Source organism: Camellia sinensis, chromosome 8, assembly GCF_055761805.1.
Source record: "Camellia sinensis isolate YWXY chromosome 8, ASM5576180v1, whole genome shotgun sequence".
In the NCBI taxonomy this organism is placed as follows: Eukaryota; Viridiplantae; Streptophyta; class Magnoliopsida; order Ericales; family Theaceae; genus Camellia; species Camellia sinensis.
The window spans coordinates 188,250,600-188,322,688 of record NC_138968.1 but is presented as its reverse complement, the minus strand read 5'-3'; the positions used below and the strand labels follow the sequence as shown (position 1 = coordinate 188,322,688).

Here is a 72,089-nt window from a genome sequence, read left to right as displayed (position 1 = left end):
TTTTTCCTTGATGAGTTTGAGGTTATTTTGTGTTCTCCCCACACATGTTCCTTTAACAGTCTAACTGGACCTTTTTCGTTGATTGCAAGCATTTGAATGCCTCATTTTTGATAAATGACTATTGTCATATTGGAGAATTTGCTAACGTCATTACTATTAGATGGTTCTGCTTTCATTTCGTAACAAATTCACTGTTTTTATTTTGAGTTAACATGGCACCTCTACTCATGATTTCTGGGTCCACCACTGGTTATAGCACTCTTTGCAATTTTCATCTTCACAAGTGATCCTGAATTAGGCATTTATGAAGCCTTTATTAGGATTAAATCCATTAGCTTCCTTTTCTGCTTAGAATGCTTGAGAAGACTGCCAAGATAGAGATGGCAGTGATACTACGACAATAAGTGGGGTTCATTATTGTGCTGCCTTTGTATGACATTTGTATCCTTTATTTTACTCTTCTTTATAAGATGGAAATTTCAATGTTTAGCTCATGTATTTCACTGCCAATGCCATTTTCTGTTTGGATCCATATGTTTGTTGTTTCTCCTTTTCTGTTGGGAGGAGGGATACACACATCTTGTTTAATTCATTATAAGTCTAATCATAGCTTAAGCAATAGATAGATGACAACTAATGAAAATTACTAATGAAAAGTAGGCCTATTAATTCATATTTCTGCATCAACTTGTTGTCTCCTATTCACTTTTACATGCTTCAAGTTAACCAATCAAATGGGTTGTCATTTTGAGTGTTGCCTAGTCTATGAACTTTTTGAAGTATCATTTCAATTCTGGAACATTATTAACAAGTGGATGTGATTTTTTATATTAAAAAATTGTAGATACATGATCAAGAGGAGTGGGAAAAGTATAGAAAGTGGGCAGCCACTTGTGTAGCTATGTATGCTTCATATGCTGTCAGCCTTGTCTCAATTCTTCATTGTCGTGATCATATAAGGAAGTCAATTTCAGAACAAGGAGATTATGAAAGATATGCCCTAATTAAATGGCTAACGACTTTGGAAGATGCAGATTGTCGTAGCCAGTTACGCATGAGCAAAGATGTGTTTGCCACACTAATTAGCATGCTTAAAAGAACTCAGTTTCTTAGAGACAATCCTCAAAGTAAAGTAGAAGAACAAGTTGCAAAATTCCTTCATATAATTGGCCATAATTTGAGGAACTGTACGATCAAGTTCTTTTACAGACGATCAGGTGAGACTGTTAGTCGACATTTTCAAGCCATTATATCATTGGAAGATATCTTTTTAAAGCAACCCGATGGATTCAACTGCCCTCCAGAGATTAGAAACAATCCCAAGTATTGGCCTTATTTTAAGGTAGTTACATGAATGCAATTAGGGTATATAATATTATATGTTTGGATACAAATAATGAATTTTTACAGGATTGTGTTGGTGCGATTGATGGTACACATTTTCGTGTAAGAGTGCCAAACAAGGATGCACAAAGATACCGAGGATGAAAATGCTATCCCACTCAAAATGCTTTGGCTGCATGTTCTTTTGATTTAAAGTTTACATATATCCTTCCGGGATGGGAAGGATCTGCTTCAGACTCGAGAATATTAGATAATGCATTAACAAGAGAAATGGATAAATTGATCGTTCCTCAAGGTGATCACTGAATGTGTATATATGCTGATGAATATAAATCTATTTTTGTTATCTTTCAAACTAACATCATTTAGTTACTTGTTGGTCCTAGGGAAATATTACTTAGTAGATGCAGGATTTCAACTAAAAACTGGGTTCCTTGCTCCATATAGAAGTACTCGTTACCATTTGAAGGAGTATAGTGTTCATCTATATATCAGTATACTATTGTAGTTTTACTTGTGTTTGGGCTGGTTTGCTACTTACAACAATTACTTCGAAGTGGATTCGAGAATGTAGTAACCTTTGTGAAATATGTCAAAAGTTGGTGTTTGTTGGTTCAGAATTCCACATCAATGCTGTTTTATTTACACACCAATGATGCTGGTTTGTGTTTGTCTGAAAGTAGCATAGCATTTCTTCATGGTTGCAACCAACAATATAATAATATCATATATAAATATATGTAAATCCCCTCTCTGTGGAATTATTCTTTGCATGAGCATAATTTTTCTCTCTATCGCATATGCTTTTGTTTGCTGGAAAATTCAACAATATATGCATCTTCAGTGTTCTCAAAAAAAGAAAAAGAAAAAAAAGATGAGCTATGTAATTTTAGTGTTTGACTATATGTTTTCCCTTGTTCTGTGCTCTAGTGATTGATGTTGTTGTTATGTTATCGTACATTTTTGGTTGGATTAGAAAAATTAGAAGAAAATAATATATATATATATATATATATATATATTTGTCGAGAAAATATAATAAAGTTTTGTTTAGTTATGATTTTTTATTTTTGTCAAATTAATTTTTTATTTTTTTATTTTTTATTTTGATTGATTAATTTTTTATCAAATTAATATATATATATATATATATATTTTTATTTTTTATTTTTATCAAAATATAATAAATTAATTTTTTATTTTGATTGATTTTTTATTTTTTAAAAAAAATTTAATTAATTTTTTGTTTTTTTTTTTCTAAAAAACAAATAGCACTTTGATCATGTGCAACCTTATTTTTTGTTATTGCAATTCATGACTACAATTCTGTGTGTGATGAAGGACAATGAGAGAGTTCATGAGAAATGATTTCTTTTCCTCCTTGGATTCCAACACAACCAAACATAGTTGGGATTTGGAATTCTATTAATTCTCTCTCATTTTCCTTTCATTTCCATTTCTCTTTCCATTTTTCTTCCCAAATCCCCCAATCAAACACAGCGTAAAGAAAAACAACTTGAGCAAGTTGGAAAAAAACTGATAATCTAAAAACTGAGTGATTGCTTATCACTTCAATGTGATTATCAACTTTCAACTTAAGAAAAATTATACCATCAGGTATACTATTGTTACAAAAATTCTCTTTGTCCTTGTGATCTTTCAGGCATACTACCACATGCCAAGACCCAAGCTTCTAAAATTTGTTTATTGGCACTATTGCCATTGAAACTGTAATAATACCATTACAAATTTGTAGTACTAGTTCTGACTAGTCCTGAAGATTAAACAGTGAAATAGTAGTGTTGCCGACTACAAAATGCCCAAAAACAGCAAACCAACCATACCAAATTGCTGCTAGCAGCAAAAGAGTTACCATTATCCAAAACATAACCACAGGAACATAACTCATGTCATTGTAGAACACAGATTTCATCCTACAATGATATGAACCACTAGCATGCTAGCTAATCAAAGATATATATATATATATATATATATATATGTAACCAGAATATTAATGCATGAATAACGTGGAAGTAAATTTATTTTTATTTATTTTTATTTATTTTTAATATGAGAAAGATAGTATCAATCATTACACTTTTTAGCCCCTACATATTTCAAGGTCCCCACATGATCAATATTTCCTTTTTACCAGATTTGCTAATAACGGTGTGGATGTTGCTCCAATTATTCAACAATCAAGCATATTATAGAAAATTAAAACATAAAGTGCTTACGAAAATATGTTTAAGAAAAATTATTTCATTTGCATCTGCCCCCTGTTTTTTAGTTGAAAGCAAGCAATAATAATTTTAATTATGAAATTTCTTCTATAGGATTTTAAATGGAACAAAAAAATGATTCAGTACATTAGAAATCAGATGGTCTCTTCAATCAAATAAACTGAGTGCAAGTTACTGTCACAAATGGCCTGATAACAATTGGAAATACAAGATAGGATTAATATTTTATAGCTATTTTTGTAATTATCTTCAAATGGCCTGATAACAATTGGAAATACAAGATAGGATTAATATTTTATAGCTATTTTTGTAATTATCTTCAAAAGGTTGGACAAAATAGGTCATGTAAGATAGCTACATCCTGCAAAAATACCACCGACAATAATTTTTTACTTTGTGTATGAATAAGTAAGCACCACCATGGAATTACAAAAAATACAAAGTAGCATACAAACAATGGGTACAAAGCAATCATAGTTGGTAGTTGTCATATGGTTACCATATGAACTGGGGTCCAATTTGTGCAAGAGCATTTTGCCATCCAACTGCCCACATCTATGGTCCCTCGACAGCAATTGCAAATGGCGTGAGAATCAACAGAGACAACAAATTCATTCCACCAACTGACTTCCCCTTCATACCCTTCTTTGAAAATATGTTGCGAAATACAAATGCCAAGTTTGATATCATGGCCACCATAAATCTTGAAATTGACAGACAACAACCAAAGTAAAGGCATGAAGCAACAAAACCCTAATGCAACTAGTATCTCTGAGTAGGTCATAAAGAATATCACCATATTCACCGAACTCAGCCTCGAATCCAAAGTCTAGATCTGCCTCCACCAAGGCATTCAAGTAATCTATCATAAAACCATTCATTGGCCCAAAATACTTGAAGAACAACAAGCTTGGAGTCTCAATGCTGATCCCATTTTCAAGACTCCAGCACTTGTCAATCACCAAAGTCCTCAGCCTTGCCGCAGAAATATTAAGGTTTTCCAGATTCCAACACTTCTTCAAACTCAAACTCTCTTGTAATCAACAGTTCGATAACAATGCGTTAAAAGAAGTCGTTGGCAGTTGAATCCACACTAGAGAAAGACTCGTCAGAGCACTGAAGTTGATGAACTGGAAAACCCTAAATTTGCATGCAAACAACTTCAAAGATTTGAATGGCTCTTTGTGTTCATAAACACACGGAGGCAATTCAAACAAATCAGCATGGTTATTATCAAGATCAAGATCAAAATCTTGTTGATCCCACGTTGGTTTTGAGAAGTCATGTTCAAGAACTTTTGCATTATGACCAATGGCGAATTGAACAAAATTTTGCATGGCCTCAACATAGTTCTCAGGATGTGAAAATGAGGGGCAAAACTTATCCACACTCACTGGGCGAAAACCTTGAATGAACTGCATTGAGAAATCGATGAAAACCCTTCTCTGATTCCCTATAATTTCTTCGTTGGATTGATGATTTTGTGGTTTTACAAAGAGGGTTTCGTCGAGTTCTATTTTCTTGGTCTCGTGCTAGAGAAATTGCCATCGCTTGGACAAGGTTGATGTTCTTGCCGCGTCTTTGAAGGGCAAAAAGGAGATGATTATGAGAATGAGTGAGTCTGTCAAGTATGAGAACATGTCTTGATCGTTGTTTTTGTTGGCCATGGTGGAATGTGTGTATGTGTGGGGGAGTCTGTGTGTTGTTGCAAGAAGGTTGATGAGAGAGTGCGTGTATATATAATGAGTGAATCGTTGCAAAACAAAGACCAAGAGTTGCTTGTATATATATATATGTTTGGTTTGGAGGGAAGCATGGTTCGGTTATTATAGTTGGGGTTTGAATTTGAATCTTTAGTGGACGGTTTTTAAAGAGGGAATTTCAGTTAATCGCATGTTTTGAAAAATTAATATAAATAAATGGAAATTTTATAAATATTTATTATTTATATTAATAATTATAATTATATATATTTTTTTCATGAATTTGTAATAAGTTTTTAAAATTATCACTGTAATTTTCCCACTTTTAAACCAATTATAATTAATAATTGGGAAATTGTTTCCATCATTGTATGTTAATGTAGAAATTATATTTTTGAGGTCTTAAAATTTAACAGTCACTCGAATTTTGTATTTATTTAACTGTATGGTTAAAAATCTGAATTATTATACGGATACTAAAATTTGCTTACAAATTTTTCAGAATAGTGAATTGTGGAGAGATTTAATTTGGGATTAACTTCTCTCCGGTTTGAAATCGGACCGGAGAGGTATTGTCCAGTTCATTAGATTTATTTGTAGATAACGACAATCACGTATTCGGATCAGTACTGTCCGGTTCGAGTCGTTCGTATTGTAAAATTCATTGTGTATATCATTCCTGCAAAAATTTAAGTCGGTTAGATAACGACAATTACGTATTCGGATCAGTTTTGTATGAATAAAATAGACGATGAGAAAATTAACAGTTTATACAAAATTGATTTATACACGTAGTTTACGTTATCCGATCAACTTGATTTTTTGCATGGGTAATGTACTCAACGAATTTTAAAACGTAAACGGCTTGAATTATTAAAACATGATCCAAAAATTAGAGGTGCTCGTGATTCGGTTTTGAATGATTTGCGGATTGGTTTGGATCTGCCCGCATATATGCGGTTTGGGAAAAATTCAACCTGCAACTACCCGTAGTGCGGGTTGCGGTTTGTGCGGATAGGGTTCGCGTTGTAAATATTTATTTTGAGCCATTTTCCCCCCATTTTCTAAAATACTCCAACATTAATAATTAATGAATTAAAACTTATAAAATTAAAAACACAACAAAATCAATTCCTAACACAAATAAATCATTCAAAATCCTAAACTTTTAAATTAAATCATAAACTAACACAAGCACATCTTTCAAAATCCTAAACTAGATCATCAATCTCATTCATTATCTACTACCCAACAATTCAATTAAAGTACAACCATTCAAAATTCTAAATTTACCTAAAAGTAATTCTTCATTAACTTTTGTATTTATCCAAAATGCAATAATAAAATAACAACGGTCCACGTTTTTTTTATAAAAAAAAAAAGTCTAAGTGCGGCCGGGTTCTTACGGATGCAGGTTAAACCCACAATCTGCTCGCAATCAACAATCATACCATATTTCAGTTTAGATTAGGCGAGTTGAGCTGTTCGAATAACTCTAGGGCTAACTCTACCAAAAATGAACCCAACTGACTGAATTGGAGTGTCTAGTTTGATTTCGTGCTAAGATAATCCAAATCTATTTAATTATTATATTGTGGATCCATAACTTAGATGAATCTCAACTAGGGGTGGGCGTGGGTTGGTTGCGGCCACGGAACCTTCAATCCGCCATCCGTCCGCCAGATTGACGGATTAGAGAAAATCAATCCGCATCCGTCCACCAATCTGGCGGATGTGATGTGGATTGAGCGGATTGGCGATATGACGGATGGATACGAATCAGTTTGGCGGTTTAAGATTTTATAAATTTTCAACACAATTCAACTTGTGCACTTTCTCAAAAAAAAAAAAAAAGTATTTCAGTCAATGACTTAAAAAAATATTACAATCACTGCATGCCTCATCCAAAGTAAGAAAGTTTGAAATTTTAGAATATCACAATCACAGCATGCCTCATCCACATAAAGTATTACAATCTGTGGTTCTTAAAATATAAAAATAATTCAAACCACCAAAATCATAAACAGAGCAGTAGTAGAGATTGTATGTCTCTATATTGTTACATCTATATCTGTTTTTGAAAATAAAAACCAACAAGCATATATCATATTTTCTATTTATTATTTTTATAGATAGATTTAAAAACCAAAAAATATAGATAAATAATACGTTTATTTTTTTCAATTCAAAAGAGATATTCAAGTTGAAAACTTTTTTTCAACAGAATATTTAAACTTTTTTTAATTGAAAACACAAATAGAATATTTAAACAAACTAAAAACACAAAGTCTTATAAATTACTAAAGTGCTCGCGGTTTGGCGGTTCGGCGGTTCGGTTGCGGCCAAAGGAATCACAAATCCGCCATCCGTTCGGCAAATTGGCGGATTGGAGAAAATCAATCCGCAACCGTCCGCTCGTCATCACGCATCGTCCAAAATGCGGCGGATTGGTTCGGTTCGATCGGTTTTGGCGGATAGGTATATCCGTTGCTCATCCCTAATCTCAACCACATACAATTATATTTTTGAATAAATTTCTAAATGCGTAGGATTTATGAGAGACACTTGTTAGGAGTCTCAATAATCAGAACCGTCAATATGTAGAACTTGTCGAGTAATATATGCTTGTAAAAATCACGTTAATCGGATATCGATAGCTATTTGATCGGATTAGTTTTTTTGTCAACCGTTAACTATAATATCATCATTTTTTATATAAAACTAATTTGATCATGTAGTTAATGATATTCGATTAATGTGATTTTTTACAAGCATATAGTACTCGACGATTTCTACATATTAAACGATTCAAATTATCAAAACGGGACCCGTGATTGGCTCAACGACCGAACAACACCATCCTTAAGCTTGCCTCCGCCTGTGTAATTTGTTCTCACCAAAGTCAGGTAAAGGCAACTCACGTCAGAGTGAGTTGTACCTTTTTTGTGTAAAAATAATTTTTTTTATAATTTTTTTTGGTGAATAGTGATAACTTTTTAACTTTTTTAATAATTTTTTGACTTTTTGTCTTTTTTTTTAAGATGCCAAACCAAGCCTAATTATTTTTAAATGTGCACGATACAATTATTTTTTAAAAAATATAATAATTGTACTAAAAAAAATTAGATTTTTCAAAAGGGACTAATCCCTCCGTTCCAAAATATTAATCACTTATTCCATTTTTTATTGTTCTAAAATATTAGCCCCTTTTCAAAAATCAATGACTAAAATAATATTAATTTCCTATTTTTTCTTTTCTTTTAAATTCACTAATAATACAAAAAGTATAATTATGGCAATTGATTTTCTCCAAAAAAATGTACTATTAAAGGATAATTTTAAAAAATTACTCACTCTATTCCAAAATAATAGTTACTTTTAGGGAATCTAACTTTATTTGGTAGTAAAATTATGGATTAATTACCTAAAAGTCCTATCTACATATTTAGTAGTAGCTTAGGTCCTGTCTAAAAGTTTTTGAACCAATAAGTCTTATTTATAGATAAGAAGACATTTTTGCCTTTCAATCCAAACAGTTATATATCTATATAATAAAGCAGGACGGTTTTTGAAAATATGTCAAAATGTATTAGAGATACATTTAGTTTGAATGGTTGAGATGATTCCTAATCAATATCTAACGGTTGAGATCAATTTTTTTCTCGCCTAAACACTTTATGTTTTCTCTCCCACCTACGCACGTCTCCTCCTTATTCTTTCTTTATCTCTCTCTCCCTTTCTGTTCTCACGTCTCCCCATTCCCTTTTTATCTTTCTCTCCCTTTCGAAATTGAACCCTTGGCTGAAGAATATTTCATCTATGGTATGCGAAACAGCAAGCACAACAATCCACCGATTGGCGTAAACCTCCGAACTGTGAATCGCAATGCCGTTGACAGTTTCGACGCCGTTCGCCGATCGAATAATCACCGTCTTGTGAGGAGATAGTGTTTCCAATTGTCCCGGCACAACGTGGCGAAGGAAATCAAACCGGAATCCATTAGATTCGGAGAAGAAACTTGAATTTGATGGAGTGAATACGGTTTGGCGTCCAGATTGATCAGGTCGGAGCGTTTCACAACCGTTACGGTCGCGACCATACTGAATCCTCTCTTTCTCAAAGTCTTAACCCCATAATCAAAAGGCGATTGAGATTGAGATAAAGATGGATCGACTCCTCCAGATTTGATCAGAAGCGTTTGATTAGGAAACATGCACTTGGACATAGAGTTAGGGTCCTGTATGCTGTCGACGCCGTGGATAGTGAGACGATCATTCACGTAGAGATCGCCTGGCGAATTTGAACGACGGAGATTATTTTCTTGGATCCGGAGATGGCGAGATTGCTATTGAAACCCTTGGAGATGAAGAGGCAGCGATTGGTTTTCCAAGTACGATTTCATGGGTTTTGTCTATTATCATTAATTGTTTTGTTTTTGGTTCTTTTGTTGATGAATTTTCAGTGTGTGTTGTAATTTTAGGCAAAAATAGAAGAATTGAAGCTGAAATTTTTGAAGACCTAATTCAATTCAATTAATTTATCTTTCTTTCTACAATCTCTGTTGGAGCTAAGTACGAGAAGATTTGGCAATATCAGGTATTTATCAGGTTACGGCTTCATGAGTTTTGTCTATTATCATTAATTGTTTTGTTTTTGGTTCTTTTGTTGATGAATTTTCAGTGTGTGTTGAAATTTTAGGCAAAAATATAAGAATTAAAGCAGAAATTTTAGAAGACCCAAATTTGAGGAAAAGTAACTGAAATGATGGATGATTTTCATTTTTGTAATCTTTGATCCTTTGCCATACATAAAATGAAAATCTTTCTTCAATAAAGCTCAAGTTTTTAGTTATTTTTTTCTTTATTTGATTTCAGATCAGATGATAAAATTAAAAAAATAAATAAAGCATTTTCAACTTTAATAACCTTTTTGTTTTGTTTTTGCTTTATGTACTTGGAATTAAGTTGTTATTTTTGGTGTTCTATTAGAATTGATTTGAGTAGTGATGTTGTAGGTGGGATAGGGAGAAGCGAGTATGATTCATGTCTTCTTCTCTCTCTCTGTTGTATTTTTTTTCCGAAATACATCTTCAATTTGACTCTATTGTTCATCGTTGTTGTCTTTGTTGAAGTCGATTCACCGCTGCTCATCATCACCACTCGCAAGGTTCCCTCTCTTCCACCCTTGGTTGTTCCCTTTGCAAGGTAATTTCAGTCCTCCTCCCTCTCTCTGTTGTATTTCATATTTTGAGGAAATAGGTTATGTTTTCGCCGCTGCTCATCATTACACAATCGCAAGGTTCGATTTTTGCCTCAATGTGTTCGACATATTTTTTGTGTTTCCAGTCTTCGACATTTTTTTTTTCAACAAGAAATTTCCATATTGTCAAGAAAGGATCATTGTATCAACAAAGTTTCAGTTCGGTTCTTATCCGCGAGACAATGAGTCCTCGCTCTCAGTTTTTGGATTTGTGGTTTTGCTTTTTGCCCTAATTTCTATTTCCTTTCTCTTTTGAATGAATGTAGCTTTGGATCAAATTCTGAGACATTTTTTCTTTTTCAACAGGAAATTTTGACATTGTTAAAAAAGCATCATTGTATCAGTGAAGTTTCGGTTCGGATCTTATCTACGAGACAGTGAGTATTTGCTCTCAATTTTTGTTTTTGGATTTGAGGTTTTGATTTTTTCCCTAATTTCTATTTCCTTTCTCTTTCGAATAAATGTACCTTCGGATCAAATTCTCAAACAGAAGATCGGAGGCTGGTAATCCCGTCAAAGAGTTTCAACCATATACATTCTTTTCGTTTAGATTAATGTTCTAAGTAAAATTGATTTTGTGTGCATGTTTTTGTTTTTAATGATTGTTTTAATGAGCAAACACTTTGGGTGTTTTTCAAGTTTTGTTTATGTTTTAATTTTTAAGTTGTTTTAAACTCTTAATTCATCTGTTTTTTAGTTCTTTTTTTCTTTCATCTGTTCATCTGTTTTTTTGGGGTTCTAATTTTTAAGTTGTTATTGTTTACAACTTTGCCTTTTTGTTATTGTTTTATTGGGTGTTTTTAGATTTTTCATTGTGTTCTCTCCTTGCAATATCTGTTCCAGAAATGAAAAATCTGTGTTTGGTAATAGTACTTTTATTTTTTGAAACAATTAATTACTCAAACCGAATATGTCTTTCCAGTGTGGCAGTGATTCAGGTAGTCTGTAGTTTATTTAGAATTCTTGGGGTTTGTTTAGAATTTCATGGGGCATTCTTCAAAAAAATTTCTGGAAAGTTGTATTTGTTGAATCGAATTGAAGCAGGATTGTATAATTTTCAGGATTGTATTTGTGAATGTGGGATTTCTGGGTTTCTGACTGTTTATTCAATGCTTTGAGAGATGTGAGGTTTGTGAAATTTTGTTGGTTTATTATTGAGTCGGGAAACCTTTGAAAATGTTGATCTTTAATGTTTTGATTGTAGTGCACGTTAGGGATAAATAAACATTTTCGTTCTTGGGTTTGAATCACACTTTTTAAGTGGTTCTGTCTTAAATGTTATGATGTTGAAAATTATGTTTTTGTCTTAACTGTTATGATGTTGAAAATTATCTCTGATGGTAGTGCCGTTTTCTTTAATCTCGATATTTAATGATGCTGAAAATGCTATTTGGTGCAAGTATGTCATTTTCTACCATTGATTAAACTCTAAGCTATTATTAGTTCACAATTGGTGGCTTGCTGCAACTGAAAATGCTATTTGGTGCAAGTATGTCATATTCTGCCATTGATTAAACTCTCATTGATTAAACTTTGAGAACTCTTTGAGCTACATTATTATTAAAGTATTAGGAAATTGATGAGTATCCTATTATATGCTATCAATATGTTTTAACGAATCAAGACTATTGAAATGCATATCAACCCCACGTACTGTAGCAAATAACTTACAAAAACATACACTGCTTAAGGAGATTGGAAGGTACAATGAAATCATTTCCAACATTGTATATTTTTTTCCATCCTGTTACTTTTTCTTTCTTGATCTGTTAATATATTGAAGCAGTTGATGACAAACTATAGGGTCCTCAAGGATAAAGGAGTTTATATTCTGGTAATCATACGTTACTTTTTTTTATTCCAGATCAGAAAAATTAACCATCATTTACATTTATCATTTTCTCTAAAATTATTATTTATTGCAGCTTTGTAGATTTATGTTTTCAGCATGAAAGTAAAAAAATTTCATTTCTAAATTTTTAAAACTCACAAGGGCGTCGTTGCTGGAGATAGCTAGATCGACGACGATTTTAGTCTTGATTTCGATCACAGAGAGAGACACAAAGAGAGAGAGGTCCAATCCAACGAAGCAAGGCTATAGAGAGAGAGAAGAAACAATGGTACTGGAAATAGCCAAGTTGAGTTCTATCTTTTGCTTCTTTAGTATTGTTTTGGGCTTTCGAAATTCTGAGTGTGTTGGGCTTCTTCTGGTCCAAACACATGATGGGAGTTTTCATGACTAGGCACATCTATCTATCTAGTTATATATTACATAAGCAAAAGCAAATTTTCGTGAGGAGTTTTGTGAGAATTTCCAAATTTTATAATAAATTTAAATAGTGTTAGGATTACAATTATATTATAATGTTAACATTATTTACGCCGTGCCTTCAGGCATGGGCATACACTAGTATATATATATATAACAACATTGACATTATTTGCTAAAAACAAAATCCAATCAATTATGGGAAGTGGATGAAGATACAATTTTGAAGGATCTCGAAAGATTTCTCGGTTTGATTCGCTATTATACATACATTGATTTCGGCGTTTGATAGATTTGTGTTTGAGGCTTTTTGAGTTGAAATCTGTTTCAAGGTTCAGAACAGAGCATATTAAATCGACTAAAGAGATTGGCCTATAGATTTGGTTTGTAGGTAAGAATTGAGACATTCTTAATTCCAAAACTGAGAATGCTCTCAATTTAAAATTAAGAATGATTTCTATTTGCAAAAATATCTAGTCAAATTGAGAAATTTTTCAATTTTTTTCAGTGTTAAAACTGAGAATATTATCATTGTTTTCAATTTTAAACTGATAATATTCTTAATTTTAATATTATAAAAAATTGAGGAATTTCTCAATTTTGCATAACCAAACGATGAGAATGAATTACTCATTTCAGGGAAGAAGTAGTCAGCGACGTCGGCAGAGAAAGCGTTGCCAGCGTTGGTGACAGTTATACCACAACGGCTGCAGGCGGCGAGATCAATGTGGTCGAGACTAGTGTCGAAGCCAACGACGCATTGGACGAAGGGGAAACGATTGAGAGTGTCAGAGGTGAGAGGGGAGGGACCGAGGCAGAGGAGGAGCCGTACAAATGAAAGTAGATACTGGGTCTATAGGGAGGAGAATGAGGGGTAATACGACGTCGATCATCGTAATCGCTGCTCTGATTATGTAGCGAAAAAGGCTCGGTGGTTCAACCTCTATCACCCTCTTGAACTGAAAAGACATACCCAATCACAAACATGTATGTAATTTAACCCTAGACTCCCTCCATTGATCAAACAAGATCTACATCCAAAGTCAAAGAGAGAGAGAGAGAGACTTATAAGCATCATTGGTGTTATAACAAGAAAAAGAGATGATGAAATTCCAGTGTTAGTGTGGCTTGTTGTTGGGGAGTGGGTGTAAAAGTAAGAATGAGAAAATGAAGACAGCAATGGATGTTTGGTAAGGATAGAGGAGGTCTTTGAAGGGTAAATTGGTCTATTAAAAATTAATAAGACTTGAAGGGACAAATAATTTTATCTAGAACTTAATGGATTATAAGTTTACAAAATAGGACTTGTATGTAAATGCCCCTACAATTATTACACTTTAAAAATATTAATTTTTCAAAATTATCCTTTGATAGTACATTTTTTTTGGAAATATCAACTGTCATAATTGTATTTTTTGTGTTGTTAATGAATTTAAAAAAAATGCAAAATAGGAAATTCATATTATTTTAGTCCTTAATTTTTGAAAATAGACTAATATTTTGGGACAATAAAAAGTAGAATAAGGGACTAATATTTTTGGACTGAGAGTAATTTTTTTAAAGTGCAATAATTATACTATTAAAAAAATTAAATTCTCCAAAAAAAAGATTATTATTTTGAGATAGAAAGGGAATATTTTTTTTTTTTAAACTTATAGTATTGATATTTTTTTTCAAGATGGGATTTAGGGTGTGTTTGATTGGGGGAATTAGAGGGGGACTATTCACTATTCGGATTGCTTATTTGAAGGAGTGAGTAGTCCATCGTTTGTTTTTTTTTTTAGTCCGCCAAACATGAAGTCCGACCGGACTCCTTATCCCGCATATGGGGGATTATACTATCCCGGTGGGGGGGTGGGTGTGGGACAGTTTTGGGAGGATAATTTATTGTTGGAATTAGGTGGTAAAATGTCCATTTTGACCATCTATTATTTAATTATGTATTATATTTAGTAAAATTCAATAAAATTAAAATGTCTCAATTTAAAAATAAAATTATTTTATTTAACTTTTTATTGATGTTTTATTTATTTAATTTTTTATAGATATTTTATTGATATTTTATTTTAAAATTTTGTTTATATTTTATTTAATTTTATTATTTAAATTTTAATAGATGTTTTATTTAATTTCATTATTTAATTATTATATTTTTAAAAATAAATTTATTTAAAATTTTAATTAAAAAAATAACATATATTTTTATTGATATTTTATTTATTTAATTTAAAAAAAATAAATTTATTTAATTGTGTAAAAAATAAAATAAAATAAATTTTTATTTAATCTAGCTAAAAATAATTAAAATATTAAAGATATGTTTAATATTGCTATTACTTAGTAAATAATTGAAAAATGGTAAAATAGTCTTTTGTTCATTTATCCTATCCAGTCCGTCTAATCAAACGTTGGATTCACTAAAAATAGTCATTTCCAGACATCTAATTCCATGAAAAAACAAACACATGATACATATCCAATCCAACCAAATAGTCTGAGGGATTCACAGTCCCAAGACTCAAGTCCGATGGATTCTAATCCTCCCTTATCCAGTCCGTCCAATCAAACACACCCTTATAGTATTGATTCCCTCCCCCCAGAAAGTATTAGTATGTTAGTATAGTTAGATTATAATTGAAGGACTGCCGTTGTTTCATCAACTTGAACCCTTAACCTCCCATTCATTACATCCTTAGACCACACCCAACGCCTATTTATAGTATTGATTGATGGTGACTAAATTCGTTTGTCACATACAATAATGAAAGATTATTGATTGATTCAGGAATTTCGCGTGGTCATACTTTTTACTAATTACAATTTATAATCGTTGGGGCTATATATATATATATATATATATATATATATATCAATTAGTGTATTAATTAGTGTGCCAATATATGTATGACATTATTATTAATTTCACTCATAACACAAATTACAAATACTCAAAATCTCTAAAATTATACTACATCATTGGTTAGTACACTAATTAATATACTAATTGATGCATATAATATTATTCACTTACTATGTGGGTGTTTGGGAAGTGGATTTTTATGTAGGTTTTTTTAGTTGTAGGATATTATTGATAAAAAAATTTTAGTATTTGGTAAGATAGTTGAGTTTTTTTGTGGTTGGATGTGATGTTTGTGAGAGAAAATGTGAAATGATTATGAAATTAGATGTGATATTTTGTTTGGATTTGTTTTTTTTTAGTTTTGCAAAAACTTTGTCTTTTAGTGAAAAAAAAAAAAAAAAAAAAAACCAAAACCAAATCATGCCAAACACCACCATACCACCTTATATTTTCTTACATGTACTAATTAATGTACAACTAATGTATCAACTAGTGTTATGTCATTATTATTGAACTCATCTATTATATAAATTAAAAATATCTAATACTTTTAAAATTATATTATATCATCTATTAATATATTAATTAATACATATAAAATTGTTCTACATTTTTTAATTATCCAACACAAATTTATAAACCCCAATCTCTTCCCTAATCACAACACAATTAAGAGACCGTGTGCAACACCAACCAATAACTTCTCCACAATAATCCATGAACATAGTGGATCCGACCAGATATTTTATAGTCGTGTTATTTATTAGGATTATTTATTTCTTTTTTTAATAATAATTTTTTTTTTCCAGTTTTAATTTTTTTTTTTTGCCGTTTAACAAATAAAAATAAAAATAAAAATTTGTAGCCTCCGACAACAACACCACTGATTGATAGCCAGGTAAGCCAGGTAAGACAGCAGAGAATCCGTATATCTCCTCCCCCAATCGCCACCATCCGCCGCCCGCCATACCCCCAGAAATCAAAACCCATCTCTCTCTCTCTCTCTTATGGCCACCGTCTCATCTCCAAACCCTAGTTGCAGAACAACCCACATTTCTACCTCTCTTCCCAAACCCTACCCTTCCTTCTTCAATCCCTTCATCCTCCCCAAATTCTCTGTCTCCCCTAGGTCTTCTTCCATCTCCTGTACTTTCACCCGAGACTCTCCGACTCGCCCAATGGAGCTCCAAGACCAGAGTTTGGTTCGCCCCCGACTCGGGGTTCTCCAGAGACCTGACTCGTTCGGCCGATTCGGCAAGTTTGGTGGGAAGTATGTACCTGAAACCCTCATGTACGCTCTCACCGAGCTCGAATCTGCGTTCAATGCTCTCGCCGGAGACCAAGACTTCCAGGTTTCTTTTGATTAAACTCTTTCAATGAATTGAAATTTGTGTCATCGATTTGTTTAACATTTTTTGATTTTTTTTTCCCCGGTAATTTAAAGGACTGATTCACTATTTCATAGCAGTTGTTTAGCATTTATTAAATTTTAGGGTTTTTGTTTTGGTTGCTGATAAAATTTAGGGTTAATAGACCAAAACTGTCCAATTGTTTTGTTCAAATAGTTGTGCTAGACTAATTCAAAAGATAGTTGTAGAAAAGGAGGGTATGAAATATTGATTGATTGGAATGGATTTTACCATCGGGGTTTTTCATGTGATTGTGTAGGGGGCGTTACTTGAACACTCAATAAGCTCTCCTCTCAGAACCACTGGCAATTGATAAATTGTTGTGTGGTGCAGTGGAAACACAATGAATTTTGAGTTTTCTACAAGAATTTCATGAATATTGTTGAATGGGATGATAAAGAATGTTCTATTTGGGATTTATATGGTACTAGCATTTTGGTTCTTCTCAATTGAGGTCGCTTTTGCGATGTTATTAATTTATTCTTTAACAAATTTTCATTTCAGAAAGAGCTGGATGTGATACTGAAAGATTATGTTGGTAGAGAGAGCCCTCTGTATTTTGCAGAACGGCTTACTGAGCACTATAAACGTCCCAATGGCGAAGGGCCACACATTTACCTCAAGAGGGAAGATCTTAATCATACTGGTGCCCACAAAATCAACAATGCTGTGGCTCAAGCTTTGCTAGCCAAGCGCCTGGGGAAGAAACGCATTATTGCTGAAACTGGGGCTGGTCAGCATGGAGTTGCCACTGCTACTGTATGTGCTCAGTTTGGCTTAGAGTGTGTTATTTATATGGGTGCTCAAGATATGGAAAGGCAAGCTTTAAATGTGTTTAGAATGCAGCTTCTTGGTGCTGAGGTATGTTTGTCATACTTATATCTTTTAGTTGCTTTGAATGATTTTAAGTTATTTAACCATTGTTTATTTTCATTAGATTGATGCATAATTGTCTACACAACATACACTCAACAGTCATTTTGTGTCCATAAATAAAGTTACGGGTAACAAAGATGAAGACAGAAATGGCTTTCATTGAACTTTTTATTTATTTTCTATTTCTATTGCTATTGTGTAATGGTGGTCTTCATTGCAAAATTGTCTCCATCTTCAATTACAATGTTGAAGGCCATGTAGCATTTCTGTCCCTATGATATTTTATTTCACATTTTTAATTTGCTTTTCCTTTGCACTTTTTTTTTTTTTTTTTCTTTTGGTTTAAACATTTTGCTTTTATCATTGTGATAGTCATGTTATTGTTAACTATAGCATTAAGTATGACCTGAATTTTGTTGAATTTTCCTTCCCTTATTTACTGTTGTGCGAGATTTCTTATTTTCATTTGCTAAATTACCTTTGTTTTATTTAAATGTCATTGTTAATTCTGCCAAACTAGTCACCCATTGTCAAGTACACACTCTATCCGGTCAATTATTTTTTTGAATCAGTTTCCTTGTGTGATCCATATTACAGTTGCTTTTATGCCTATTTATTACATCTTTTGAATACATTCCATTTTATTGTTATAGGTTATACCAGTTCATTCCGGGACGGCCACACTGAAGGATGCTACATCAGAAGCTATACGGGATTGGGTGACTAATGTGGAATCAACCCATTACATATTGGGATCTGTTGCTGGGCCACATCCATACCCCATGATGGTTCGAGAGTTTCATGCAGTGATTGGTAAAGAGACAAGGAAACAGGCATTGGAAAAATGGGGTGGGAAACCAGACGTTCTTGTTGCATGTGTTGGTGGAGGTTCAAATGCCATGGGACTCTTCCATGAATTTGTTAATGATGAAGAAGTTAGGCTGATTGGTGTGGAAGCTGCAGGTTTTGGATTGGATAGTGGTAAGCATGCCGCTACCTTGACAAAAGGAGAGGTTGGCGTGCTGCATGGAGCTATGAGCTATTTATTGCAGGATGAAGATGGGCAAATAGTCGAGCCCCATTCCATTAGTGCAGGGTAAAGATATCTTATTGATCTCTTATCATTTGACTAGCGATGGTGTTTTTTGCTGTATTTTGCTAACAAAAATAGTTTTCATCATTTTATGTCAAATAGACTAGATTACCCTGGTGTTGGACCAGAACACAGCTTTCTGAAAGATTTAGGACGTGCTGAATACTATAGCATCACGGATGATGAGGCATTGGAAGGTATGGAAATTGCATTTACATTTACATTAGCTTTTTCTAGTTCTATATAATTACTTACCTCTGTTTGACTGTGATTAGTGTTCATGTGTGTATGAGTATTGTTGATTTTATTCTCACAGTGAAGCCTTACATCCTTTTTTACTATCTCTATCTAGCCATTCTGGTTTTTTTCCCTTTCCCTTTTTAGTGTGTGTGTGTGTGTGTGTGTGTGTGAGAGAGAGAGAGAGAGAGAGAGAGAGAGAGTCTTGCCCCCATTCAATTTCTAAGAATAGAATCCAATATCTCTCCATCTCTCCTTAGGAGAGACTTGGTGGCCAAAATGTTAGCCACTTTTCTACAACCCCTTGGTTCAGTAGCTTTTTACTTTTAGAAAATTTTGATCTCAGTAGTTTCATGTTGATGTTGAAATGATGAGTCTCTATTGCTTGTCATGTTTAATTTTCTATGTAATAATGAGATGTATAAATATCCTTCAAATTTTGTGTTGCTATAACATCTCTTAGGGTTGTCTTCTATGGTGATTTTTCATTTTTGATTCATAAATTTATGGGAATCTGAAGAAATAGTTCGACAATTTGATGTCTCCCAGACTTTGTAAATTCTTATTAATTGATCAGTAAGTTTGGCATGTGGCTAAAAAGCTAAAAAGCTAAAAAGTTACTCAAAAAATTAAAAAGTTATCACTATTCACCAAAAATCAAAAATTACGGCGACACAACTCCCCATCTTAATTTTCCCTTACACACTAATTTATACAATTTTTTAATACACATTTTTCCATAAAAAGTCAAAAAGTTAACTCAAGCAACTATATTTTTTTCCTTAACTTTTTAGTTTAAAAAGTTAAAAAGTGCACTTATTTAGGACATCCCTAACAACCCCTTGAGATCTGCAAATTCCAGCTCAATCTTGTAGCTTGCTCCCCATTTATTTACTTCCCGAAATGCCCAGAATGTTTGCCCACTATACCATTCCATGAACTCGTGTCTGCCTCATTTAGACTTATTTGAACCTTTTGGGAAGGTGCAGTAATTCCTAGCTAAAATTGAATTAACTTGGGGATATGCTAAGCCAGCTGCTGATATTTCTGTTATTCTTCTGCCATTAGAATTTACGGAATCTGCTCCGTGATAAAAGAAATGTGACTCTTCTACCTGTTTTCAACTGATTCCACAACTACTTTGTTAAGATAATTTGGCAATATTTTTTTTTCTGCATCATCATTTTCAGTTATTTGTGATTTCTCTGTTCAACCCTTGTTTCCATAAGTGTTATTTATTTACTTATTTGTTTGTGTTTTTTTGCATGTAGGGTTTAAGAGATTATCTAGACTAGAGGGCATAATTCCAGCTCTGGAGACATCTCATGCAATTGCGTATCTGGAGAAGCTGTGTCCCACCCTCCCAAATGGAACTAAGGTTGTGCTTAACTGCAGTGGCAGAGGAGATAAGGATGTTCAGACTGCCATTAAATATTTGCAGATTTAATATTAATAATAATAATAATAAGAAGAAGAAGAAGAAGAAGAATGGTGCTTGTATGATAATGTCATAGGACCCAGAAGGGTTTAATCCTCAAGAAATATCCTTTTTCGAGTTTTTTTCTCTTTTTCCAAAGGGTCTGTTTTTTGTATGAAGGAAAAGAAATTTTGTTCCGTTGAATTTGAATTTGACAACTTTCAATTTTAGTCAAAAAATTATTGTAACTTATCTCATCATTCTCGTTATTCTTTTACATGCTTTTTTGTAAAGTAGAAAAGTTATTAAAAATTTCGTAAGGGCGTAGGTACAAGATTATTCTTGAGGCTGAATAATCTTGAACATGTGTCCAGTTTTACAAGGAAGAACTCAGTACAACTGGCTTCTTTTCAGAGGGTTTTTTTTTTTATTTTTTATGGATAAATCACATTAAGAGTTAAATGTTTATTAGAATTACTCTAACACTTATGATGCATATATTGCAACAAAAATCTTTACAATATACTTTTTTAAATTCCTTGTTTTAAAATTAAAACTTTCACAATTATGTTTCAAAATTTGCATATCATACAGACAGATTTGGAAACATTGATGGCCCAGCGTGCCAAACAACTCCATGCATTTCATCACGTACAAAACAATTGAATTTCATGTAATACATTCCATTGTAATTGCTTTGCCTAAAACACCTACAAATTGTTCCTGATTATTTTGAGAATTCTCTTCACTTTTCAAGGAGAAAGACTGGTGGAAGGAAAACAAAACAAAAAAATGAAAGGAAAACCCTAATCACCTGTATAATATTAAAGTTCTCTCCAGCTCATTATTATTGTATCTACAAAAAGAAAAGCTCCTGATCCACAGTAGTGATGGATCACAAAAAAACGCACAACAGATCTTGGCAACATTATTTCTCTAATCATTTATATAAAATACAAGACATTCGTAGTAAAGTCCCCGTCCCAGCTCTCTTACTGCTTTGCCTGTAAAAAAAAATAAATAACATGGTACAAAAATAAGTTAAATTTTGAGCATATTTGCAGTAAGGTTCACAACATATTTTGGGTGGCAGGCAAGGGGAACAACAAAAAATTGAATCCTATTCAGAAAATTACGAAAGCTATCTAGTCCATGAATGTTACAATAGTGTGTGCACCTCTAGGGATTAGTCGGACTTTGATCCGGATACCCCAGTGCCAATCAAAAAAAAAAAAAAAAAAAAATTATCAGACAAAATAGTGGGATCTGCCCCATATGGATGTGGAAGGGTCCAAATTCTATTGGCGGACAAAGACAACTTCAATGAGTGGTCCCCCATCCTTGTGATATTTTCTAAATTACAACCACATGCCCAAGAAGCCCACAAAAATCTGGTAATTGGCACAACTGTGATGAATGCCATAGTTTGGTCTAATAATACTCTACATAAAGTACACATACGAAACTGTTTGGAGCTGCTTATAGCTTTTTTCATTTTGGGAGTCTATGTTTGGTGTAGTTTTCTGCTTGTAGCTTATAAAGAAGAAACAACTTAAGCAAGCTGCAAAAAAACTGATAATCTAAAAACTGAGTGATTGCTTTTCACTCTATCTAATTATCAACTTTCAACTTAAGAAAAACTATACCAATCAGGCATGCTATTGTTACAAAAATTCTCTTTGTCCTCGTGATCTTTCAGGCATACTACCACGTGCCAAGACCCAAGCTTCTAAAATCTGGTAATTGACACTATTGCCATTGAAACTCTAATAATACTATTACAAATTTGGTGTAGTACTAGTTCTGAAGATTAAGCAGTGAAATAGTAGTGTTTGCCGACTACAAAATGCCTTTAGCACAAACAGCAAACCAACCATACCAAATTGCTGCCAGCAGCAAAAGAGTTGGGTGGAAAATTTGTTGTTTCGGATAGTGTTGTTTAGTAGTAGTCTAGGAGCCCTAAAATAAATTAATGGATAAAGATACATTAAGGCCCGGTTTGGTTGATGTTATTTCCCTCCTTACTGTGAGGAGGAAGATGGCTCCGTGTAGTTTAATTTTTGAAAAAAATTTTGAATAGTATTTTGAAAATTGAAAATTGAAAATTTGTTTAGTTATGAGTTTTGAAAAAAAATTTAGGATGATAAGTATTTTTTTTTTTTTTGGAATCAAATATATGGGTGTGAGAAAATTTAATTGATTGATGTGTAGAATGAGAGAAAAAATGATTGATTGATTTATTAATAAATAAATAGAAAAAGAGAAGGAGAGATGAGAGATGAGAGATGAGCGAGAAAAAAAAAATTGAAAAGAATTTTGCAAATTTGTTAACCAAACATGTTTTTTGATTTTTTTGATCGAAATGTTAATTTAAAAACTAAACTAAACTAAACACTACCTCAATCTTTCTATTTATTCATTAACATACAAACAAGTGACAAGATCTTTAAAACAATTTTGTCCATACATCTATCTTGTTAGCTACTCAAACAAAGATAGTCTTAACGGGATAATTTCATTTTCACTTAATTTTCAAAAAAGGAAGGGTCATTTGGAGACAAGCAGGCAACTTTCAGATGTGCAGCTATCAATGATCGACATCAAAACTCAATTCATAAAGAGAAGGACCAATTACCTGGGAGTACAAGAAGGTTCCAAGGATTGCGATGGCTGCTCCAAGAGCATTGATGGGTTGGACAGGTGTGTGGAAGATGATGATAGAGGAGACAATGACGGATATACGCTTCATGGTGTTTCCAATGCTAAATGTCAAGGGAGATATCTCGTCCAGGGACATGTATGAGACCTGATTATAGAGGTGATAGAACACACTCTGTGCCACCACCCACCTATAACATGCAAATGTCAGCCACATAAAACATTTATTTTGTACAAGCAATAAAAGGAATAAATATCAAAATCTTTATTAATGAGCAACAGAACACAGATTTCATCCTACAATGATATGAACCACTAGCATGCAAGCTAATCAAAGATATATATATATATTAATGCATGAATAACATGGAAGTAATTTTTTTCTTTTTTTTTTTTTTTAAATATGAGAAAGAGAGTATCAATCATTATACTTTTAGCCGCTAAATATTTCACGGTGCCCACATGATCCATATTTCCTGTTACCAGAAGGATTTGCTAATAACGGTGTGGATGCTGCTCCAATCATACAACAATCAAGCATATTATAGAAAATTAAAACATTAAGTGCTTAAGAAAATATGAGAAAAATTATTTCATTTGCGGCCCCCTGTTTTTTAGTTGAAAGCAAGCAATAATAATATTAATCATAAAATTTCTTCTATAGGATTTTAAATGGAACAAAAAAATGATTCAGTAGAAATCAGATGGCCTCTTCAATCAAATAAACTAGGTGCAAGTTACTGTCACAAATGGCCTGATAACAATTTGGAAATACAAGATATGATTAATATTTTATAGCTATTTAAAGCTATTTCTGTAATTATCTTCGAAAGGTTGAACAAAATAGGTCATGTAAGATAGCTACATCCTGCAAAAATACCACCAGCAAGAATTTTTTACTACGTGTATGAATAAGCACCACCATGGAATTACAAAAAATACAAAGTAGAATACAAATAATGGGTACAAAGCAATCATAGTTGGTAGTTGTCATGTGGTTACCAAACGAACTGGGGTCCAATTTGTGCAAGAGCATTTTGCCATCCAACTGCCCATATCTGTGGTCCCTCGACAGCAATTGCAAATGGCGTGAGAATCAAGAGAGACAACAAAGATAGACATGCATAGTAGTTCATTCCACCAACTGACTTCCCCTTCATACCCTTCTTTGAAAATATGTTGCGAAATACGAATGCCAAGTTTGATATCATGGCCCCCATAAATCCTGAAATTGACAGCCAACAACCAAAGTAAAGGCATGAAGCAACAAAATTACGTTCAACCCCACACACTTTCTTCTAATGCCATGAATATCACAAACTGCCAGAACCCAAGTCATCCAGCTAAGCAAGAAACTCGTGACTGTTGTAAAGAAATTAAATGAATTGAAAAGAAACTCGTGTCTAAAACACTTTCATTCAACCACTGTAGTTCGGAGAGGGTGAAAACGTTCAATTTGCGATGAGATTGATGGAGAACATTAAAAAACATGAATTAAGTTTTAGTTTTACAAGTTTACATTTTTAAATTTCTAAAAGAATATAGAGCTCTCAGTTGATATTAAAACCTGAAGTGCAAGGATTACATAAAGCTCAAGTTGCAGGAAATTTTGTTTTCTCATGTCCCCAACAATGAAAATTCAGTGACTCTCAAGATCTAAACTTCAACAATTTCCTTACATTACCCATCAATCATTTACAAAAATGAGGAACAAAATCAACTACAAGAAAATATAATGAATCAAATGGTAAATAATTCCAACTTTCACCATATATATAGATTACCAATCATGTTGAAGTTGAGCTCAGTCACAGCAGCAAGAGCGCAGCCACCGATGATCGGAACAAGGGACAAGTAAACCGGCACGGGAAACGTCTCACCCAAGAGAAACCTCGACACCAACACACTGAAAGCAGGCTCACCACTCTTGATGATGTGAGTAAACGACACTGCAACTTTTGACATACTCACTGTAGCAGCCACATGCCCAATTGTATGCGCCACAGCAACCTAACAAAAAAATACAACAATCAACAACAAACCGAGATCATAAAACGCCAAATTACACCAAACCCATGTCACAAAAACCCTAGATTAACTTACAGGAAAGAGGGTTTTCCAGAACTCGAAATCAGTCTTTGGTGCTTCGGCTAGTCTGGTAGCCCAAGAGATCAACATCATGAGAGATCCACAAGCGAGAGATAGAGTCGAAGTAAGCCATGGAAAAGGAAAAGCATTTAGTACTTTTTTGTTGTAGATGTTGAAGATCACATTCAAAGCCCACCATGTCGCGAAGTAGATACCGATCTTGAGCTTCTTAGCTGCCTCTGATGGTTGCTTCGGTTTCTCGACGTTTGAACCGATCGGCTCCGATCGATCCGCCTCGTAGGCCTTGCATGTGATCAGAGATAACTTCGACGATGTCTTCAAAGACCCAAAACCCTCAATCGAAGAAACAAACAAGGGTTTCGCGATCGAGACGATAGGGCTTTTCCGGTGACTTTCCAACGCAGGGAGAGGAGGTAAAACCGAGAATCTCCGTGTCGGTGCCGGCGAGTTTTGCCGGAAAATCTCGGAACCGGTTAGGGTCACCGTAGACTGCTTCAGAGACGAAATCATACTCATCTTGAGAAAAGATCGAGATGGGTTTGTGCCAGAAATTCAAAAATGAGAGTCGAAAGATCTGAAGATTCAGAGATCGTAAAGGTTTAATGAAAAAAAACCCTCACGACTCTGTAAAACCTTAACAAACCCTCAAGTCTGCTTGGGTTTGAAATCTTGAATTACAAAGTCCAAAAACGAAAAAAAACAAAAAAAAAAAAAAAATGAAGTGAATTTCGATGATTGATCGACGGGTATATCAGAAGCCACTATGGGTTTGATCGACGTATGTTTGAAAAAAGAACCAAGTTTTGGCCTCTCTCTTTGAAATCTCAGTCACTGTGTCACCAAACAACACATATGATACGATCGATCGAACTACCCTTTGCTTCAACAAACTTGGGTTGGTGTGGTGCTTTTTAGAAGAGAAGGTGGTTTTGCGGGGGGTTTTATTTTTTATTTTTTAAAAAACAAATATGTACAAAAGTAAAAAATAATGTAATTCAAATAAGTTAATAAAATAATGTAATCCAAATAAGTTAATAAATTAATAAGTTAGTGTTTGATTTATTTTTTAAAATTTAAATTTATTTTTAAATCATAATTTGAATGAAATATGTTAATCAAATATATATTTAAAATATAATTTAATTGTTTAGAATGTTTTAAATAAGTATACTTTTTGAAACATAGATTGAATTTGAAGTGATATGATGAGAGATGATGTGACTTAAATAAGTATACTATTTCCTCTCATATTCTTTCGCATTCAATACATTAATCAATCCAAAAAAAAAATTTACAAAGGGATTTTTATTGATAAGTCCAATTTAGAAGTGTTTTAACTCAAGAAGTCCATAAAGGAATTTTTTAACCCATTTAGTCCCATATATGTATAGTTTTATTCCATAAAGTCCATTTTCTTGATTTACACTATTTTCTTGGATACTTATGCCCTTATATTCAATTTTGATACACTTATAAATATTTTTTGAACGATTAGCAATTTAATAATGTGAACATTCATATTTTAAAATTCACATTGGTGGGAATGTAAAATTGGCCCGTGGGCGGCCCGAAACCCGCCCGGGAGCTGGGGCGGGTCTGGCCCGTTGACAATGTGAATATTCACATTGACATGTTAACATTCACATTAAAAGGAGTGCAAAATTGGCCCACGTCCCGTGGGGGCGCGAAACCCGCTCACGGCCCACGGGCGGCTCGGGACGGGCTTGATCCGACCCATTGACAATGTGAATATTCATATTGACATGTTAACTTCCACATTGATAAGAGTATAAAATTGGCCCGCGGCCCATAGGCGGCCAAAAGCCCGCCCACGGCACGGGGAGGGCCCGGCCCGGTCCGTTGACAATGTGAATATTCACATTGACATGTTAACATTCACATTGATAGGAGTGTAAAATTAGCCCGCGCCTCGTGGCTGCCCGAAACCCGTCCACGGCCCGTGGGCGGCCCGCGGCGGGCTCGGCCTGGCCAGTTGACAATGTGAATATTCACATTGATAAGAGTATAAAATTGGTCTGCAGCCCAGGGCGGGCCTAACCCGGCCCGACCCGGCCCATTGACAATGTGAATATTCACATTGACATGTTAACATTCACATTAATAGGAGTGTAAAATTGGCCCCCATCCCGTGGCGGCGCAAAACCCGCCCGCGGCCCATGGGCAACCCGGGGCGGGCCCGGTCCGGCCCGTTGACAATGTGAATATTCACATTGATATGTTAACATTCACATTGATAGGAGTGTAAAATTAGCCCGCGCCTCGTGGCTGCCCGAAACCCGCCCACGGCCCGTGGGCGGCCCGGGGCGGGCTCGGCCCGGCTAGTTGACAATGTGAATATTCACATTGATATGTTAACATTCACATTGATAAGAGTATAAAATTGGTCTGCAGCCTAGGGCGGGCCCGACCTCGCCCGGCCTGGCCCGTTGACAATGTGAATATTCACATTGACATGTTAACATTCACATTAATAGGAGTGTATAATTGGCCCCCGTCCGTGGCGGCGCAAAACCCGCCCGCGGCCCATGGGCGACCTGGAACGGGCCCGATCCGGCCTGTTGACAATGTGAATATTCACATTGACATGTTAACATTCACATTGACAAGAGTATAAAATTGGCCTGCGGCCCATGGGCGGCCAAAAGTCCGGCCCGGCCCGTTAAAAATGTGAATATTCACATTGGCATGTTAACATTCACATTGTTAAGAGTGTAAAATTGGCCCGCAGCCCGTGGGCGGCCCGAAGCCCGACTGAAGCCTGAGGCGGGCTTAGCCCGACCCGTGACAATGTGAATATTCACATTGACATATTAACATTCACATTGATAGGAGTGTAAAATTAGCTCGCGCCCCGTGGCTACCCGAAACCCGCCTACGGCCCGGGGCGGGTCCGGCCCAACCTGTTGACAATGTGAATATTCACATTGACATGTTAGCATTCACATTGATAAGAGTGTAAAATTGGCCCGTGACCCGTGGGCAGCCCGAAGCCCGACCTCGGGCCGGGGCGGGCCCGGCCCGTTGGCAATGTGAATATTCACATTGACATGTTAACATTCACATTGATAGGAGTGTAAAATTGGCCCGCAGCCAAACCGCAGCCTGAGGCGGGCTTGGCCCGACCCGTGACAATGTGAATATTCACATTGACATGTTAACATTAACATTGATAGGAGTGTAAAATTTGTCTACTGCCCAAAGCTCGCTCGCGGCCTGCGGTAGGCCCGGACCCAAACCCAGGCCACCCCGGGCCGTCCATGGGACGCGAGTCAATTTTACACTTTTATCAATGTGAATGTTAACATGTCAATGTGAATATTCACATTGTCAACAAGCCAGGCCGGGCCCGCCTTGGGCCGTCCACGGGCCGTGGACGGGTTTCGGGCAGCCACGGGGCACGGGTTAATGTTACACTCTTATCAATGTGAATGTTAACATGTCAATGTGAATATTCACGTTGTTAACGGGCTGGGCCCGCCATGGCCCGAAGCCGGGCTTCGGGCTGCCTATGGGTCACGGGCCAATTTTACACTGTTATCAATGTTAATGTTAATATGTCAATGTGAATATTCGCATTGTCAACGGGTTGGGCCGGGCCCTCCCTGGGCAACAGGTGGGCTTCGGGCCGCCCACAGGCCACGGGCCAATTTTACACTCCTATCAATGTGAATGTTAATATGTCAATGTGAATATTCACATTGTCAACGGGCTAGGCCGGGTTCGCCTCGGGCCGCCCACGAGCTTCGGGCCACCCATGGAGCGCGAGTCAATTTTACACTCTTATCAATGTGAATGTTAACATGTCAATGTGAATATTCACATTGTCAACAGGCCGGGCCGGGCCCGCCCCGGGCCGCGTACGGGCCGTGGGCTGGTTTCGAGCAACCACGGGGCGCGGGTTAATTTTATACTTTTATCAATGTGAATGTTAACATGTCAATGTGAATATTCACATTATCAACGGGTCGGGCCGGGCCCGCTCAAGGCAGCCCACGAGCTGCGGGCGGGTTTCGAGCCGGCCACAGGCCGCGGGCTAATTTTACACTCCTATCAATGTAAATGTTAACATGTCAATGTGAATATTCACATTGTCAACGGGCCCGGCCCGGCCCGGCCCGGCTCGGGCTTCGGGCTGCCCACGTGTCACGGGCTAATTTTACACTCTTATCAATGCTAATGTTAATATGCCAATGTGAATATTCACATTATGAACGAGTCGGCCTGGGCCCGCCCCGGGCGGCGGACTGACTTCGGGCCGCCCACGGGCCGCGTGCCAATTTTACACTCCTGTCAATATGAATGTTAACTTGTCAATGTGAATATTCACATTATCAACGAGCTGGGCCGAGCCTATTGTTTGGGCCTGTGGGCCGGCCCGGCCCGGCTCGAATTTTTTTGGGCACCCACGAGGATCGACATGGGCCAGGCCCCTACACATTGACGATATGAACATTCACATTGACAGTGTGAACATTCACATTGGGGTATTTTGGTAATTATGTCACCCATAGGACTTATTGAAATATAAGAAAATAATGTGAACTAAATGGAACATAAGTAGATGGAATATAAGAAAAGGGTATTTTGGTCTTCTTATCTCAAATTGGATCTAATGGAATAGTCAAAAAGAATATGGGTTGGATGGAATAAAACTCTTAGAAAATGGATTTATCAAAAAAACTCCCAATTACAAATCATCCTTAAATTATTTTAAAAATTCATAATTAAACAAATTTTTTCTTTTCAAATTATAATTCAAAAACTCAAAACTCAAAACATAATTTTAAAATTAAACCAAATGGGTCCCTAATTTTTTTTCCCCCTAATTGTCAAAATAGGCCTTTATAAAAAAAATGTTTAAGCCATTGTTTGGTTAACATTTTGGAGCTCAATAATCATAAAAAGGAAAAATAGGTTATATAAGTCAATAAGATAAAATATTACTTTTTATTCATAATTATTATATTTTTTTCTCTCATAAAAGTCAAAAAAACCCCAAAACAAGAACGAAACGAGGCTAACAAAGCCATGGTAAAAAAGTCCCAATACAAAAATGTTAACTAAAACAACCAATGCCAAACGAATCCTAAAACCTTCAAAAAATTTCCACAAGTCTATCCACAAAGATGTGATAAATATGTGTTAATTTTTTATTCCTACTCCCTTAACACATCAATTTTTTTTTATATAAATACTTGGATTGGTAACATTACTCATTTTATAATATGAGAAGACTTGTAAGACCATCTCCAACTCAACACCAAATGCTTCATCAAATTTAAACTTGATGGAAAAACTCACATTTTGATGCTTCAACTCAATACCAAATATTTCATTAAGTGATGTTTTGAGAAGTTGGTAAAAAATTAACTTTTTGTCTTTTTTTAGTTTATTTTGTCTTTTTATAGGTAAAAAATATGAGAGATGATGTGACACAAATGGGTAAAAAACTAAAAATTAGCCTTTTACTGAATTGCCAAAGCACCTCTAAATTCAGGATTTTTCAAACATTTCATCAAATTGATGATGGATTTGCCTTTCATTAAATCATTGTTCATAGCTGTTACCAGACAACATGCCGGATGTTCAGCCAGTTATCCTCCCGGATGACCACCTCCTTGCAAAAATGTGTAAAAAAATTGTACTTGCCGGTCGACCGATCGGTCGTCCCCCCGGTTGTCCTCCCAATCGACCGGTGATTTAATGAAATCCTAAATTACTCCATTAAAACGCGAGATATCAAATCAAGCATTTTTAATCAAATTTAAGTGAAATTTGATAAATTTTTTGAGTAAAACGTTAGAGATATTCTAATGCGGACTATGTCTTTTGATAAAGAGATTAAAACAATTTTTTTTAAATTTTTTAAGTTTTTTTTGTCACATCATCTCATCTCATTACTTTTTTATACATGTTTTTTTGAAAAAAAATTAACAAATTCAAAAAAATTAACTTTTAACTTATTTTCTAAAATAAATCATTATTTGAGCTTTTGAAATTTATCACATATCTTATTTTAATAATTTAAATTATTTATAAATAAATCATTATTTGAACTTTTGAAATTTATCACATATCTTATTTTAATAATTTAAATTATTTATTTTATAAAATTTTATGTGCGTATAATTTATAAAAAATTTACGTCAATATAATAATCATAAAAAAGCAAGATAATTACTTGCAAATGCAGATCTAGGATATTTATACTGCACCTAATAAAATTTTTACATCAAATCACGACACTTCGTCAAAAAGCGAGATAATTACTTGCAAATGCTGGTCTAGGATATTTATACCGCACCTAATAAAATTGCCACGTTATTATTTTTATAATTATGATGAATTTGAAATCATTATCAAAGATTCAAAGCAAGCACTCCAATATTATACGAAAATCTTTGATATTGTGAGTATAGCATATTCTTTTTTATATGCTATGTGATTGTTTAATTTGGAACCAAGGCATGTAGCATCACGGTGGTGTCTATTTATCTCTTATTATGGGAGTTGCATAGATTATTGATTATTAGGTGAATTGGTTTTATTGACTCTTTTTTTTTTAATTATTGTGAACTAGTAATTTGTTTGATAATTTAATATTTCTCATATTTATAATTATTCTTTAATCTATTAAGAAAAAAAAAATTGTTTAATTTTGACCTTGGGGGAAATATAATTAAAAGATTCACTAATGCTGTGTTTGGTTGGGGGATTTGGAGAGGGATTTGGAAAGGAAAATGGAAAAGGTATGTGAAATGTGAATAAATCATGCATATATTTCACATAGTTTCACAAACCTTTTCCCTTTCCCTTTCCAAATCCCTCTCCAAATCCCTCAACCAAACACACCATAATTGTTTCAAAGGTTGGAGATGAATAGTTTTCAATAAAGAGGACTAGCAATTCATTCTTGACTAGGAATCTGACTAAACAAATACAGGACTATGAATATTAGGAAATAAAATTTGACAACATGTACTTATTTCCTAGTTAAATCAATCTTCCAATCCTTCCAAACAAAAAAGTCTCTAATTTATTTTTATTTTTTTTTAATCTCAAAACAATCACAATTAGTCATTGGATTATATTTTAAAATTTTCATATTCAATAAAAATGAGTTAATTTTGATAAGGAGACCACCATATCAACTAATTAAAAATATTGTATATTGGGTATATGAATACACTGGCACAACATGAAATGCTTTCAAATCTCAAGCATGCAGCATTGGTTTACTAACCATTGCTTTAGTAAGGGGGTGCTCTGAGAAGTTAGTAAAAAATTAATTTTTAGTTTTTTATTAAATTTTTGGATTTTTTTGAAAGTGTTTTGGGAAGTTGGTAAAAAATTAGGCTCCGTTTGGTGGAGTTTTCAAAATCTAGTTCCACACTTACTTTTGAGTGTAGTGTTTGTTTAGGGTTTTCAAATCATAATTCTACACTCGTTTCTCAAAACTCAATTCAAAACATAATCATTACTTTTCAAAACTCATAATCAAACACATAATTCAAAACTCTTTTCAAAACTCCATTCAAATCAATATTTTTAAAATATTTTAATTTTGTTAAGATTTTAAATATTTTAATATTTAAATATGTTACGATTTTTTTAATTTTTTAATTTTTTTAATTTTTTGAATATTTTTAAATATTACGATTTTAATTTTTTAAATTTTAAAATATTTTATAAAAATAAATTCAAACTCTATTTTATAAAAATATTTTTAAATATTTTAATTTTTTTTTGTTATATATTTGGTTACGATTTGAGTGTAGAGTTGTGAAAGTAGTATGGAGTTTCGAGTTATGTGTTTGGTTATGAGTTTTAAAAATAATTTTTTAATTGAGTTTTGTTTTATGTGTTTGGTTACGATTTGAGTGTAGAGTTGTTTTTAAATTTAAAATTTTAAAATTTTAAAATATTTTAATTTTTTAAATATTTAAATTATTTAAATTTTTACGATTTAAAATTTTTGAATATTTATTTTAATTTTTTACTTATTAAATTTTTTAGATTATTTAAATTATTTAAATATTTATGATTTAAATGTTTTGAATATTTATTTTGAAAAAAAATTATTTCCTTTGTAGTATTTTCAATTAAAAAATTGATTAATGTTATTTTTTGTTAATAATAAATTTTTTTAATTGAATTTTAAAAAGAGTTTGGTTATGAGTGTTGATCAAAATTTTCAATAATGTGAAAGTAATGTGTTTTGTTATGAGTTATAACAATTTGAATTAAGTTTTGAAAACTCTTTTCAAAACTCATAACCAAACAAATTTTCTTACTTCACATGTCAAATCAAACTTTCAAAACTCAATTCTACACTCAATTCCACACTCAATTCAACACTTTATTCAAAAACCATAACCAAACAAATTTTCTACACTCAAATCATAATTCTAAAACACACAAACTCAAAATACAACTCATATTCTCAAATCATAATTACAAAACTCTACCAAACGGAGCCTTAGTTTTTTTCTTTTTAATTTAATATTTATTTATGATGTCAAATCAAATTCAAATGACCAAAATATCTTTACCCAATATAAGAGATTTATTATTTTATTTTTTTTTCATAAGTTCTAATTTGTAATTTCACACCTGCATTTTTGGCACTTATATTTTTGAATATTTTACCTAAAAACATGACTTTTTACTATGTTGACAAAATGGCACTATCATTTTTTTTAAGTATTAATAATGTTAGCAGTTAGTTGATTTTGATACAGACTACCAATTTCTTAATGTTGGGATAACTTTTTATACTTATTTTATATTTTTCAAAAGTGGCATATTCCCCAGGATCTCTCTCAAACTGTCCCATATAATAGTAGTAATAATAATAAAAATAAAAGGTGGCCCTAAAGCCACCAAAAAGGCACTTCAAAAATTTAGGTAAATTACGCTAACTTTGAAGTTTATATTTATTATAATTTTTCTATCATTTTTTAAAAATTACATCTCTCTTGATGTTTAAAATTTCATTACAGATTTTTTCTGAGTAATTTAATTTTTTTAAATACCAATTTTCTCCTTATTGGGTAAATTACATTGACACCCCTTACATTTTAGAAATTACAATCCCCTCCCTAAGGTTTAAAGTAGCATTACCAATTGTCCCCTCAGTTAGTATTAGTTGGAAAAAAAAATTCATTGGAAAAAAAATTAATTGAAAAAAAAATGTTAGTAAAATTTTTAAATTTTTGTTAAAAACCAACGTAAATTCATTTTTTGAGTTTACGTTTTTTTCCTTAAATTTACAAACTGAGACAACCATTTATAAACCAAAAAAATTATCAAACAAGTTTTTATGGCAGTTCTTAAAATTTTATAAATATAAATTGAAAACTGAAAATGAAATGGTCACCAAACAGACCTCAGATAGTAAAAGTGTTATAAAATTAACAAATAATTAAATAAGTTATCAATGTTGGTAAGTCATTTCTTACCAATTTTTAACTTATTTAATTATTTGTTAATTTTATGACATTTTTACAATCTGAGACCTGTTTAGTAACCATTTCGTTTTCAGTTTTTAATTTATATTTATAAAAATTTTAAAAACTGTCACAAAAACTTGTTTGATAATTTTTTTGGTTTATAAATAGTTGTCTCAATTTGTAAATTTGAGGAAAAAAACGTAAATTCAACGTTGGTTTTTAAACAAAAATTTAAAAATTTTACTAACAATTTTTTTTTTCAAATAATTTTTTTTTTCAAATAATTTTTTTTCTAATGAATTTTTTTTCCAACTAATACGAACCGAGGGGGTAATTGGTAATGCTACTTTAAACCTTAGAGAGAGAATTGTAATTTCTAAAATGTGAGGGGTGTCAATGTAATTTACCCAATAAGGGTAAAATTGGTATTTAAAAAAATTACATTGCTGAGGGAGAATCTATAATGAAACTTTAAATCTCAAAGGAAAATGTAATTTTTTAAAGATGAGAAAAAAAACTGTAATAAACATAAATATCAGGGTGTCAGTGTAATTTACCCAAAATTTTATTAGGGGAAAGTTTGGTGAAGCTTTCAAATCAGGCATGATGCATAGGCAAATGATAATGTCATAGTTATGTAATCAATAAACATAGATAGCTAATGTTTGGGAAGTGGATTTGGATGAGTTTGGGGTTAAAATAATCACAAAAATAAAATATGATTTTAACTTAATAAGACAAAATATTATATCTAATTCATAATTATTATATTCTTTCTTTCACAAAAAAATCAAAAAGTCAAAAATCTTTCCCATACTAAGCTTTTAAGCCCTAAATTAAAATAGTTAAAAAGTTAACCCACTTCCCAAACTAAGCCATAACGTCATATAGCCAAGTGTAGCTTGCAAAATATATCTAGTGTTTTTACCAAAATGTGTTAAAAATATATAGAAATATGTAAAAATATTTTAAGATATTTGAAAAATAAATTTAAATTATAAACATTTTGACATTATATATTCCTTAATGATAATCAAAAGAGCTGTTATTATTAGCATGACCAATGTTTTTAGTGATGAAAGTTAAATTGTTGATAAGTAAAAGTTGACTTTATAATAAGATGTTTCTAGTAGTGTTTATTAAAATTAAAAATTATTTATAATTTTGATTATTGTAACTACGTCAACAATATATATCCCACTTGTAAATTGGTACAATTTACTGATCCACATAAGGGGAAGTAATTCATGTTAATCTTTTGTGATGAATAGCACTTTCTATGGGGTTTTTTTTGGGGAAGAATTGATATATATATATATATATATATATATATGAATATATTTCACTATATTAATTAAAAACCTCCACAAAAAAAAAAAAAAAAAAACTCACAAGCTTAATGAAAAAACTTACAAAATTTTCCTTTAACTTGTTACAAAAGCACTCAAATACTATGGGGCATGAATCATCTCATACAATTCAATAAAAAGCTCAAGGAGTTGCTAAAATATTGAATTTGTGAATCTTAAGGGTTGGTATAATAACCCCGACTTATGATCAACTATTAAGCTATGATTAAGTATGTCTAATAAGTAATTAAGAAGAAATCCTGAGTTAATTACATGTGCATTGCATTATTTGTATTTATATCTGTCTATCGTAGGAATATATGTTCATATTTCTATTTTATTCTGAGAATTGAAGGCCTTATCGGCATTCGAACACGGAGTTTTAGCATTTTATGGTAGATTTAATTAAAATTCGATTCGGAACGATTAACTTAGAATAATTAATGTCAATTACTTAACCAACTCTTAATTAATCCTATATAAGGCTAATATGACCCCACTAGTTCATTGTTGCACCCTCATTTCCTCATCTTTAAGCTCCAAAACGTGCGAGAGAGAGAAGAGGAGAGACATTGGGATCAAAAGCTAGAGAAAATGGGGATTGCTAGGAATTGTTGGAGAATTGAAGAGCATTTAGAAGTTTAAGCCTCTACACTTGTGAATTCAAAGTTTAAGGTAAGAAATCAAGCCTTTGATCTTGCTTTTGAGTTGGTGAGTTTATGAATATAAGAGGTTTAAGTGTTTAACATGAGAATTGAGCTTAAGAGCTAAAAATGAAGGAATTTCATTAAATCATGCGCGCATGCATATATCATCGCATTTTGAGTTTGAATTTCAAACAAATCCCCCATGCATGTGTCTATCTTGATTTTATTTTGAGAATTCATCATGTTTCTTACCATATGACCTTAATTGATCATGTTTTGGAAAGTTCAAGTTAGTAACAAGCTATACATGTCATGTTCATATCATAATCTTAAAGTTTGAGTTTGAATTTGTACAATTGGTAAGCTTTTGGACCTTAATTTTGCAAAATGATCTTGAATTCTCAATGTTTTACAAGTTTCCAAGTGTTTCCTCAAGTTTTAGGCCCAAGAGAATGTGTTTTGTTGGTTTGAAAATGAATTTTGAAGTTTTGAAGTAAATCTAAAAATTCCAGATTTTGCCTTTCCGCTCGAGCGACCACCTTTATTTTCGCACCTTCACTCGAGCGACCAAAAGTTGGCTCGAGTGAAAAATGTATGCTCCCAGAAATTTAACATTTTTGAAAACCGCTCGAGCAACGAGAGTTGCACTTGAGTGAAGACCTTAGTCTCATGCTCGAGCGACCATCGAGCGGCCATCGAGCGAAAAATTCACACAACTAGTACTTTTACAGAGTTTACAGATCGCTCGTGCGAAGGAAGTTGTGCTCGAACGACCACTCACATGTTTGGACGTCTGCTCGAGCGAGGCCCCTATTTTCAGCATATTTGCCTAAGTGTTTTCAAGTGCATTTTAGCATCCTCATCGCATTCTAGGCATTCCTAAGTCCTAGTTAAGACATAATAATGAGGATAAAAGGTAGAAACACATCAAGATAAGAAAGAACTTAGTTAATAATTCCAGGCGTGTAATTTAGTACGTATTCATTCTGCATCTGTGCAGGTCACGTACCGCAAGTTACCTGATTTGTTTGCTCTGTTGTTTGCTTTGGAGTCATCTGTGAGTAATAACTTAGTAAAGCTATGGTTCAACTTTATTTATTTTCTGTATGTGAAATAAGATCTGTTTTATGAAATGTTATACTCTGTACAATGAATGATTATCCAGTTTCTGACAAGCACTCGTGGCAATAATTCTGCGGTTCAAGTATATGATATGTTCCTGGTACTGGAGGTTCTTTTATGGAACTAGTAAGTATATAATATGTTCCCAATACTGGAGTTTCTTGTATGGAACTGGCAAGTATGTTATCTGTTCCCAGTACTACAATTTCCTTTATAGAACTATCAAGCATGTCATCTATTCCCGATACCGGAGGTTCCTTTATAGAACTGACAAGTATGACCCTTAATGCTCTGTATTTGATTTGTTAGCGCTAATAGATGTACCACATATGAACAAGTATGAATTCTGATTTCTGCATATGATCCAAACATGAATATGAATCTGTTTCTATTTTCTAAATCTGGTGGGATATCATTCATTTAACCCTTTACTTTGTTATTATTCACTGGGTTTTCACTCACTATTTATATTATGTATGTAGGTGAGCAGACGCGTGACCAGGCCTAAGTTATTGCCTGGAGAGTTTTGAGTCAGCCAGCTACAGTGCCTCCCGAGGAGGTTCCCCATTTTATCGAAGTCAAGCTTGTGAACCATGTTAAAGACATCTATTTTGCTTTGTTTTGTTGTTTGTACACTGGGCTAAGTCCCTTTTTAGTTGTATCTGCATGTTGCCATAAGCCTTATGTAATATTGACGTCATGTGTGTATGTATATAAGTTTTAAATTTTTGTCCCATGTATGTCAGCACGGTTTAATGGACTACGTATATTATATATTTGCTTCTGTAGCCTTTTATTATATGTTATTCTATTCAAAGGCATTTGGTAATCCAAGGATTACTGGCTAGTTACGACACTAAATCTGTAGGGACGGGTTTGGGTCATGACATTTGGCCTAGTGGGTGCACCTTGGGCTTGGGGATATGCTCAGGTTCAACTCCTACTAGGTACTATCAATTCATTGGGGCCACATCGATGGGCTCTACATGGGATTTGCCTAATCTACATAGAAGGGGAGCTTTGCGTAGGTGTCGGGATTAGTTGAGGTGTACATAAACTGATCTAGACATTTGATCATAAAAAAAAAAAAAAAAAAATTCTATATATAAGAGGCTCTTTGGTTATGTATTTTGACATGTTTCTTCCACATTTGCCCATGGTTATCTTTACAGCATGGTTATCTTTATTGGTTCTGTCACAACCTAATCCCAGTACCTAGAGGTTAGGCGTCACAATAGGACAAAAATATAAGTCAATACCCAAATGTATGAAAAACACAACGGAATAAAATAAAAGGGTATCCAAACATTTATTTCATTAAAACATACATTGGAGCTTTTTATTGTATACAATAATAGAGCTAGACTATATTATTGCAAAGTGCCTTGTGCCTACCTCATGCACTGGTTCTAACATATCACCTGAAAGTGGGTAACAACTATAAGCATATAGCAAAGTGTGAATTATTATACTGAGAGCATAAGAGTATAAAAATCAGTATGGATAATTATTTGGGCTAAATAGAGAATTGTTTGGTAACAGAAATACATAAATTATTTTAAATAATAGAAGCATAATGCAGAAATCCTATAAACAAATAATCATAATTACGGTACAGAACAGAACAGATATATGGACTCAAAAGGTGGCTCGTACGAATTCTAAAGATGGCTCCCACAATAGTATAACACTTAGATCTGCACAACACTTTGTTCCACACCAAAAATCAGAGGGTCAGTGGATACATGACAAACAAATGGTCACTTAAAGTGACATCAGAATAGAGAGTCATATAAAGTGACAATTTAGAGGCTAATAATTATTTAAGTCCCCCAAGGCATGCGGCCTCTATGGTGGTACTTACAAAATAATTTTTCAAAACACATTTAATAAACAGTTATATCCACGAGTTTTCATTTTTAAGTAAATAAGGTTCATTTAACAAATAATATACTTTTAAAAATTAATACGATTTGCAAAACATAATTTACATAAAACAATTTATGATAGCTCAAAATATAATAAAACTCTCCTCAATTTGCATAATTTACATAAAACAGCTTTCCTTTACTCCCACTTCTGAATTTGGCTCACTCTCTCATATACCATTCGTTTGTTATTTTTTTTGATTTTCTTACCATACAAACACACCTATTTTTAAGTGAGAAGAGTATTACTATACAACACTATGCAACCATGTGGTCCACATGGCTCACCACGCCAAACATGAGGTTTCTTGAAAACTATTTGCACAAATTTTCTATATTTCCACTGTAGTCCAAAAAAATATTATAGTTCTATTTTTTTTAATTAAATAAATATATTTTGAGTGTCACCTCACTTTTGTTTGGTAGTAATTGTAAGGTGTGTTTTGGAATTGGCCCATGTGAGTTGGGCCAGCAACGCCTGCCTAACCATCTATATATCTTTGTATTATTTATGTGTTTAATAAAAAAATTTACGAATTACATTTTAAACCCTCAACTATTATTTCATATCATTTAATATTTTAAACTAAAAATTATAACACTTGACTCTCTTTATCTACTTTCTTTTTGACAATTTGAACCTTAACCGAAAGTACCTAACAAATTTATTTGAAATAAGTTCATTAAAAATTTAAAAGCTCATAAATATTTTTGTAAAAATCAAACTAAACAAATTGATAATATCATTTAAGGTATTCCATTTAAGGTGTCATGTGCAAGTGATGCATTTAAAAAGTTAAAAATAAATAAATAAAGAAAATACTAAAAAAATCATTTAAAATAAATAAAAATCCAAACAAAAATATACACATGCCTTTGTTCTCATTTGTTTTTCTTATTTTTTTAATAGTTTAGTCCATTATTTTTATTTTTTAGATGTATTTGAATTTTAAAAAGTTAAAAAAAAAATTGAATAAAATATGGAAAAAATATTAAACAAATGAAAATCTGTCTAAAAATAATTTTTAAAAAACCAAATCAAACAGAATAATTTGTTAGAAGATTTGCATTTTGAAAATTTAAAATTTTCACAATAATAGCCCGCGCCTTGCATGGGTCAAGAAATAATTTTTTAAAAATCAAATCAAATCAAAGTGTAACGGTGATACCACAACCACATGATCATTGCTCAATTATCCCATTCTAATCAAACTTAATAAAAAAAATCCACACATTCAAACTAAATCTTTAGCTCTTCTATTTTTTTCATAATTTTACCTTATAATAAAAATTAAATTTTCTATCATTTATTTTATTTAATTTTGTAAGAAAATAATCTTATTTTTGAAAAAAAAAATCAAGCAGTTGAATGGAATGAGATGCAATAGAATGAGGTGCAATCGAATTAAATAATTATTCTTTTATCTTTTCATAGAATAATTATTATTTTTTTTATAATGCAATTTTTATTATTTTTTGAGTGAATCAGACGTAAAATAAATATTTTTTAAAACTTGTCATATTATCCATTTCATTTAGTAAAAGTTTGGAAGTTGCTCAATAAGCAGCTTATTTGTTACAAGCTGTCATTTCATCGTTTTACTTTTCCGTGCATTTTCACGTAAAAAATTAATAAGTCAAAAAATAAACAAATTCCAAACACTCACTAATAAATAAAACATTGGAATCAAAAGTTATAGTAGTCTGGTCCTTGCACGTATATATTGAATTTGTGACATCATAAATAGTCAATTGCTAAAATATTTTATTGAATTGAAACAAACAATCTTAATCAGTCAAAATTTCACTACAAGAAAAGGGGTTATAAAATACGGAACTTTTTGCGACGACGTATATCCTGTCGCAAAAAATGGTCCTTTGTGATGGAATTTTATACCATTGCTAATAAATAGCTTTTGCGACGGTAATTACCTCGTCATGAATGACATATAAGAAAATGTGTGTTAAATATGGAAGTATTTGCGACGCCTTGTGTACCGTCTCAAAAACAATTTTTTTGAGATGGGAAAAATTTGTTGTCGCAAATAGTAGACAAATTGTAACGGCAATTGTCCGTCGCAATAAAAACACTTATCAAAACGGCGTCATTTTTCTATTTAGACTTATCATTTGTGACGGTGTAAATATGTCGTTGCAAAAAGTAATGAAAAGTTTTTGATGTCCCTCTCCTTTAACCATTCGCGCTCGTTTTCCCCCAAAATCCCTAAAACATTTGAAGCAAAAATACCTAAAACCCTTGAGGCAAAATTCCATCGGCGTATTACGATCTCTCTCTCAACAAGCGATGACAACGAGCAAGAGTGACGATAGCGAGTAGCAGCAGCGATGGTGCGGCATTTCTGTCTTTCTCTCGCGCGAGCTCAGTTAGTCTCAATCGCGCCTCTCTCGCTCACTCAGCGAGTGACGACCCTTGTATGCTCTCTCTCTCTCTCTCTCTCGCTCGCTCATAGATCTTACTCAAATTCACTGTTTTTTCATGAATCGATTGGTCTGATCAGGAATAGTTTTTTCATGAATCATTGCATTTGTTTTGTAAAATTATGGTTTTTTTTTTCTTTCCCCCCCTCATCTGGTATGGATATGAAGATTGGGTTTTAGGGTTATGTTTACAATTTTTAGTTAGATAGTTAATTTTTTAAATTTTTTTATGTTAATTGGTAGTTCAAATTATTTAATCAAATGGCCCAATGATGCAGAAGTAAAAACTGTAATATAGCATCTGAAAAGGAAGAGATGGGTTGAGGGGTTAAAATTTTGTAGTTGGTCAACCAGAAAGACTTATTGGTGAAGTGAATTAATGACTATATATGGGGCTGTTTAGGGGTTAATTTTATTTGGGAAAATAACGAATCAGTGCAGACTATATATGTATTTATGTGTGAATGTAGGGTTTTAAGCTTTATGAGCTTGTGGATTCTCTAATTTTATAGTGTATATATCTTAGTCACTCATTGTGGTTTTGTGTTGTAGGACTTGTGGAAGGAGTTCTCCACAGCTGAGTCTTCAAGACAGGTCATTTTTACATTCCTTTATGTTATCATACACATGTAGGCTATGATATGCATATATGTGTTTGTATTTGGGGTTTTGAATACTGATTCTGATTTATATAGTGATTTTTTAGTGAAATTGTATTTTACTATGCTTTAAATGTTCATAAATACTCCTGGTTTTTTTTTTTTTTTTTTTTTTTTTTTTTTTTTTTTTTTTTTTTTGAGGGGGTATCCGAAAAGAAAAAAAAAATTCAAACAAAAAACCCAAAAATAGAAACAAAAAAAATACACGATTGAGCATTGTTTAGGTATTAAGACTTAGTTAAGTTGGTATGGTGGATATCCAAGATGTTGGAAATGAAAATTTCAAAATAAACAGATTGTAATTCAAGTTTTGGTGCCTGAAAGAGTATGCATTTGATCACATCTTGGGATAGTATAAGTGGAGTTTCATTGTTATATTGGGTTTGATTCCATCTAAGTCTAGGAAGCTTTTAGTAGTTGTACATATATGTATATATATATATATATATATTGTCCCACTGGAGTTATGTTTTTGGTGTTTTGCTTTTTGGGTTGCCTCCTTTATATTTGGTGTCTTTTGCATTGCTTGGAATGTGAATCGGCTGTTTGAATTATACGTTGTAGCCTTGTAGATGCTTTGTGAATTGGCACAGCATCTGTAGCTTTGTCTCCAATATCAGTGTCTTTTATTGATATCATTGGTTACCAAAATTAAAATAACGAATTAGCTTTGCATTGCTTGATTCACATTGGTTACCTGTTGGGTACGCATGAGATACCTGATATAAACCAATTCTTGCTAGTTCGTTGTGTTAAACTACCTAGGAGGTCTTGATTGAAAACTTTGACTTTATTATGTTAGAAATAAATCCACTTTATCATTTTTGGGTTGAGTGCCTGATGCAGAAATATTTTAGAAAGTCAATAAATTTTATTTTGTTATTTTAAAATTAATATTTGATTTTGAATATTCTAGTTTAGTATAGAAGAGTGTACAATTATTAATTTTTGTTTCTTTTACAAAAATGAATATTTTAATTTCTAGATATTTTTGACTAGCAAGAATTAATCTTTTCCTTTTTAGGGTTACTTGATTAGCAAGAACTAGTGTAGTATAAACTTATGTAAGCCTTGGGGAAATCAGCTTTTGGTGATTAATAATATAGTTTTTGAGAGAGAGTATCTCTTGTTTATTTGTTCATGGTTTTCTTTGTTGTGAGTGTTCATTCTATACATGCATTTCTTTATCAATGCCATAGTCAGAAAGTTGGGTATCCATCTACACCTCTCTTTTATAACTGGACACATTCTTCTCTGTGGTGAAAGTTGGTTAATTTAGAGTTGGATTGTGTGCAGAAGCGATATTTAAGGGAAGTACATGTGATGGATAAGAGTTGGATTGATTTGCCAAATAGGATGTCGAGGGAATACATTAATGGAATTGATCAATTCCTTGTGTTTGCCTATACCAATAAGGCTGAAGGTTTGATGATTAGTTGTCCGCGTAAGGAATGTAAGAATCGATACCATCTTGTACGAGTGGGTGTATGAGAGCATCTGATTTTGAATGGTTTTTTTAAAAAGTACAAACATTGGATTAATCATGGGGAATCTTACGTATCTCTGCATGGTAATCGAGAGAATGAAACATTGGCTAATTTAAACATTGGGGATAATATGGTTAGAATGATACAAGGAGCTATGGAAAATCCACATGCTGGTACAAGTGTTGAGAGTAATGAACCACAAAGGCCTGATCCCCATGCATATAAACCCCAGCTCGGTCCGAATGCAGAGACTGCAAAGTATGTTAAACTTTTTCAAGATGCACAAAGTGAATTGTATCTGGGTTGTCAGAAGTTCACATCTTTGTCATTCATTGTTCGACTTCTACATCTGAGGGTGCTTAATTAGTGGATAGAAAAGTCTGTTGACATGTTGCTTGAGTTATTGAATGAGGCGTTCCCATTAGGTGTGAAACTCCTGGACTCTTATTATAAAGCTCAAAAGGTCACAACAGATTTGGGCTTCACGTATGAGACGTGGGATGCATGTCCCAACAATTGTATTTTGTTTCAAAATGAGGATGCCAACCTTGATAAAGGTGCCATATGCAACAGTTCTAGATGAAAATCAAATGGTGATGGTGGTTCAAATGGTCCTAACAAAGGTGGCAAACGAATAGCTGCAAAATAAATGAGGTATTTTCTTTTACAGCTATAGTGGTCTCGGTTTTGACCCGATTATTATTGCATTCCGGACTCGGGTTCCATGGTTTAAATATTGTTATCTTTGTCTTTTCTTCCTTCCACTCCTTGAGTTTGAGTATTGGAACATCTTCGACGTGTTTGGAATAGGTTGATTGCTAGTGGGTCTAGATGGTTGTCGCCCAGGTTTTGGCTTTTTCTCTCGAGCAAAGCTTCTTGCGCTCAAGCGAGGACACATTTTTGTGTCTGGTCGCTCGAGCGAGATTTGTGATCTCCCAGTAATTCGTTCAGACTTGTAAATGTTCTGGGAGGGTATCGTTGTTCACTCGAGCGAGAACTCTTGTACTCGAGCAACGGTTTGTTATGTTATTGTTCGCTCGAGCGAGAACTCTTGCGATCGAGCGAAGGTTTTATGTCTGCAAAACTTCTAGGGATTTGTATTCTATGCTTGAATGATGCTTCTTGCGCTCGAGCGAGATCACTTATTGTGTCTGGTTGCTCGAGCAACAACTCCTTCACTCGAGCGAGCCTCGCGTATATCAGTTTGCAGCAGAGTAGTTTTACATCACTTTTTATGATTTTTTCACTCAAAAACCCTAATCCGGCTCCCTCTCTCTCTAAAATCCACTCTATCTCTACATTTTGACCAAGATTCTTTGATCTTTCAACCCTAGTTCCTTTGTTAAAAAGATAGAGTATCTTGTGGGCTTCCATTTAATCTGAACAATGTCGCATTTCGGTGTCTTTGAAGTTCTTTCTTTTCTCCTTTGGGCTTCTACTCTTGAGGTAGGGATATTCTATACCTTAATATGATTTTTAACCTTGATATTTGTTGTTATGTATAAATGGTGAAATTTTGGAAAGATTTGGGTAAAGTTAGGGTTTGGGTTCAAATTGAAAGAGGGGTTTCTATGTTGGGTTCTATAAATGAACATGAGGTTTTGAATATGAGGTTACCTTGGGTTAGAATGGTGAAATATAGCCTAGGGATTGATATTTGGAAAAGGAGGAAATTTGCCCCAATATGTGTTAAATAATTATTTTGTACAAATAATGGAATTGGTATAAGAAATGTGAAATTGGAAGGATGTATGAATGAATAGTGTAGTTGGATTTGTTAAATCACTCACGTATGGAAATTTGATGAACTATCTGTTATAAAGATTGTATATCTGTTTAGAAATAACTATATTGGGCCATCGGTGGAGGATTGCTATGATTGTTGCAGAAATTGCATGAGGATTAGGTAAATTGAAACTAATCATCTAATTATGTCATTGAATATGGCGGTATGTTAAATACATTAAATATGTATAATTGAATGTCATTGAATATGACGATATCTTTAAATACATTGTATATATATAATGTTTGAGAGAAGAAAGGGGATGTACTTCATGTTTTGGGAGAAGATAGAGGATGGACTCCATTGAAAATTAAGTTGGCCGGAGTGTCCAGGGTAAAAGTCTCGAAATCAATTGAATACATGGGTGTTGATTCCGCAGACAAAATTTCCATAAAATGGAAAGATTGAAGTACTTGTATGATTGTTGTGTTGATTTAGAACCACTAAGTCGTAGTCTCAGTTGGGTTATTCAGAAAATTATAAATTTGGTCTATGAATTGAAATGAAATGAATTAACTTGAAATGGATAGAAGGAAATGGATTGAGATATGAATATCAATATCGTTTATTTATGTGGAGAATATATATATTGTCATGAATATTGAATATATGCCTGACACTTATATCTTAGTTAAACCTCATATATTGTGTTAGTCTATCTCTACTAGGCTTTGGCTCACCCTATTTGGGAAACCATTTTCAGGTACTAGTGATATGCTTCTTCCAAAGACATAGTTTGGGAGGACTTAGGAGCTGAAGGCTCTATTTGGTTATTTTGTATTTAAATGTTTATTCAAGCCAAGGGCTTTAAATATATAGAGCTTATGACTCTCTTTTGTTTTAACCAAATTATCTTGGAAAGATGTAAACCCGTACGGCATTTATTTTGTTGTTATTAACATGTATTATATGCTGTAGATTCAAGATGAACATTTATGAATGTATAATGCATGTAATATCTTTTGTAATTCAAACCCTAATGAATGGAAATATATCATTTCTATTATGTTCATAGATCTTTTGGAATTGATTATTTGTATTATATTTAAGGGACGTAACAAAAGCCAAGGATGCAGAGATTGTTTATGTCATCCAAGACGGCCAAGTTAATGAGATGGCATATAGAGGAACAAACTGATGACGACATCTTTAGGTATCCTGCTGACTCCCTTGCATGGAAAGATTTTGACCATCGGAATATTAACTTTAGTAATGATTGTCGCAGTGTAAGGCTTGGCTTAGCATCTGATGGTTTTAACCCATTCAGGACGATGAATAGGGTCCACAGCACTTGGCTTGTTATGCTTATTCCATACAACTTGCCGCTATGGATGTGCATGAAGCAACCATTTCTAATTTTATCTGTGCCTATTGACGGGCTGAAAGGACTTGGTGACGAGATTGATATATATATGCAACCGTTGATTGAGGAATTGAAAGAACTATGGAATGACGATGTCTCCACATTTGATGCATCAACAAATCAAATGTTTCAAATGCATGCAGCTTTACTGTGGACAATTAGTGATTTTCCTGTATATGCAAACTTGTCAGGATAGAGCACTAAAGGCGAATATGCATGTCCTTGTTGTAATAAGAAAACTACATCGTGTTAGTTGAAGTATAGTAGGAAACAATCATACTTGGGTCATCGCAGATTTTTACCTAGTGGCCATAAATTCTGAAAGGATAAGGTATCATTTGATGGTAGTTGAGAATTTAGACTTAAACCAAAATTGTTGTTTAGAACTATGATGCTACAATTAGAATCTGAGGGTATTTTAACCTAATACAAGAGGGATGACCTTAAAGAGAGGCATAGGAGACAGGTAACGAAGAAGAAAGCTAGACATCACACCTATAGCTGGAAGAAAAAGTGTATCTTTATAAACTGCTATATTGGGAACACAATCTAATAAGACACAACCTCGATGTGATGCATATATAGAAGAATGTTTGTGACAATGTGTTGTGGACAATATTAGGGGTTGTAGGAAAATCAAAGGATGATGTTAATGCTCGGCGTGATTTACAAGAAATGAATATTAGAAAACCCTTACATTTGCAGTTAAGAGGGTCAAATAAAACTTATTTACCACCAGCATAATTCACGATGACCAAGGATGAGAAAGATTTGTTTTTGAAAGTGTTGAAGGAAGTTAGAATTCCCGACTGGTATTCATCTAATATTTCGCGTAGTGTGCGCTCACATGATAAAGTATTGGGGGTCTTAAGAGCCACAATGGTCATATTCTGATGCGACAACTTATTCCATTGGCTATTCGAAGATTGTTACCAAAGAATGTCATTGAACCCTTGATTGAATTGAGCAATTTCTTTAGACAATTGTGTTCCAAAGTGAATCATGCGACGGATTTGCAATATATTCACGATTATATTGCCGTAACACTTTGTCATCTAAAGAAAATATTTCCTCCGACTTTTATTGATATAATGGAGCACTTGCCTGTACATCTAGCTGACGAAGCATTATTGGCTGGAGCAATTCAGTTTCGATGGATGTATCCAATTGAGAGGTATCTTCTTACTTTGAAGCAATATGTGTGTAATAAAGCTCATCCAGAAGGTTCAATTGCTAAAGGATATCTTATGGAAGAATGCATGAATTTTTGTGCACGTTATCTCAATGATGTAGAAACCAAATCTAGTCGACCCGTGAGGAACTACAGTGGTGATGATAATCTGGGTCATGCTGTTGGTGAAAACACAAGCTTTTATCTTGATAATACTTCGTGGGTACAAGCTCATCAGTATGTCTTATTTAATACAAGCGCGGTTCAACCATTTATAAAGTAGGTTATGTCACTCATTCAATATTTTATTATGTTTTATTGAATTTTGAACCAATTTTTTTTTATTGATGAATTTTTAATTTACACAGCAAACAGCTTGAAGTACTTAAGGTTAAAATGCCTCGTGTCGACGATCATTAGTTTCGGTATGAACATTTTGAAACTTTTCACATTTGGTTCAAGGAACATATATGTATTTAAATCTACAAATTCTAGTTACCAAAGTTGAACTACATTTTAAATTTAATTTTTTTTTTTTTAAATAGGTCCAAACTTTGCGAAGGACTAGTGATGTCACATTTTCTGAAGAGATTATTGTATTGGCAAATGGTCCTCATAACCTGGCAAGGAGGTTCAATGGGTATATAATGAATGGGCTTCGGTATCGAGTAAAGGCCATGGATGACTGTCGAGCCACACAAAATTGTGGTGTAGCTTTGAAGGCAGATACCATAAGTTATGCTTGTCGGAAAGACAAGAATCTTCGTGTGGGGTTTGTATACTATTATGGACAATTGACAGATATTGTTGAGATTTGATATTCCAATGAGAAGAAGAAGCATGTATTGTTTAAGTGTGATTGGATTGACAACATTCACGAAAAGAAACAAGATGTCTTCAATTTCACGTTGGTCAACTTCAATCATTTGTTGTACCGAGATGATCGAATTACCAATGAACTTTTCATCTTGGCATTCCAAGCAGAGCAAGTTTGGTATGTTACAGACCAGTTAAAACCAAACTGGCAAGTGGTGTTGAAGATGTCTCAAAGAGGTTTATTTGATATGAATTCCATTAATTCAGAAATCGAGCCATATATGAGCCAACAATTGGAAGAAAACATAATGCTTCGTGATGAAGAAGTTGGTTGGGTAAGGGAAGCCGCAGAAGGAGAAACACTTGATGTTGAAATAGATTGATATTTAATAAACATCAGTAATTGAATTAAGGCCAAAGTTGTAGTTAATCATCAGTTTCTTAATTTACTTTGTCTTTGTAATTGTATTAGTTCAACTAATGTCATATTATAGTTGATTCAAAACCATTCTCTATATTTCTAATATCAATTAATGTCATATTGCTTGCAAATTATTATGGCAAAGAAGAGGAAACCTGATCATCCCCTACGCATGATGTCCAATTTGGTATGTAAGAGGACATCAGTGGCACCACCATCAGAGGAGGCATCAAATCGACCACCATTAGGAGGCCATTAGTGCCACCACCATCTGACCAGCCACTGCAACGACCATCATTAGTGGCAGCACCATTAGAGGAGGCATCACAGCGACCACCATCAGAGGGGCCACTAGTGTTACCTCATCGACCACCATCAGTGGCACCACAACAACTATCGTCTATTCAGCCTCCACGCCTACCATTGGTGCGTCCACCATCAATGGCAGCACTACAGCTATCATTCCGACTAGAGTCATCATCTTCACAGCCAATCGCAGGTATATAAATTTGCTTTGATTTGTATGAAAATTATTTAAATATATATTTATTTATTCTCATTGTATATAACTTGTTTATTCTCATTGTATCTTCCAGACCCTTTGACTTCTTCACAGCCCACCTCAGGTATAAAAATTCGATTTGTATTAACATTATTTAAATTTGCATTTGTTTATTATCATTGTGTATTGTTTATTTTTATTGTATCTCGTAGGTCATGTTAGTTCTTCATCAACCTCGACTAGGCGTGGTAAAGGATGTGCCAAGGGCATTAAGGAGTGGGGTACTAGTACAAAGTTGGACATACAATTTGACGAAAATTACTGCCCAATAGGGAATAATGTGTCTAAGTTAACTATTTAACTTGGCATTATTGTGCACAATAGTAACATTGTTCCTCTTACTTTTCTTGACTGGATCACTGTGCCTGACGATATTATTGATAATATTTGGAAGGATGTAAAGGTAAAAGTATATTTTTGTCCAAAAATTCAAATTTCAAAATTGTGTTATTATTATTTAAACTTTTAAATTATGTTTTGTAGGACAATTTGAATGTATGTCCAGAGGAGTATAAGCCAATCTGCATGAAAACCTGCAACAGCATATAGAAGGATCACAAGAATAAGATTAAGACCAAGTATTTCAAGCCTAGAAGTTCTTATCCCAATCTGAAGGATGATGTTCCTTTGCACATTGTGCCAAGCCAGTGGGAATAACTTGTGGAGTATTGGCGTACTTCCGATGCTGAGGTATATAAATAAGTTATATGTATGATATGTAAACATACAAATCATATTTATATACTTACATTTGTTGAACCTGTTACAGAAAATTGCAACTTGGAACGTTAAAAATCGGCGAGCTCATGACATACCTCATACCACAAGGCGTACTACTTTCGCTCAGATCCAGCATGAGGTTTATATTTTATTGTTTTTATTTTTGTATATAAAAAAGCATTATATATTTGCAAATTATTTGGATTTTAATTTTCATATTTCTAAAAAAATGTAGATGACCGACCAGCAAGGGGGAGTCTACTGATAAGATGAATGTTTGTCTTATGACATGTAGAGCAGATGACCCTGAGATTATCCAAACTTTGGTAGTTTCCAAACACCTAACATTATATTTAAATTTTATTTTTTATTTTTTGTGTGTCAACCATCTTAATTTGATATATACTTGTATGTCTTATTCAATACAAGATGAGTTTAATCGTCAACTCTCCATGCTACCTGAGAATTGTCGGACTCTAGAGGCCAGGAATGCTATTTTTCATGAGTTGATAGGTCATGACGGACATGGATATTGTTGCACTTACGGGAGAACTGTGTCTCGGAGCACGGTGTATAAAGATAGTGCTGCGCTATCACACTCAACACCCCAGCCATCGACTATTGTTCAGATCACCCAGCAGGTTCGTGCGGAGCTAAGAGATGAGTTAAGGAAGGAGATGCGAGTAGAGTTCTCTACATATTTACAACAGATGAGAGCTGAGATGATGGCCTTTATGTCACAGGGGGAGAGTGTGGATCCCAACAGACAGGTTCAATATAAATTAAATTGTTTGATAGTTAAATTTTCACACAATATATATACATATATATAATAAAATTTGAATATGATTAACACATTATGTATGGACTGTCATAGGTTCCTGATGCATCAAGTCGCCACCGGGTATTTAGGGAATCTACAAGAGATGAGACTCCATAGACACCACCACCAGAAGATCAGGTATAAAATGTATCTTTGCATTCTAAGCTAAAAATAACCATACATTAACAGTACACAACCCAAAAGGATAGAGGCTAATTACATAATTAGAAAGAAAGACAAAGGATTTTTCATTGTTAAGTTAGAGTCGGATTTCACTCAAAGCAAACTAGTTTCTTAAGAAACTTAGAATTCGAGGTGTTGACGCTCTAAAATCATCAAACGGCGTCGATTAGCATGAAACTTGGCACACACAACCGTATAGGCATGAGAAACTTGCAGGAGAAGATGGGACTCGAATTGCATTCCCGATTTGGGAGTTAGAGCCAGATTTCACCTTAAGCAAACTAGTTTCTTAAGGAACTTAGAATTTGAGATGTTGACGCCCCAAAATCACCAAATGGCTTTAGATTAGCACGAAACTTGGCACACACGACCGCTTAGACACGAGAGACTTGTGGGAGAAGATGGGACTTAAATCGGGTTCCCAGTTTGGGAGTTAGAGCTGGATTTCACTCTAGGCAAACTAGTTTCTTAAGAAACTTAGAATTTGAGGTGTTGACGCTCCAAAATCAACAAACGGCGTCGGATTAGCACGAAACTTGGCACACACGCCCGCATAGGCATGAGAAACTTATGGGAGAAGACAAAACTCAAATTGAGTTTCCGGTTTGGGAGTTAGAGCCGGATTTCACTCTAGGGAAATTAGTTCCTTAAGAAACTTAGAATTCGATGTGTTGATGCCCCAAAATCACCAAACGGCGTTGGATTAGCACGAAACTTGGCATACACGACTACCTAGGCATGAGAGACTTGTGGGAGAAGATGGGCCTCGAATCGGGTTTCCGGTTTGGGAGTTAAAATCGGATTTCGCTCTAGGCAAACTAGTTCCTTAAAGAACTTAGAATTTGAGGTGTTGATGCCCCAAAATCACCAAACGGCGTTGGATTAGCACGAAACTTGACACACACGACTGCCTATGCACAAGAGACTTGTGGAAGAAGACGGGACTCGAATCGGGTTCCTAGTTTGGGAGCTAGAGCCGGATTTCACTCTAGGCAAACTAATTCCTTAAGAAACTTAGAATTCGAGGTGTTGACGCCCCAAAATCAACAAACGGCATCGAATTAGCACGAAACTTGGCACACACGACCGTTTAAGCATGAGAGACTTATGGGAGAAGACGGGACTCGAATCGGGTTCCCGGTTTGGGGGTTAGAGTTGGATTTCACTCTAGGCAAACTAATTCCTTAAGAAACTTAGAATTCGAGGTGTTGACGCCCCAAAATCACCAAACGACGTCAAATTAGCACGAAACTTGGCACACATGACCGCCTAGGCATGAGAGACTTGTGGGGGAAGACGGGACTCGAATCGAGTTCCCGGTTTGGGAGTTATAGCCGAATTTCACTATAAGCAAACTAGTTCCTTTAAAAACTTAGAATTCGAGGTGTTAACGCCCCAAAATCACCAAACGGCATCAGATTAGCATAAAACTTGGCACACACAACCGCCTAGGCACAAGAGACTTGTGGGAGAAGACGAGACTCCAATTGGGTTCCCGATTTGAGAGTTAGAGCTGGACTTTGGTCTAGGCAAAATTATTTACTTAATTATCTTTGTAATTGTATAGTAGTTAAATTTTTATATTTTTTTGTAATTAACATATTAACACATAATTATATTGTCATTAATTATTTTTAATTTTTGTTTTTAGATATTTCCCGAGTAGGAGTTTGATTATTGTGGAATGCATGTCTATGAAGAATGCAACAACTTTTGTTTTTGTTACCCACGGAGAATAATGAGGAAAAATTTTATTTTTGGTTTATATTATTTTGAATTGTAAACAACATTATGTATTTAAACATTATATATGTATTATGCAACATTATGTAGTGGGTTAATTTTGCTGATGTGTAGTTATGAATGCAAGAATATTTTTTTTATGGAGATATTGTTATTTCTATACAGGAATTTTTATATTATTATGTAATTATTGGTTTCTTTTTCAATTGTTTTTCATTTAATATAGGTAAGTTCAATATTTTTAATAATTTTATTGCTTTTTTATTTTATTTTTTTGGTGGTGCCGTCGCAAAAAACATTAGAACCAAATTATTATTATTTTTTTTGCGACATATTAAATGTCGTCGTAAAAAGATATTGGCGACAGCACGTATCCCGTTACAATAAAAAAAAATTCACGACGGCATTTTTTGCTGTCTCAAATAACACTTTTAGCGATGGTACAACAGTGCTGTCGCAAAAGGTCTCAATTTTTAACATATTATTGGTGTGACAACACTCACCACTGATTAGTGCTAATCTATGATTAAGCATGTTAACTGACTGATTGAGTGTATTAGTTTAAACGCATGTCTATCTGTTTGACTGCTAAATTATCTATTCATGTATTATGTTTAAACTGCAAATTGAAGGCCTTATCGGCGGCCGAATCTGAAATTAATTAGTGTTTTATGCTAGTTAGAATTAATGTGATTTTATGGTATATTTAATTGAAATGTGATTTGGTATGATTAAATTGGATTAAATAAAGCTAAATTAATTAAGTTAGACTTATCTACCATTTTGCCACTTAGTGGACAATTCTAGGACTTGTTTAATCACATTTCATACACTTTTGATACAACACTTCTTCAGCCATTTTGAGAGCTTGAACCGACTAAGAGAGAGAGAGAGAGAGAGAGAGAGAGAGAGAGAGAGAAATTGAGTTCAACTTGAAGGTTTTGCTTGGAAATTAAAGAAATTGAAGGTTGATTGCATAATTGAGCTCTCATTCTTGTAATTGAGGAACCTAGGTATGGAATTTATCCTCTTAATTGTGAGTTAAGTTAGTTCTTGCATGGTCCTTGGAAGGTTAGAGTTTTAAAGTCAAGTTTTGGTTTAGATTGTTGAATTGAAGCTTAAATAATGCATGCATGTACATGTTCTAGCATTTCTAGCATTTTGAGGTTGTTTTCATGAAATTTGTTATATGCATGTCCATATCTTGATTTTAGATCATGAAATCATCTTGTTTTTGAGGGAATTGGCTCATTGGAGCATGTATTAGAAGCTTTAAACTCATTAGAACACATGCATGTTATGTTTGATCATGTTCTTGAAGTTTTAAATGAATTTGTGTTTAATTGAACTACCTTTGGGCTTTAATTTCTCAAATTGATCTTTGAAACATGTCATATTATGAGTTTACAAGTGTTTTCCAAAAAATTAGCCCAAAAGGATCGAATTCGATGCATTAAAGTTGAGTTTTGAGCTTGAGGTTCAAATCTGGAAATTCCAGATTTTGGACTCACGCTCGAGCGAGGAACTCCACGCTCAAGCGTACGCCTTGTGTTCATGCAGTCCACTCGAGCAAGAAAAGTGGCGTTCGAGCGTGAAATGCTTGTATCCAGTACTTTTATGTGTTTACAGTCCGCTCGAGCGAGGGGATGCACGCTCAAGTGAGGACTTGTGTCTCATGCTCGAGCTTGGATCGAGCGCCCGTCGAGCGTGATTTTTGTGCATCCAATATTTTTACTGTAGCTTACAGTCCGCTTGAGCGACGGAAGTCACGCTCGAGCAGAGCTCCTTTGTTTTGCATGTCTGCTCGAGCGTAGAAAGCCACGCTCGAGCGTGGACCCCTGTTTCAGCAAATTTTGAAAAGTGTTTTTAAGTGTATCTTTGCATCCTCATTCCATCCTAGGCACTCCTAGGCCTAGTTTAAGGCATCTTAATGAGGATATTGATGTAGAACCACACCGAGGCAAATTAGGGATCAAGTTATTATTTCCCAACTGTGTAGCTTAGGCCTCGTTTGGCAAGAGGCTATTTTAGCCAATTAGCCAAAAAATTACTAAATTAGCCAAAAAGCCAACAGCCCATACCAAAAAGTCAAAGATTCTCTTTTCTCTCTACTTTTTTGCACATCTTTTCGTAATTAGCCAAAAAGTCATCCCAAACATACAAGTTTTTTTTACCTACCTTTTTAGCCAAATAGCCAAAAAGTTACTAAATTAGCCTGTTCCCAAACGAGGCCTTAATGTGTGTTCGTTCTGTAATTGTGTAGGGTTGGCATCCGAGGACGCGCACTAGCTCATCTGTAGCCTAGAACTCTGTGAGTAACAATGTTGTAAAGATATGTTCAATTGAGATTATTTTCTGAACAAATGACTGTACTGCTTTATGAAATGACATTGTTTACTGAATGAATGTTTGTCCTATTTGTGAACTGTATTCATGGCATCCGTAGCAATTTACTGTTACTGAACTGTTACTGCTACTGTTACAGAGATCTTTGTCGGTTCCCATATTGGAACCACTACTGTTTACTGATATGATGACCATCAACTGACTGTTCGGTCTGTTAAGACCTACTGTATTGTTTGCTACTGGATGTACCACTTATGACTGCTATAATTGAATAACTGATATACTGTTCAAATGACTGTTTTAAATACTGAAAGAACATTCATTCTTAATCTCTTTACGCATATGTTATTCACTGGACTTTAGCTCACTGTTTATATATATATATATATATATATATATGTAGGTGTCCAGGCACCGGATCAGAGCTAGGGCGTGGGGTTCAAACTCCCTTTTTGTCAAGCCAACCAACGTGCCTCACTGCGAGGTTCCAAGTCCTTCAAGTTAGGGCTTTTTGGGATGTTTTAGTTTTCTCCCTTTTTGTATCTGGTTTTGTAACACTGTATAGACTGAATGATATGTGTACCTGTGCTGTACTGTTATGGTAGGGATTTGATCCCTAACCTGAATATCTGTATATGATGTATGTACATACTGTTTTGTTTCGAATGTGAACATGTTATTGCATACAAACTGTCACAGCTCATTGGACAACTTTTAATTACTGTTTTGGCTTCCGCCAACCCCTGTACTCTGTGTTACTATTTTATTGTTAAGCAGGCCTTCGGTAATCTCGGATTACTAGCCGGTTACGGTGCTAAACCCATAGGGACGGGTTTGGGTCGTGACAATTGGCGATAGTAAAATGCCGTAGCAAAAAAAAGGCGACGATATTGTGCCGTCGCTAAAACGTTTTTGCAACGCCTTTTGTTGTGACCCTCCTTTTGCCGTCACTAAAAGTCATTTGAGACGGCATTAGGAGTATTAGCGATGGTATTTTGCCGTCACAAAAAACCAAAATTTTTGTAGTGTTTATCTCACACATAGTCTTACAAAGACAACAATAGCAGCAGGGGAATAATTAGTAAAAGAAGGGGGAGAAAACAACTTTTGTTCCCATCAAAATAGTAGTAAAATGCAAAATAAAGAGACAGAGCAATGTATGAAGTGAAAATGGAACATTTTTAACCAAAGAGAGGAAATAAACAAATATATATATATATATATATGTACTAAACAAATAAAAACTATAGAAGAGCAAAATACAAAGGGAAGTTGACGCCAAAAAAAAAAAAAAACAAAAAACAAAAACAAAAACAAAAAAGAAAAAGAAAAAGAAAAAGAAGGAAGATTCTAGTCTAGCAATTAGCAAAGACTCCTGAAAACCATTTAGACAGAGACATGGAGGTCTTCTATATGCAAGGATAAAGAACAAGTTTACTCATTATATATGATCAGATGAGGACAATAACTTCAAATCTTTCATAGAGATGGAGAGGTCTTATCCAAAGAAAAATTCAAAGGGGCTAACAGCAAAGAACTACTGATGTCTGGCCTTCATAATCAAGTAAAAAGTTTGTAGTATCCTCTATATTCCATACACCCTATCTACAACTTCAGAAAGGTCGTCTTTCAATAGAGCACTAATTATACTTCACTCATGATTTCAGATCATTCTAAGCAAAGGTTGGAGGTGTTTGGTAGAACTTAAATCCAGCTTATTTCAGCTTTTAGCTTAAATTAAGTGATTTTTGTGTGTTAGGTGTAGCTCAAGTGATCAACTTTTAGCTTAAATTAAGCCAAAAAGGTGATTATTCTTTGAGTGGGGGAGGAGGTGCTTTTGGAATTCAGCTTAAGCACGCAGTTGAAATTTGATGGGCAAAATGACTTGAATGCCCCTCACACTTTCAAGTTATTGCAAGTGTGCCATGTATATAAACCAAACTCACTCATTTTTGTCCCTCGCCTGAACCAAAGAGGCGATTTTCAACGAGGGAGGTGATTTCCGGCGAACCCTAGCTCTGTCTCTGTATGTGTTCGGATTCAAATCTATGCAATAAAATCATGACTAATAAGTGATCTATCTTCACTCTAAATCTGAATTCGAACAAATCTGAAGGAAGGCAATCCATTGAGAGTGACAATCACTGCCCTAGAGAGGCTCACGGTGGCGAAGGGCGATGGAAACCTAGCTTTCGACTTGGTAGTGTCGAAATCTAAGGAAGGACAATCAACACCTGTTGGCCTCCGTCGTGACAACCTCGATCAAACCTAGCTTTCGACAGCCTTGATCATTGTCGGAGAAGACAAGAAGATGAAGATCTGGCCTAGAAGATGAAGATGAAGATCTTGGCCTCCGTCATCGTCCCTCATCGCGATTGGCCGTGCGAGGCAATCTCAAACCCTAGTGCCGCTGTGACTGCCGGAGTTAGGGTTTCAGTGTTCATTTTTTTTTTGTTAAGGTTTTCAGTGTTTTTTTAATCAAAAAAATAATATTAATAATTAAGCATTTTAGCCATTAATAAAATAAATTTTATATTAATTGATACTAATTAATAATTTATAATGAAAACAAATAAATTAGTTGATACCTAATTCATTTGTAATGAAAAAATGAAAAAAATTGACACCTAGTTCATTTGTAATGAAAAAAATTATACTGATTGATACTATTATTAATTTTAGTATTAATTGATGGTAATTAAGCCATTAATTGACACCTAATTCATTCATAATGAAAAAATGAAAAAAATTAAACTAATTGATACTATTATTAATTTTAATATTAATTGATGGTAATTAAGCCATTAATTGGCACCTAATTCATTCATAATGAAAAAATGAAAAAAAAAATTATACTAATTGATACTATTATTAATTTTAGTATTAATTGATGGTAATTAAGCCATTAATTGACACCTAATTCATTCCTAATGAAAAAATGAAAAAAATTATACTGATACTATTATTAATTTTAGTATTAATTGATGGTAATCAAGCCATTAATTGACACCTAATTCATTTATAATGAAAAAATGAAAAAAAAAAAAATACAAATTGATAATATTAATAATTTTAGTATTAATTGATGGTAATTAAGCCATTAATTGACACCTAATTCATTTATAATGAAAAAATGAAAAAATGTATACTACTTGATACTACTATTAATTTTAGTATTAATTGATGCTAATTATATTACCTTTTGTAACACTAATTATATTAACTTTTACTAATGAAATAATTTTTTTAAAATTAAAACTGAAAAAATGACAAAATAATCATTTTTATATCATATAAGGGTAAAATGGACAATTACACAGTAAAAAATTATTTTACAGCTTATTAACCAAACACTACTTGGCTGTTTAAATCTATAATCTCACATTTGCACCAAATAGGTTAACAGTTTATGTTCACAGCTATAAGTCATAATCTGTTAAGTTATAATCTATAATCACTTTTCCACAGCTCTACCAAACGGACCGTTGTAATGTCAGAAGCCACAAAGGTGAGAGAAAATAACTTTAAGTGTGTTTGGTCACTATTTTTTGAATTCAATTTTTTAAAAATTAAGGTTCTGTTTGGTAGAGCTTTTTAACTTTAATTCTATCCCTTGGTTTGAGTGTGGTATTTGGTTACAGTTTTTAAAAATTGATTCCACACCCACTTTTGCAAACACGTCTACCCAGTTATTCCTCCGAACGTCCCCCTGGTCGGTTGACCAGACCAGTGTTTGTTTCTTTTTTTTTTGGCACCTGTTATTTTTATATTTTAAATAATTTTTTTTTTTAAAATTTTTTGTTTTAAATTTTTTTATGAGCTTTGAATAGAATTTTGGGTTGTGTGTTTGGTTATAAGTTGTAAGTTTATGAATCAAATATCATATGTCACATTAAAAATTTCAAACTCAATTCAAAAATTTTTTCAAAACTCATAACCAAACAAATTTTTCACATTCAAATCATAATTCCAAAACTCACAAACGTAAAATACAACTTTATTCTCAAATAATAATTCTAAAACTCTATCAAACGCTACTGAAGTTTTTTATTTTTTGTATTTTTAATGAATATTTTAAAAAATTTTAAGTATTTTTTTACAGATACACCTTACTTAGATGTATCTAAAAGATAAAATATTTATGAAAAATTATTTCAAAAAATTAATAAATACACAAAAATACAAAAAATATATTAAATTTTTTAAAGATTTTTTTTTTATAAAAATAATACTTTTTAAGTGTATTTATGTTAACTGTGTCTAAAAATTAAAAAAAAATTACTTAAAATATTAAAAAAATCAATTAAAACAAAAAAAATACGAAAAATACCAAAGGCTGAACAAAGACATGAATCAGAAGATATATAGTGAAGGTTTTAGTTTCCATTGAAAATATAAAGCTTCATCACTTTACACAAGTGCTTGAGAGTCAGATTCAGAATGCATAAAAACCATAGAATAAAGCTTCCGACCCCAGTGAGGCGGGGTTCGTGCGTGTTGAGCCGGGATTGGCCAAAAAAAAAATTTTTTTTTATTTTTTTTTATTTTCAGCGAATGACGTGCTGCCATGTCACTAGAGCTCGGACCCCACTGAGGGTATGAAGCAAGGTTCAAAAACCACATTCACCATTCTATTTACAAACAATCATAGCAAATACCAAGAAAGTGCCCAAAATCCCAACACCAAAACATTATATCATGCTCAAACCAGAGCAACTGTGATAAATACAACCAAAGCAAAAATAATGTTACAGCAGAAAATTAGACAATAAATGTAACTGCAACAGTCATAGCACCTATAACAATAGCCAAAATTTTGCACACAGAATAACCCTAGACCAAATGGAGAATTATAAAAAGTATATCATGGAGTCGTCTGTAGAAACACAGCACTGTTTCTACCAACATTCTTTTGTTGTTCCCTTACTTACGTTTCCTTTCAATCTCTAGGTTGGCTTTCATTTTCGTCACCCAAGAGACAAAATGTCACGACATTAACTGTTACTTCCTTTCTAAACACAACCCGACAGGTCTTTGTGCCCTTTTGCATCAATAATAATTTTGTCCAAGTGCTGTACTGCTTCTCTAAAGGCAACGAAGAAGAAAAGCTGAATTCCATCTTTGTCATAACTTGACCAGTCTTTAAAAAATATTCTACCAGGTCGAATTCATCTCCCTCCCCATTGAATTCCTCAAAGAAAATGTCGCGAATACGTGATGATACACAAGTAGGCACACAATGTTGTAGAGAGTTCTGAAATTTTGCATAGCACCCTGTATACTCAGAAAACCCCTATTGCAAAAATAAATCATAAGTTAATAGAGCAGTGAAATAACTAGTACAGTATGACAAAACAATTACTGTACTAAAATTTTACAGTACCTCCATGAAGGCAAGGATTTCAAGATTAGGTGCACTTTCAAGCAAGTGCGGCAACAATGCCCATCCATGACCGTTGAGATCACCGAGAAACAATTCGGTCAAATTGTAAAAAGTAGGCACTCGAAAACGAGCACAACTAATAGCCTGTATGCAAAATAAAATCAATCACAATTCGATTCTAAAAATTCCAAGATTATACCCATGTTAAGTATTCGTAAGAGAAGATTTCGAGAGTAAATTTCAATAGGACTAGTTTTAAAGTAAAGAAAACTCACCGAAACTGAAGAATTTGATAAATACATAAAACCAACATTAGAGCATGCTGCAACAAGCTCGGACACATTTTGACCATACTGCGATGTTTCGTCTTCTTCCTCCTCCTCCAGTTGTTCCTCACTAGGTCCAATGTCTATATGAGCTTTAAGAAGAGAGCTGAAATTAATCAATGGATAGTATATGGGTGCATAATCATTGTAGAAGATTGTTTCAAGTGCTGGGGTATCCATCACAACCTCACACTCATTGTGGTAGCAATTGTGCACTAATAAAAACCTAATCGCACTCGAAGAGATACAAAGAACTTCAATCTCCTGAAATTCAACACCATCCAAAGACAATTCTTCAAGAGCAGGGCATCCATCAACAACCCTCTCGAATGATTCTCCATCGACAAATCCAACATAATCCAAATAAAGGCGCTTAAGTTTCGGCAAACAAACCGAATCCGGAACACTCAAACCATAGTGCTGGCTCAACAACAAATCCACAAGCGTTGTGGAGTCAAAAAGACCAGGAATTGACACACCCGTGTTCTTCACATTGAAGAACAACGAAAGCCCAGTTACATTTCGCTTTAAAGCAATAGATACCCATTCATCAATGTTGGAATTGCCATAGTCGTGATGACACTGGAGATGGAGTTTGTGAATGGTTGGGACGTCGATGAGAGTGACTGTGAACAAATGGTTCATGAAATTTGTTACAATAATGTATAGAGAGGTAGAATAGATTGTATTTATTCATATGGTTATGGGCTCCTTATATAGGAGACGATTTACAAATTGTAATGATGAAAAACTAAAGCACTAATATTGCACTATACATAAAGTCTAAACCACTAACATAAAGCTAACACACTAACAGCCCCCCTCAAACTCAAGGAGGATAGGAACTAACCAACTTGAGTTTGGAGAGAGTAATAAAACGGAAAAATAAACTGATAAATAAAAATAAAAATGGGATAGGAGACACTGTATGATCGTGTCAGACCGTTGTAGAAGACACGGTATGGTCGTGTCGGACCGTTGTAGCAGACAGTTTACGGGGTCATGTCGGACCGATGTAGCAGACACTGTGTGGTCGTGTCAGACCGATGTAGAAGACAATTTATGGGGTCATGTCGGACCGTTGTAGAAGACAGTTTATGGGGTCATGTCGGACCGATGGAGAAGCTGACCGGAATCAATGTCGGGACAGTTTACGGGGTCATGTCGGACCGTTGGAGAAGCTGACCGGAATCAATGTCGGGACAGTTTACGGGGTCATGTCGGACCGATGTAGCAGGTTGTGGTGGTGTACCAAGGGGGCGACTTAGGGAGTGCGCCATGAGCGACTTATACATGATACTGTGTATAACCCCCCCTCAAACTCAAATAGGGGTGAAGATAGAAACCTATTTGAGGTTGAAACAAAGGGATTGATAAAGCTGTCCGGTGTAGAAGACACTGTATGAGTGTGGATATAGGCTGCCCAAAAGATATACATGGATATAGATATCGAGCCCTCAAAAGTCGTGCCCTCAAAAGGCGTGCCAAATCTTTCAAAAGGCGTGCCATCAAAAGGCGTGCCCAGTTTGTCTGGCGTCAAGAGGCGCGCGATGCGCGTGGCTGCCTCGGCTATTTAACCAAGACGAAGCCTGAGGCCGAGGCAGAGGCAAAAAACCTGCGAAATCCTTTGAAAAACTCTTCCGTTTCTGAGAGAGAGACTCTGTAACACTCTGTTGCCCAGAAAATGGCGTCGTCGTCCCGTGGTCTGCTCACTCTCTTTCCCGACCTCAATGAGTCAACAAGAGAGATAACTGGTGCGGTGGCCAGTGAACCTCAACCAAACACCTCTGGTTTTGCTCCGTTGAACTTTCCGATGCGGTCTGTGGAGCAAAAAATGGCAGTGCAAACTGATATTGAGGCCAATCAGTATACTTTGAAGTCATGTGTGGAGACCATGACGGCGGTCACAAACCTGTCGCACCGGCTGCAGAGTAGGACAAATGAGGTGCAGCAGTTAAACGCCCAACTGGCTCTGCTCCAACGCATGTATAAGGATGCGCGAGCAGAGATAAGTGTGCTTAAGGCGGAAAACAAGGAGCTGAAGCAGAAGGCCACCGTTATGTTCCGATTTGGAGGGCCGCCATATGTTGCAGTGGAGGAGCAAGAGGGGGTGAACGTGCTTGGCGGCTTGGGAAACACGGAGGCAGCACCGGCAAGGGCCGTCCAGGACGGAGGCAAGAAGAAAAGACCGGCGGCAGAGTAGAGAAGGGAAAAAAAAAAAAAAATCCCACTGTGGGTGTGGTTGTTGTTTGTTTGTTTGTTTGTTTGTTTTTTTTTTTTTTTTTTTTGTGTAAAATTGTGATCGGGGTGATCCCGGCATGAATAAAGGAGTTTGGTGTGCAGTTTTGTTTGTTTGTTTGTTTGTTTTTTTTTTTTTTTTTTTTTTTTTTTTGGAAATATATATATAGATATATATGAAAAACGAAAATGAAAAATACGGGGATAAGAAGAAGATTGTTCAAAGTTCAAAGCTGCAGAGTGAAAGTGCCTAGGGAGAGAGCATTCGGGCAGAAAGAGAGCATTTGTTTTTTTTTTATTTGTATTTTTTTTTTTAATTTTTTTTTATCAACCCTTCCACCCACACCCACACCTCTCTGTTTCTGTCAGTGAGCACATGGATTTGGAAGAGTGGGTGGATAATAAAAAATAAAAGAAGAGTGGGTGGATAATAAAAAATCAAAGCTGTATGTTTAAATAAAGGAAGAGTGGATGGATAATAAAAAATAAAAAGAAAGGGCGCATGGTGGGTATGTGAAGTAGATAATAAAATAAAAGTGAGTTTAAAGAAAGTGAGGGATGTGGGCGGTGGATGAACAAAACAAATAAATAAATAAAGGAATGAAAAGAAAGAAATAAATAAAGAAAGAAAGCAAGTGTTGAGTGTGTTGATATGTTTTTATTTTATTTTATTTTGTTCACCGCCTCTGCTGTGTGTGTCCCCACCATGTGCTGTGTCTCCTCCTTTCATCATACTACCCACTCTCTCTCTCTCTCTCTCTCTCTCTCTCTCTCTCTCTCTATCATCGACTCGGCCAAGTCTCAGACGGCATCAATGGCTTTGCCAAATCAGCAGACTGTTGATTATCCCAGTTTCAAGCTTGTAATTGTTGGTGATGGTGGAACAACACATGAATTGTGGGTATGGACCTTCTGTTGGTATCTCAGCCGGAGATGAATTGTGGGCGGCTCGTTACATCCTTGAGAGGATCACAGAGATTGCTGGGGTCGTGGTTTCCTTTGATTCCAAACCTATCGAGGGTGATTGGAATGGCGCTGGAGCTCATACCAATTACAGCACCAAGTCTACGAGGAGTGATGGGGGTTTTGAGGTCATCAAAAAGGCCATTGAGAAGCTTGGCCTAAGGCACAAAGAACATATTGCGGCTTATGGTGAAGGCAATGAGTGTCGTCTCACTGGTCGACATGAGACCGCCGACATCAACACCTTCTTATGGGGAGTTGCAAACCGTGGTGCATCGATTAGGGTCGGGAGGGACACAGAGAAAGCCGGAAAAGGGTATTTTGAGGACAGGAGGCCTGCTTCGAATATGGATCCATATGTGGTTACTTCCATGATTGCAGAGACCACTCTGCTGTGGATGCGCAGACCGTGCGAGCTCGCTGATCGAGCGCAAGGAGCAGATCCATGTCTAGCGGTCATATATGTGTGTGATCCACGTCTAGCGGTCGTCTATTGGAGGAAACAGTAGTGGAGTTTCAAGAACAATAGTTAAAGACAGGTTGAAGACGTTCAATATCCAGTTTGAGGAGCTTCATCAAAGACAGTCGCAATGGACAGTTCCTGACACTGAGTTGCGTGATAGCTCATAGGATGATTGAAGCCTTTATCAAGGAAAGGAACTTGAAGGTAAGTGTAGAGAATTTTAGCAGACTAGGTTGAGGTCCGGCGGGCGGCCAAGGCGAGGTTGCCGCCCGCCGGTGAAGCGAAAAATACTAGTTCTTAACCTTGCTCTGATACCATGTTACAATAATGTATAGAGAGGTAGAATAGATTGTATTTATTCATATGGTTATGGGCTCCTTATATAGGAGACGATTTACAAATTGTAATGATGAAAAACTAAAGCACTAATATTGCACTATACATAAAGTCTAAACCACTAACATAAAGCTAACACACTAACAAAATTGATGAAAATGGAATTGGTGGTGTTGTTGTGGGGATTCAAGAGCAGAGAATCGTCGATGTCGATGGTGGGATTGGGGATTGAAGCAAAGAGGTTGTTCCATTTGGTGGATAAGATGGCTGTGCCGGCGGCGAATTTGGTGGGGAGTTTGGAGAGGATGTGACAGAGAATCGATTCTGGCAAATTGCTAATTTTGTCTTCGCCATTGTTATCGACATTGGCTAGGGTTTCATGGCGAGTTGGAGATGGAGAGTTGTGAAGTTGTTTATAGCGTTTTAGAGCTGTATCCATTTCCATGGGAGGTTTTGGTTGTTTTGGGGATGGTTTTTGATGGGGGGAATATATATATATATATATATTATTCATATATAAATATTAGAGGGTTTGATTTGGGGTTTTGATGAGAGAGAAGATGGGTTGTGTGAAGTCCATGGAGGAGATTGGGGGGTAGATATCCATTGGGGTGAGGGGGTCAATCGCATTAATGATGAATTAATTAGACATATTCGGGTAATGTGAAATAAATTAATTTTTTTACTTATTATGAAAAAGACGTTATTTCTTTTTTTTGGGTCTTAAAATGATGATTTTTTATTTTATTTTTTTATTATTTTAAAATATTAGTTTTTAAAAAAAATTAAGAAATTAAATAATATAAATTTACTATTTTATCTTTATTTTAAATTCATTAATAATACAAAAAGTACAATTGATATTCTTAAATAAATATATTATCAAAAGGTAATTTTAAAAAATTAATATTTTTAAAATGCAATAATTGTACTTATAAAAAAAAATTAGTAATTTTTTCAAAATTGACTATTATTTCGGAATGGATGGAGTATAAAAAGTAAAGAGATAAATATGATTCAAATAAGTTAAAAAAATCAATAAATTGACTTATAAATCACTTCTCAAAAGAAACTACTGCGTGTAATGAAATCAATTTTAAAATATTTACATTGAAAACAATTAGCTATTACACATCATTTTGAGGTTCATCTCGAAATTTCAAAAGATTTACACTAAAAAGGTGGGGTGTGTGTGCAAAAATTTGTGATCTTTAATTTGGCTTATTAATTGATTTTTTAAATTAAAAAAAAGAAGAAGAGAAGTTACTATATATATATATATATATATTTTAACGATGAATTAATTAGAGCCTATTTAGGAAGTGTGAAATAAATTGATTTTATACTTATTATGGAAAAGACATTATTTTTTTCTTCTTAAAATGCTAATTTTCTATTTTATTTTTTTATTATTTTAAAATATTAGTTTTTTAAAAAAATTAAGAAATTAAATAATATAATTTTACTATTTTATCTTTATTTTAAATTCATTAATAATATAAAATTTACAATTGATATTCTTAAATAAATATATTATCAAAGGGTAATTTTAAAAAATTAATATTTTTATAATACAATAATTGTACTATAAAAAAAAAGTTAGTAAAATTTTGAAAATGGACCATTATTTCGGAATTGATGGAGTATAAAAAGTAAAGAGGTAAATATGATTCAAATAAGTTAAAAAATTCAATAAATTGACTTATAAATCACTTCTGAGAAGAAATTGTTGCGTGTAATGTAATCAATTTAAAAATATTTACACTGAAAATAATTGGCTATTACACGTCATTTTGCGGCTCATCTCGAATATTACAAAAGATTTACACTAAAAAAGTGGTGTGCGCGCAAAAATTTGTGATGTTTAATTTGGCTTATTATTAGATTTTTTAAATTAAAAAAAAGAAGAAGAGAAGTTACTATATATATATATTTTAATTATGAAATAATTAGGGCCTATTTGGATAGTGTGAAATAAATTGATTTTTTACTTATTATGGAAAAGACGTTTTTTTTTTTAAATGCTAATTTTTTATTTTATTTTTTTATTATTTTAAAATATTAGTTTTTTAAAAAAATTAAGAAATTAAATAATATAAATTTACTATTTTATCCTTATTTTAGATTCATTAATAATATAAAAAGTACAATTGATATTCTTAAATAAATATATTATCAAAGGGTAATTTTAAAAAATTAATATTTATAAAATGTAATAATTGTACTATAAAAAAAAGTCAGAAATTTTTCAAAATGGACTATTATTTCGGAATGGATGGAGTATAAAAAGTAAAGAGGTAAATATGATTCAAATAAGTTAAAAAAATCAATAAATTGACTTATAAATCACTTCTCAAAAGAAATTGTTGCGTGTAATACAATCAATTTTCAAATATTTACACTGAAAATAATTGGCTATTACACGTCATTTTGCGGCTCGTCTCGAATATTTCAAAAGATTTACACTAAAAAGGTGGGGTGTGTGCAAAAATTTGTGAAGTTTAATTTGGCTTATTATTTGATTTTTTAAATAAAAAAGAAGAAGAGAAGTTAATATATATATATATATATATATATATATATATATATATATATATTTTTTTTTAATGATGAATTAATTAGGGCCTATTTGGGTGGTGTGAAATAAATTGATTTTTTACTTATTATCGAAAAGACGTTTTTTATTTTCTTAAAATGCTAATTTTTTTATTTTATTTTTTTGTTATTTTAAATATTAGTTTTTTAAAAAAATTAAGAAATTAAATAATATAAATTTAATATTTTATCCTTATTTTAAATTAATTACTAATATAAGACGTACGATTGATATTCTTAAAAAAATATATTATCAAAGGGTATTTTTAAAAAATTAATATTTTTAAAATGCAACAATTATACTACCAAAAAACATTTAGTAAATTTTTCAAAATGGACTACTATTTCGTAATGGATGGAGTATATAGAGTAAAGAGGTAAATACGATTCAAATAAGTTAAAAAATCAATAAATTGATTTATAAATCACTTCTCAAAAGAAATTGTTGCGTGTAATGCAATCAATTTTAAAATATTTACACTGAAAATAATTGGTTATTACACGTCATTTTGAAGCTCATCTCGAATATTTCAAAAGATTTACACTAAAAAGGTGGTTTGTGTGTGCAAAAATTTGTGATGTTTAATTTGGCTTATTATTTGATTTTTTAAATTAAAAAAAAAAAGAAGAGAAGTTATTGTATATATATATATTTTAATGATGAATTAATTAGGGCCTATGTGGGTAGTGTGAAATAAATTGATTTTTTACTTACTATGGAAAAGGCGTTTTTTTTTTCTTCTTAAAATGCTAATTTTTTATTTTTTTATTATTTTAAAATATTAGTTTTTTTAAAAAAATAAGAAATTAAATAATATAATTTTACTATTTTATCCTTATTTTAAATTCATTAATAATATAAAAAGTACAATTGATATTCTTAAAAAAATATATTATCAAAGGGTAATTTTAAAAAATTAATATTTTTAAAATACAATAATTGTACTATAAAAAAAAGTTAGTAAATTTTTCAAAATGGACTATTATTTCGGAATGGATGGAGTATAAAAAGTAAAGAGGTAAATATGATTCAAATAAGTTAAAAAAATCAATAAATTGACTTATAAATCACTTCTTAAAAGAAATTGTTACGTGTAAGGCAATCAATTTTAAAATAATTACACTGAAAATAATTAGCTATTACAAGTCATTTTGAGGCTCACCTCGAATATTTCAAAAGATTTACACTAAAAAGATGGTGTGTGTGTGCAAAAATTTGTGATGTTTAATTTGGCTTATTATTTGATTTTTTAACTTAAAAAAAAGAAGAAGAGAAGTTACTATATATATATATATATATATATTTTTAATGATGAATTAATTAGGGCCTATTTGGGTAGTGTGAAATAAATTGATTTTTTTACTTCTTAAAATGCTAATTTTTTATTTTATTTTTTTGTTATTTTAAAATATTAGTTTTTTCAAAAATTAAGAAATTAAATAATATAAATTTATTATTTTATCCTTATTTTAAATTCATTAATAATAAGAAAAGTACAATTGATATTTTTAAATAAATAAATTATCAAAGAGTAATTTTAAAAAATTAATATTTTTAAAATGAAACAATTGTACTATCAAAAAAAGTTAGTAAATTTTTCAAAATAGACTATTATTTCGTAATGGATGGAACATAAAAAGTAAAGAGATAAATATGATTCAAATAAGTTAAAAAAATCAATAAATTGACTTATAAATCACTTCTCAAAAGAAATTGTTGCGTGTAATGCAATCATTTTTAAAATATTTACACTGAAAATAATTGGCTATTACATGTCATTTTGAGGCTCATCTCGAATATTTCAAAAGATTTTGTGACGCCCCAAAAAAAAATTTTTTTTTTTTGAAACGTCATAAGATTTTAATTAACAATAACTTGCTAGATAAAATTTTAACTACTAGTTAGGAACTTTTAAGTTCTTACAAAGCCAAAGTCCAACGACAGAATAAAACTACAAGTTCACACACAACGTCACAACATAGTTTAATCCTAATACAAGGGATAACAGGATTTTATTCTGACAAAATATTGACTCTAAGTCATCCAAGGTTCGATATTGGCAGCAGCTCCAATTTCAGCCTCAGTCGCTTCTTCAACATAATCTGGCATGAAACGCCAGGGCAACAAGATATATGCCATGAGTTTTGCAACACAGTAAGAAAACGTAACCAACCTACCATTCTTTTTAAGAGACAAATAATAATATTCTAAACATGAGATAACAATATAATTATTCACAGAAATTACAACCATTAGAATAGTTTCAGTAATTTTAATAATTTAGGTGACACTCGAAATCTCACCAAAGAGATTTAACTCACCAACCACTAAGCATGGCAACGGTTAATTTGAAGCCCTCCCTTGGTCAAATATTTAAGTGTTACCAACCGTAACTACCAGGGATGCCCACGTCCGGAGTTATATACCCAAGTAGTGGCATCCGTGGTCTGCCCCAAGGAAACGGTCTGCCAGGGGTAAGCAACCTCCCTGTGTGCCACCTGCACATCCACCCTTATTCCAAAACCGAATACCGAAAAGGGTTCAAATACGTCCCGTGCCATCTTAGAGTTTCGTAACACAATTTACGTGAGAATTCTCAAAACCAGGGCTCACCCTGAACAACCGGTGTTAACCGTCAACTCTTAATTCCGTACAGTCTTTAAACCAAGACTCACCCCGAACAACTGGTATTAACCGTCAATTGTTAACTTTGTATATGTCGTTAATCATTTCAGTTAATTTTGATATTAATCACAAATAACTCCAAATTTTTAATCACAAGTAATGTTATACAACTCATTAAAATTCCCAATCATAAAATATTGCATGTGTCACACAATACTAAATAAAAGTACAGAATTTAAATAAACAATTTATTTAAACCATGGCATGGAATAATAACTTACATACAAGAATTAAACCCTAAACACACACATGCACAAATTTTTGATTTACAAAATTAGACTAGCATAATATTAAAGTGGTGATTTTATTCTGTCCAGAAAATTTTCAGAGTATATATCTTGCAAATAAAATTATAAATACATTACTTATACAACTCTAAAATTCATATCAATCTACAGGATACTCAATAAACATGTTATGGTTATTTTTTAGAAAGCTTTTCCCAAAAATAACTTATAAATAATTCTAAACAAATTTCAAGGGTGTTTATGACACAGATTTGTCACATTTCCTTATTTTAATTCCATGCTTAAATTTATAGATCAAACCCATAATCTAAGGATTTATTATGAAACTAGACT

The 72,089-nt window shown here is 33.5% G+C and overlaps 5 protein-coding genes, 3 long non-coding RNA genes and 1 pseudogene across 11 annotated transcripts in view; 7 read left to right on the top strand and 2 right to left on the bottom strand.

Moving 5' to 3' along the window:
* The window catches only part of LOC114294681 (uncharacterized), a 3,654-nt gene extending 1,657 nt beyond the window's left edge, over positions 1-1,997 (top strand). The window contains exons 3-4 of the mRNA XM_082884600.1: positions 845-1,342; positions 1,411-1,997. Of these exons, the coding sequence (XP_082740726.1) occupies positions 845-1,342; positions 1,411-1,488 (576 nt within the window). The 3' untranslated portion in view covers positions 1,489-1,997. The remainder of the gene's footprint in view (positions 1-844; positions 1,343-1,410) is intronic.
* LOC114321727 (tryptophan synthase beta chain 2, chloroplastic) overlaps positions 1-3,671 on the top strand; it is a 10,845-nt gene extending 7,174 nt beyond the window's left edge. Inside the window, exon 6 of the mRNA XM_082884375.1 lies at positions 3,503-3,671. The gene's annotated coding sequence lies outside the window, so the exon portion shown is untranslated. The remainder of the gene's footprint in view (positions 1-3,502) is intronic.
* A 4,430-nt stretch (positions 3,672-8,101) lies between these two features.
* On the top strand, positions 8,102-11,229 carry LOC114321697 (uncharacterized). The gene is made up of 4 exons (XR_003650392.2): positions 8,102-9,683; positions 9,774-9,889; positions 10,425-10,497; positions 10,639-11,229. It is a non-coding gene; the product is annotated as an uncharacterized LOC114321697 (long non-coding RNA).
* Positions 11,230-16,688: 5,459 nt separating this feature from the next.
* LOC114321678 (tryptophan synthase beta chain 1) lies at positions 16,689-20,965 on the top strand. The gene is made up of 5 exons (XM_028268887.2): positions 16,689-17,033; positions 17,595-17,951; positions 18,620-19,062; positions 19,162-19,256; positions 20,568-20,965. Exons 1-5 carry the CDS (start codon positions 16,689-16,691, stop codon positions 20,741-20,743), a joined length of 1,416 nt encoding a protein of 471 aa, XP_028124688.2. The 3' UTR covers positions 20,744-20,965.
* Positions 20,966-21,312: 347 nt separating this feature from the next.
* On the bottom strand, positions 21,313-26,475 carry LOC114321688 (glucose-6-phosphate/phosphate translocator 1, chloroplastic). The gene is made up of 5 exons (XM_028268896.2): positions 25,475-26,475; positions 25,156-25,381; positions 24,374-24,596; positions 23,349-23,562; positions 21,313-21,717 (listed from the first exon to the last, which is right to left on the bottom strand). The coding sequence occupies exons 1-5, from the start codon at positions 25,994-25,996 to the stop codon at positions 21,706-21,708; spliced, it is 1,197 nt and encodes a 398-aa protein (XP_028124697.2). The 5' UTR covers positions 25,997-26,475; the 3' UTR covers positions 21,313-21,705.
* A 15,406-nt stretch (positions 26,476-41,881) lies between these two features.
* On the top strand, positions 41,882-47,376 carry LOC145797376 (uncharacterized). The gene is made up of 3 exons (XR_014338847.1): positions 41,882-42,432; positions 42,991-43,032; positions 47,074-47,376. It is a non-coding gene; the product is annotated as an uncharacterized LOC145797376 (long non-coding RNA).
* Positions 47,377-48,773: 1,397 nt separating this feature from the next.
* On the top strand, positions 48,774-57,208 carry LOC114317774 (uncharacterized). 2 transcript variants are annotated; one of them, XR_014338846.1, is made up of 9 exons: positions 48,774-50,640; positions 50,738-50,767; positions 50,856-51,106; positions 51,187-51,393; positions 51,473-51,562; positions 51,659-51,749; positions 51,853-52,193; positions 52,301-52,384; positions 56,922-57,208. It is a non-coding gene; the product is annotated as an uncharacterized LOC114317774 (long non-coding RNA). The 2 variants fall into 2 exon arrangements; XR_014338845.1 differs by having other exon boundaries at positions 49,332-50,640; positions 51,659-52,193; positions 56,922-56,988.
* Positions 57,209-61,130: 3,922 nt separating this feature from the next.
* Positions 61,131-62,881, bottom strand: LOC114321386 (F-box/LRR-repeat protein At3g59210-like). 3 transcript variants are annotated; one of them, XM_082884372.1, is made up of 3 exons: positions 62,177-62,881; positions 61,902-62,045; positions 61,131-61,811 (listed from the first exon to the last, which is right to left on the bottom strand). In XM_082884372.1, exons 1-3 carry the CDS (start codon positions 62,870-62,872, stop codon positions 61,458-61,460), a joined length of 1,194 nt encoding a protein of 397 aa, XP_082740498.1. In that variant the 5' UTR covers positions 62,873-62,881; the 3' UTR covers positions 61,131-61,457. The 3 variants fall into 3 exon arrangements, with proteins under 3 accessions (XP_082740498.1, XP_082740499.1, XP_082740500.1); XM_082884373.1 differs by having other exon boundaries at positions 61,131-61,772; XM_082884374.1 differs by lacking the exon at positions 61,902-62,045.
* Positions 62,882-65,340: 2,459 nt separating this feature from the next.
* LOC114271232 (glutamine synthetase cytosolic isozyme 1 pseudogene) lies at positions 65,341-65,937 on the top strand (annotated as a pseudogene).
* Positions 65,938-72,089: the final 6,152 nt, after the last annotated feature.

Excerpts from the sequence above, each read along its gene's own strand:
- LOC114321386 (XM_082884372.1), bottom strand. The coding sequence starts at position 62,872 with ATGAACCATTTGTTCACAGTCACTCTCATCGACGTCCCAACCATTCAC. Across the intron at positions 62,046-62,176 it reads TATCAAATTCTTCAGTTTCG|GCTATTAGTTGTGCTCGTTT; the intron begins GTGAGTTTTCTT and ends TTTTGCATACAG. Across the intron at positions 61,812-61,901 it reads AAATCCTTGCCTTCATGGAG|GGGTTTTCTGAGTATACAGG; the intron begins GTACTGTAAAAT and ends TTTTTGCAATAG.
- LOC114321688 (XM_028268896.2), bottom strand. The coding sequence starts at position 25,996 with ATGAGTATGATTTCGTCTCTGAAGCAGTCTACGGTGACCCTAACCGGT. Across the intron at positions 25,382-25,474 it reads TCTGGAAAACCCTCTTTCCT|GTTGCTGTGGCGCATACAAT; the intron begins GTAAGTTAATCT and ends TTTTTTTGTTAG. Across the intron at positions 23,563-24,373 it reads ATTGGACCCCAGTTCGTTTG|GTGGGTGGTGGCACAGAGTG; the intron begins GTAACCACATGA and ends TGCATGTTATAG.
- LOC114321678 (XM_028268887.2), top strand. The coding sequence starts at position 16,689 with ATGGCCACCGTCTCATCTCCAAACCCTAGTTGCAGAACAACCCACATT. Across the intron at positions 17,952-18,619 it reads TGCAGCTTCTTGGTGCTGAG|GTTATACCAGTTCATTCCGG; the intron begins GTATGTTTGTCA and ends TTATTGTTATAG. Across the intron at positions 19,257-20,567 it reads GGATGATGAGGCATTGGAAG|GGTTTAAGAGATTATCTAGA; the intron begins GTATGGAAATTG and ends TTTTGCATGTAG.